Below are 68357 nucleotides of genomic sequence, written 5' to 3' on the forward strand. Positions count from 1 at the left end.
CGCGCTCAAAAATGAACAAATTCAATGATCTGTGCTAAGCTAAGCTAAAAGTGCTACCACCAGACCTAAAGATTGTCTAAATAGATTGGAAAATGGTAAAACTCAACTGTTTAACTCTAAGAGAGTTGGAAAATGAGCCTATTTTATTTTTTTAAAGTGAAGTGTTCCTTTAAGGTAAAAATAAATTGTAACTACACACACCACACGTCAAAGTAAGAATTTGTGAATTGTGAACCAACATTAAAACAAACAAAAAAATATTTACGGTAATATGGTTTGATTTAGGGTGTTAGAATGGAGAAAATATACATCTATTTTACAGATCATTTCAAAATTCATAAAGTTCTTCCCGAAAGACAGATATTGCTAGTGTGTACTATGCAATGAGCCATGGCTTTTACCATTGCAAGATTTGTAACTTTATCATACACAGTTCATATTCTTGGTTGATGAATGAAAAAGATGAATGAAAAGCAGCCAATGAAATTATAATTCATGCCTTTCACACAAAATTATGTGTGTTAGGTAGTTTAAATACTGATAATGTCCTGTACATATAATTTCTGAATGTTGTTATTTGTCAATAAAGTGAAAAGATATGAATGTGTATGTTGTATTACAGCATGTAACAGAATTACATTTAATGTCTGTTTTGTATTTTAACAGAATTGTTATGTTGAGGTATTTGTTTGAAAATATATTAACACCTGTACATTGATTACAAACTTAGACCTACTTTACATTAATGGAATTTATTATTAGTTCATGCATTCACTGATAATTAAACCTGTGATCATGGCATTGTTGGCTCCATGATCTGCCAGTTGAACTACAATAACAAAAACAGAGAGCGACTTGAATACATATATTTAATGGACATTTAAGACACAGCACAAGTAAGTAATATTATATGCTTGCTTGTAGTGTGACGTGGTGTGATACTTTATTTTCATTCTTCATCCTTGGTCTTCAGTAGCAGAAAAGAAAAATGAAATGTGCTGTTTTATTTTTAATCCAAAACATTAATTATAGATTTATACATATATTAAGCTTTATAATACCTTCCCAGCGTCGCGGCTCTTGGCTCTCAGCTTGTTGACCTGGGACTCAGCGATGTCAGCGCGCTCCTGAGCCTCCTCCAGCTCATGCTGCACCTTCCTGTACCTGGACAGGTGAGTGTTGGCCTGCTCCTCCTGTAAGGATGACACCAGATATCCAACCCCTTTCAGAGCATTGCACTCCTGGCACTGAATGTATTGTCTATTGAATATAGAATATCAAAACCACACACTTAAGACATGTGACATAGACTTACAGCTTCTTCAGCCTGGCGCTTGTAGGCCTTCACTTTCAGCTGCAGCTTGTCTACCAGATTCTGGAGACGATTCACGTTCTTCTTGTCTTCCTCAGTCTTTGGGTAAAAGTATTGTTGATGGTCTTAGTTTACCTATGTAAATTATAATGAAATGTAAGTTTCTAAATCCTGTGTAATTTTACCTGGTAGGTGAGCTCCTTCGCTCTCCTTTCATATTTGCGCACTCCTTTCACAGCATCTGCACCACGTCTCTGTTCAGCTTCAACTTCAGCCTCCAACTCACGCACCTTCAGTAGAGAGAGATTGATGTCACCTGTCAAATCTCTACCATAGCCAGTTCATCTAAGACTGTGTTCAGCTTGTAATTTACCCTGGACTCCAGTTTCTGGAGCTGTTTCTTTCCACCCTTCATGGCCAGACTCTCAGCTTCATCCAGACGGTGCTGCAGGTCTTTGACAGTCACCTCCAGGTTCTTCTTCATCCTCTCCAGGTGAGCACTGGTGTCCTGCTCCTTCTTCAGCTCCTCAGCCATCATGGCAGCCTGAAATATAAGCCAATTGAAATTAACTAGCCAATATAGACAGAAATGAAGGTTCCCTTTGTGACCACATGCAGACAAAGTTAAAAAACGTTTTAATTTAGAACAGAGCAACAGAATGTAAGCGCTCACATCAGTGATGGCCTTCTTGGCTTTCTCCTCTGCATTTCTGGCCTCCTGAACTGCATCGTCCACCTCACCTTGAACCTGGACCAGATCAGCCTCAAGCTTCTTCTTGGTGTTAATAAGACTTGTATTCTGTGGGATTTCAGCAGGTAGTTTAGTGTACATTTAACTAATGATGTGTTATCGTGTAACCCTGAGTATAGTTTTTCTGTACTTGTGAGTGCAGCAGTCCCACACGCTCACTGGCATCCACCAGCTCCTGTTCTGCCACTTTGCGTCCTCTCTCTGTTTGCTCCAGTGCAGCTCTCAGCTCCTCAATTTCTGCTTGCATCAGGTTATTCCTGCGCTCCACCATGGCCACCTGCTCCTTCATGTCCTCCTGTCCTCTGACAGCTTCATCAAGGTGCAGTTGGGCATCCTGTGGAAATGTTCTTTCTTTATTAGTTACATGTCATGTTTAGTTTAATTTGTGTATCATATTATTAAACATGTTATATATGTGTTGCAGTTCCTCATTCTACAGAACTATACCTTGAGTTGTCCTTGGACATTCCTGAGCTGTTTCTGGGCCTCAGCAGCCTGGCGGTTGGCATGACTCAGCTGGACCTCCATCTCATTCAGATCTCCCTCCATCTTCTTTTTGACTCTCAGGGCATCATTTCTGCTCCTAACCTCAGAGTCCAGAGTGCTCTGCATGGAATCAATCACTCTTTGGCTGTTCCTCTTGATCTGTTCCATCTCCTCATCCTTCTCAGCAAGCTTCCTGTCAATCTCACTCTTCACCTGGTTCAGCTCCAGCTGTACTCGAAGAATCTTGGACTCTTCATGCTCCAGGGTGCCCTATAAGGAAAAAGGACAACATTTATAAGGGATGGACCATTACATGTTCAATATCTAATGTTATTCAAAGCAATAGTATAACAATTTGAATATTGTAGAGAAGGAATAGCACCTCGGCTTCTTCTAGTGCAGTCTGGATCTCTGTTTTCTCAGACTCCACTGTCTTCTTGGCTTTCTCTAACTCATGAATGCTCTTTCCAGTCTCTCCAAGCTGCTCGGTGAGGTCAGAAATCTCCTCTAAAGGGTTTAAAAAAGGGGAATAGTAAAACTTTCTATTTAAACACATGTTTTATGAATGCTTTGTGAACTATAAAATTGGCATTTACGTTGTAGATTCTTGTTCTCCCTCTTCAGGGTTTCGAGGTGGTCAAGAGCTTCCTCATAGGAGTTCTTCATTTTGAAAAGCTCAGTGCTGAGAGAACGAGCTTCTTTCTGAGCTCCTTCAAGTTCAGCCTGGCTTTCCTCATACTTCTGCTTCCATTCTGCTAGGACCTGAAGAAAAAGTAAGTCATTGTTAATTAGCCAAGTGCATGGCGCAAGCTTTAGATATAAAGTTTATTCACATCCTTCTCACCTTGTCAAAGTTTCTCTGTTTCTTGTCAAGGTTGGCAGCCAATGAATTTGCCCTCTCAACATCAATCATGAGGTCCTCTACTTCACCCTGCAGTCTCTGTTTGGTCTTTTCCAGAGAGGCACACTTGGAGTTCACTGCCTCAATGGATTCTTCAGCATCCTGCAGACGCTGGGCAAGCTTTTTCCTGAAGAAAGTTGTATTAAACGATGAAATCTTACCAACATTTGTGACAAATGTAGGGTCCTGAAGACATTGTTTATTGTATTTACTTGGATTCCTCAAGCTCCTCGGTCCGCTGGATGGCATCAGTCTCATATTTGGTTCTCCATTGGGCCACCTCACTGTTGGCCTTAGACATTCCCCGCTGGAGTTCAGCTTTGGCCTCTTGCTCCTCCTCATACTGCTCTCTGAGCAAGTCGCAGTCATGACGGGCAGACTGAACCGCATGGGCCAGAGCGTTCTTGGCCTGTAAAGCAGCATATTTTTGGATTTCCAATAGTTCAGTCTTAACAATTATTTAGATTGTTGAAACTTAATTTTTCAAATTTATCAACTCATTAATTTTGTATTACTCTACCTTGACTTCTTCCTCAATATGCCTTTTGAGTTCCTCAATTTGCTGTGTATAAGCCTGTTTTCCTCTAGTTAGCTGTGAAACAAGTGCTTCTTTCTCTTCCAGTTGGCGGCTAAATTCACCTTGAAATCACGTTAGAAATATTACTATGAAATTTAATAACAGATAAATTTTTTAATGCATTAAGGTTTTGACATGTACCTTATTTGCCATGCCTTACCATTTTCAGTCTGAAGTCTTGCACGTTGTGCATTCATGTCATTCAGCTGACGAACATTTTCATCACTCTTGGTCTTGATTTCACTCAGCTGGTCTTCCAGGGTACGACACATCTTCTCTAAATTCGCCTTAAAAGGTACAGGATTTAAAAACAGATGTTTGTAAAGATGCTTTTATATTTAATGATTCTCTAATGACATTACCTTTGCTTTAGCCACAGCCTCCATGTTGCTTGTCAAGTCATCAATCTCCATCTTGTATTCACTCTTCTCCTTCTCCAGCTTCTGCTTGACCCGCTGAAGGTTGTCGATCTGTTCTCCGAGTTCAGCTACACTGTCTGCCTGCTTCTTTCGGAGAGCTGCAGCTGTAGCTTCATGCTGCAAGGTGGACTCCTCCAGATCACGACGCAACTTCTGGAATTCAGCTTCACGCTTCTTGTTCATTTCAATCTGGGCAGCAGTAGCACCACCAGCTTCCTCAAGCCTCTCGCTGATCTCTTCAAGTTCCCTGGAGAGATCAGCTCTCTGCTTCTCCACTTTAGCACGAGCAGCTCGCTCTGCCTCTATTTCCTCTTCCAGCTCCTCGATACGGGCCTAGTTGAGGGAAAGAAATACACTTTGCGAAATTTATAATTGTACTGTAATGTAATTTAATGAAATGTATAATGCCCAGCTATCCAACAACTTACAGTTGGAAACCTACAGTTTCACATATAAAAGATTATGGTCAGCATTACCTGAAGTTCTTTGATCTTCTTCTGAAGCTGTGCTCCCAAAGACTGTTCATCCTCAATCTTGCTGAGAAGTTGACTTATCTCAAAGTCCTTCCTGTTTTGAAAGTAGTGTTTTGCAGAACTTGCCAAATATTATTTTGTATAATTTTGTAAAGTTCAAATATTTTGTCTGCTCACTTTTTGATCTTCTCATCTGATTGCTGTTTTTCATTCTCCAGGTCCATTATGGACTCCTGGGCCAGTTTCAGATCACCCTCAAGCTTCCTCTTGGCTCTCTCAAGGTCCATACGGAGCTTCTTCTCTTGTTCCAGTGAGCCCTCAAGCTATTGTGACCAGAACAATACAATCTGGTATATAATAACAATTAATTATGCTTTGATTGATGGCCTTATTTCTATGTCAAACGTCTTACATCGTCTACTTGCTGCTCAAGCTTTGTCTTAGCTTTAGTCAGAGTGTTGACTTTGTCTTCCTCTGCCTGAAGGTCATCAAGAGTCTGCTGGTGTGCCTCTTGGAGGGCTTTCTTCTCTTTGGTCAGCTTGGCTATGCTCTCATCCTGAGAGGCCATCTCCTCTGTAAGGTTTTTCACCTAGATGGATGCATTGTTTATTGGCTTCTTTTTCTGCAGTCTTAACTCAGAAGTGTGAACAAAATTTGACAAGAATATTGACCTTATTTTCTGTAGCATGTTTCTCCTTCTCCACTTTTGCCAAGGTGAGCTCCAGGTCATCGATGTCTTTCTTCAGCTCGGAGCATTCATCCTCCAGTTTCCTCTTCTTGGCAGTCAGTTCAGCATTGATTTCTTCCTCATCCTCCAATCTCTCGTTTGTCTCTTTGAGTTTGGCCTCAAGCTGGATCTTGCTTTTGATGAGACCTTCACATCTCTCCTCAGCATCAGAGAGGTTTTCAGATTCCTGTTCATTGACATGGATTAAGTTAATGATTTATGTTCATAGGCATATGATCATATTAGGATCAGTAAGAGCTGAAATACTCACAGCTGTTACTTGCAGCTGAAGGTCATTTTTCTCCTGAAGAAGTGACACCATTTTCTCCTCGAGCTCCTTCTTTTTAGCTAATGCCTTTGCCAGATCCTCCTTCATTTTTTCATAGTTCTCCTTCATTGCTGCCATTTCTTTCTCAGTCTCTGCACTCTTCAGAAGAGGCTTGATCTTGAAGTAGAGCTTCATCCATGGCCAATGTTTGACATTCATGAATGAGCGGATGTTGTATTGGATGGAATAAATTGATTCTCTGTGTAAATTATAATACGTAAATCAGTCATTATCATTGTTGTGTTTTAATCGTTGTATTACAAACAGTTTTGTAAGTTCATCTTCCTCCCCTCTCCTCCTACCTTCTCTGCATCATTTTGACAAACTCCTTCCTCATGACGTATCCACGGCACAAAGCCTGAGTCATGGTAACCAGCTCTGCTAGTTTCTCATCTCTCATCTCCTCAAGAGTACCCAACAGACCAGCTTTGAAGAACACCTACAAGAATAATAAAAAGATATTAGTGGTACAGTGACAGAGACCTCGGTTACATTATATCACCCATTATAATAAAGTTTGAATTAAATTGTATAGAACAGACAGTTAAGGGAATTCTTTGCTTTCAGTTTGAGGAGGCATAATAATTTCCCAAGGGGTTCCATATAGAATTGTTTTGCTGACTGGTGTGGAATAACATGACCTGAACCCCTACTGAATAGCTTCAGGAAGATTTGTCTACACCAGATTGTTTATATATGATGTGTAGTACAGCATTAAGATTTAATTTAAATGGAATTATGGAAATTGTCATGCCTTTAATTTTGGTTAGAGTCCTCTTGGTTTTGGCCATGTAATAAATTAACTGAGGAGCTCACCTTGGTGTGTCCAAATTTGTATTGGGTGTGGTCAACATCAATAGAGCCCAAGAGTTTCTCTGAAGCCTTTTTGTTGTCAATGAACTGTCCCTCAGGGATGACACTAGCATTTAATACTTTGTACCTAGAGGCCATTAAGGTAAGATTAATTTTTTTTTTGGTGAGGCCAAAATGTTTATATATGGTTAAGATTAGGTGGTGTAATATCTCTAATTAATAGATTCAAAAAGGTGTGATTAAAACCTCTGCTTGAAGTCACCATATAGAATTCTGCTGGGGAAACCCTTCCTGCAGATTCTGATACCCTCCAGCACACCATTACACCTGAGCTGGTGGATAACCAGGAAGTTCTCCATCAGTCCTGCAATGCAAATGTTCTTAATGTTTCAGAAGTATTTTAAAAGTGGGATGCATTTGATTCTTTGGGGATCAAGTTTACCTGGAGTCTTAGACTCATTAGGAATCAAGCAGCGCACAAAGTGAGGGTGAGTGCTCCTCAGGTTAGTCATCAGCTTACCCAAGTTCTCCTGTGGAAATGTTTGAGAATAATTCAGTCTTTAATGGAGAAGATGTTAACGTCATTCATTAAAAGAGAGAATTATGGGTTGCACTTTATTTTACAGTACGTGTACTAACATGTACTTATAGTGTACTTACAGTGTATTTATCTAAGAAAGTTCTGGTAACGCAAGGTAACTACGTGGGGTAGGGTTAGGTTTAGGGTTAGGTTCAGGGTTAGTACCTAGTTATTACATAGTTATTGTATTTACTATAATAAGTACATAGTATGTACATGAGGAACAGGACTGTAAAATAAAGTGCTACCGAATTATGTTTACCCTAAAAAGTGCAGACACAGTTTGGAAGGAACCACCCTTCTTCTTGCCTTTCTTTCCACCACCGCCCTCAGCTGTTTTATGTCAAATAAATAAATTATTAATGTTTTAATGTATTCAAATTATTTATGCTGCTTTATATTGACCTGTTCAATAGATTGATGTCTGATATTGAAAGATATTAACTACTCTGCCATCATCTTGCATAGATATACTTAATGTTTTTATGAAGTTAAGAATATTTTCTCTGTTTTGCATGTTATTAAAATTTATATGGAATAATTCAAGAAATACAGATGTTCATACCATCAGCTGCTCCATGAGCAACATACAGGAAGGCCAGTACTTTGAGCGATGACTTTTGGTAAAGTTGCACGACAGAGTCATTCAATGGATCCTTGTTCTTGTCCAACCAGCCGACAATGTTGTAGTCCACAGTGCCGGCGTAGTGCACCAGAGAGAAGTGGGCCTCGGCCTTACCTTTGGCAGGCTTGGGCTTCTGGAAGGCTGCAGTTTTGCCCAGATGTTGATCATGCAGCTTGTTTTTGAAGCTTGTGTCTGTTGCCTTGGGGAACATGCACTCCTCTTCAAGGATGGAGAAGATGCCCATTGGCTGTTGAAGAAATGTTCACACTCAAGTACAGTCCCAATTGGAGTAAAAAAAAAAAAATATTTACCGAATATCCTCTTACCTTCTCAATGAGCTCAATGCAGGCAGCCAAGTCCATACCAAAGTCAATGAACTCCCAATCAATGCCTTCTTTCTTGTACTCCTCTTGCTCCAGAACAAACATGTGGTGGTTAAAGAACTGTTGCAGTTTTTCATTTGTGAAGTTGATGCAAAGCTGCTCCAAGCTGTTGAACTGATAATCATACAGAAGGAAGTTCTTACTGCTGACTGCTATCTTTTGTATTGTGATTCTTACAGAGACATTAATAACTGATGCTCACATCAAAGATCTCAAATCCAGCAATGTCCAGCACACCAATGAAGAACTGTCTAGGCTGCTTTGTGTCCAGCATCTCATTGATACGGACGACCATCCACAGGAACATTTTCTCATAGATAGACTTGCAAAGAGCCGAGACTGCGTTGTTCACCTGAGAAATTCGAAGGTCAGTGTAATTAATATTAGACTTTTTTTTTTTTTTTTTTTTTATAAATGTATTCTGAATGTCTATGGGACATTTATATGTTTTTTCATCTATTGAGAAGATAAGTGATCACCTGTGGTACTGTCTGGCCTTTGGTCACCATCTCATTTCCAACCTTCACTCTGGGGAAGCACAGAGCTTTCAGCATGTCAGCGGAGTTGATGCCCAAGAGGTAAGCGATTTTATCGGCCACTGAGGAAAAACAGTTTTATGCATTACTTTCACTAATGTAGTCACTGATTACGTCATTGTTTGCATGCTTGTGTTATTGATACCCCCTACCTTCAGTGCCGTCAGGTTCAGCTTGCTCCTCTCTCTGCTTCTGTTTGAACTTCATGTTCCCATGATGCATCACAGCACCTGTCAGCTTGTAGATGCTGATTTTCTCATCAGCACTGAAGCCCAGAATGTCAATGGCAGTCTTTTTTTTACACAGACCAAATAAAACATAATGCATTAATATGCAGTTTATATTTCATGCATGCAGTATTTACACCAGTTCATGCTATTGTTCTTCTTTTTGATTTCATACCAGATACATTGCTTGTAATCTGAAAATACCTCTACTACTACTAATAAAAACAGAGTTGTCCACATACATCTGTAGCAATGAACTCCTCCACATCATTGATGCTCTTGACAGTGATTTCCCCCTGACTTATCATTGGATAGTCGTAAGGGTTGGTGGTGATGAGCAAGGCCTCTATAAAGAGTTGATGTGCAGCATGTTAACAGTGCTCTCAAACTAGGAAATAACTGAAACACACAATCCTGTAGATTTCTCACCGAGCAGCTCTGGCTTGTGTCCAGTCATGAGCTGGTAGAAGATGTGATAACTCCTCTCAGCTGACAGCTGGAATGTCACTCTCGACTTTTCCAGCAGATCTGTAAAAAGTGAGGAAAAAAGACACAGAGTTCAATGGATTAATCCACTTGTCTCCAAATAAAAATATTTGTCTTAAAACAGTGTTGACTCACAAGTTTCAATATCAGCTGAGGCCAGTTTTCCAGTGGTGCCAAAGTGAATCCTGATGAATTTACCCTAAAGAGATTGAAATCATTTACAAAAGCTCAACTCTTTGGCAGTTTTGAAAGTCTGACTGATGTTTGACAATGCTGAAATGATTCATAAGTGCAACTTACAAAACGAGAGGAGTTGTCATTCCTCACAGTCTTGGCATTACCATAAGCCTCCAGCAGAGGGTTGGCTGCCACAATCTGGTCCTCCAGTGATCCCTAATGTAATTGTAGGGCAGCAGATAGTAGATGTGAGATGAAGCTCAAATACTGTGATCAATAACTCTGTCTAGAATATGTATTTACTAACCTGCATTTTTCCAGGGACTGGCTCTGGCTTCTTCGGTCCAGACATTGCACCAACAGTTGCAAAGTACTGAATGACACGTTTTGTGTTCACAGTCTTTCCTGCACCAGATTCTCCACTGGAGATTGAAACAAGATCTTCTTTTAGTCATACATTTTCAATTAATTTATGCAAATAATTAAAAAGCTTTAGCTTATTTCATCAGAGCAAAATTCACTCACGTAATCAGGACAGACTGGTTTTCACGATCTGAAATTAGACCGTGGGATGTTAACAGGGTTTGCAGAACAAGCTGCACTCTATTTTAACTTGAAAGTAAGTGTTTGTAAAGTTTTTTTTTTTTTTTTTTTTTTTTTTTTTGTCCTGGACTAAATTTTAGGTTTTAGATTTTTCTGGTCAACTAGTAGTCATTCATTTTTAAGCATTAGTTGATTAATCACACATTTATTAATAAACCATTTAAATCATAATAACAAGCCTTTAATTTCTTAAATTGCCTAATAAGCACTCAAGCACACACACAAAGCTTAGCACAGCACACCAGCAGAAGTAATGATCAAGAATGTTCCAGAGAAAAACAGTAAGGAAGCTGCATTAACATTTTAATAATTTACTGATAAACAATTGCTTTCTTTCCTTTCAGTTTAAGGGATGAATTTGGCAACAATGACTTGTCATCTCTGCAGTAGTGGAGGCATGTTTAATATGGATTACATTATCTGGGAATACTTGTTTTCCATTTTAATTATATAGAGTTTAATTATGAAGTATACACAAAGTTTCTGTTAAAAAAATAATAATTCTGATGTGCTCAGGTGCACAGAGACCAAGACGGTAGAAAGCGCATCCTGTTTGCTTTCGTTATTTTAGGAAAGTCCAATGTTTTGTTATTTTGAGTGCACACAAATCAGGGTAGAGTCTTTTATCTGTATGACCAAAAATGAAGGAGTATTTTAAGAGCAAATGAATGCACCGGCACCTCCATCTGTCCTGCAGTGAGCACTTTAAAAACGCTAATTTCTCTAGTTTAATGTTAGATTGATCGGCCATGTAAAGTTGCTGCGTCTAACATATTTCAATCAATCAATCAATCACCTTTATTTATATAGTGCTTTAAACAAAATACATTGCGTCAAAGCACTGAACAACATTCATTTGGAAAACAGTGTCTCAATAATGCAGAATGATAGTTAAAGGCAGTTCATCATTGAATTCAGTGATGTCATCTCTGTTCAGTTAAATAGTGTCTGTGCATTTATTTGCAATCAAGTCAATGATATCGCTGTAGATGAAGTGACCCCAACTAAGCAAGCCAGAGGCGACAGCGGCAAGGAACCGAAACTCCATCGGTGACAGAATGGAGAAAAAAACCTTGGGAGAAACCAGGCTCCATTTCAGATGACAAGCCATATTGGAGGTCAATGAATGATAGGTGAGCATTTGGATGTCCTGCCCAATGTACTAGATTGCCAAATAGACCAGCTGTTAATGAACGGACTGTGTGACCTCACCACCTGCTGTAAATTTTCTTTCTGCAACTAATAAAATATTGGTCAAACAAGCCTCTTCTCATTGACTAACAGTTAATAGACTATTAGGGTGCAGCCCTAATTTTTACTTAACTCATTTATTATTTTAGTTTTCCTTGAATTTGTCTATACATCTATAGGCTATATGCTTAACCTTTTACTTTTTATTTATTCTTGTAAGTTAATATAGAAAAAGTTTGTTACAACTTTTATGCAGTAAGAGCTGTTTTACAGCAGAATTGTAATTGTCTTGATATATTAGCTTGATTAAAATTGATTCTGCATTATTCCTGGTTAACTCTGTCAAGCTACTTTTAAACAATCTGTAATGCATAAAGCACTATAAAAATAAAGGCATATTTACTGAATAATGCAAAATAATGGTTCCTATAAAGAAATAACTAAATTAATATATTCTGGAAATTTAAGAAAGGATTTGCATCAGTTGAAAACCTGGTTTACTAGCAAAAAATGATGCAGTCCTCTTTTATACAAACTCAGCTAACATTTTTTGCTCAGTAAATTAAACAAAATGGCATACATACTGTTTGCATTCAACTTATCTGTATGTTAACATTGTCACAATTTATAGACAGTGAATTATTCACTACTATTTCATAGTATTTATTTTGAAGTGCATTTTTCTTTTAGTCTAAGGTTTGTCTTTTTAACCCTCACGTATTGACAGACTTCCAGAGTCCACTTACCAGTGAGCATGAACTGGTAGGCGTTGTCAGAGATGGAGAAGATGTGAGGTGGGGCTTCAATCCTCTTTTTACCTCTGTATCCACCCACAACAACTGTGTCGTACACTGGGAGCCACTTGTAGGGATTGACAGTGACGCAGAACAAGCCAGAGTAGGTCTGAAACAGAGATAGTCCAGTTTTACAATGCTGCCGCCCCATACCAGGAATAAAACATGATTGACTTAGACCTACATAGATCATCCATGCTGCGTAACGCTCTTTGAGGTTAAAAAGCACAGCAGGCTCATTGAGGTGGGTCATCATGGCCATGTCCTCAATTTTGTCAAACTTGGGAGGATTCATGGGGAAGATTTCATCTTCTTTTACCGTGACAGTCTGTAATGAAAATTGATCAGTAATCAGAAGAAAGATGAAACTTTTTGTACACCTATTTGTACAATATTTTACTGGAGACTAAAACACAGTAACATATAAAAAACATTTTTATCCATGATGCTTACTTTCCCACTGTGAGTTTTGACAGTAGCTTTGCCACCCTCTTTACTAACAAGAGTACCCTTCAGGTACATCTCATCTGCATCTACCACAAAGAATGCCGTTTTGGCATCAAAGGGGGTGTTCTGAGCCTCAATTCTCTCTCTTTCTGGCTTCCGGAGGTAAATGGCCGCCGGGCCGAAACACTCCATTTCACCATCTCCCATGATGGCACTTCAACTGTGGAGCAGAACTGACATCACAATGCTGATAGACTTAATTTGATTCACTCGTTAACTTTAATTGAAAGTTTCATTTTATTTTTTGGCCTAACCTTTTACTACTTTTAGCTATGAGTCTAAATTAATTTATTGGGCATGAAAATGTTTATTCATGTATTAATTCCAATTATCAAACTTCCCAAAAGATTACATGCATTTTCATCATCATTTTTTGCAAGTGAAAAACTTTGAATCTTTTGTTAACCTTTTTGTTAACCTTTTGTACCTGGTACAGTGCTCAGAGAGAAATAACAGCTGTCACGTTCAGGATTCTGAAAATAACAATGGTAAACAAATAAACAACAAAAAGAGTATTGCATGATGTTTTTCTCTACATGGTTTATACTACATATGTTAATATATAATTTCAGAAATAGACAATAATTTTAGTTTTCTGAAACTACAAACAAGTATCTTGCCTACCTTCGATGGGCCACTGTGCTTCAATCAGAGGGTGCCATTTATATAGTGTTGTTACTGAACAGTCAGCAGAACTGTGCAGCTTGATTTGGTCATGTAAATCTGCTTGGTTTATGGTAATGTAACTCTGTCCAAGAGGAAATAGAAAGACAGCAAGTTGCCATTAATTTTTTTGGCTTGCTATAAGATGCAGTGTTTTTGTTGTTATTATTTTTAACTTAATCTAAAAACAATTTTCTACACAATTGTTTTATAATATTGAGCTGTTAAAGAAATAGCATACTCATAGACTTTTGGATTTTGTACTTGCATTGTTTAAACAGTTTTACAATCCATGCTTTATGTAGGCTGTACTGTTGTTTAAATGTAGGTTTTCTTATGTGAACTTGCTTATTTGCAGGGTTTAATTTGATGTCAAGTCTTATTTCAATGTAACATCTTTGAAATTAATGGAACTTGGCACATAGGAGTAACTTGGGTTGGATTTGGAGAAGAAGTCAGCTGTCACTGGTTTTCAGTTTCAGGAGTGACAGCAAGACCAACAAAATCTGAGAACTAAAAGCTTTTACTTTAAAAGAAAGTCATATACAACTTGGGAAACCACTTGATCACCTTATATCATACACAATAATGACCTTTCCTGTGTTTAGCATGTTTCAGCATTTGTTTTTGGACATACCATTTTCTCTTCAAAGTCAAATAAAGTCATGTACTGTAACAGTGTTTGGATATAATGTTATATAACATATTAGTTTAAATCTTTTATAGAATAACAAAGAGCTTACTGTATGTAATATTTTGTTCAAACTCAAGCATGTGAGAAGAGTTTTTCTTAACTAATTTGAGAAGTTTTGATATCAGGACCATTAAAACCTAGATTTATTACCAGAGATTTTCCAAATGGAAAATAATATCTCTGGCAGATTTTTTATTGGACAATTAAAGCTCAGTGGTCACTGCAATACTAATCTTGTTTCATAGTGATATTATGACTCTCAAAGTTATAAACAGCATGTTCTTAAATGGAGAAAACATTAAATATAGCACAGTGAGCTCTTCTGTTTGAATTGGGGGGCAGTTGTGATCTTATGGTTAGAGAGTCAGACTTCTAACCCAAAGGTTGCGGGTTTAAGTCTCGGTACTGGCAGGGATTGTAGGTGGGTGGAATGAATGACCAGTGCTCTCTTCCACCCTCAATCTCATGACTGAGTTGAGACCCTTGAGCAAGAACCAAACCTACATAGACTCCCCAGGTGTGCGTTTGTTCACTATTCACTGCTGTATGTGCACATTTGTGTTGGTGAAATTCAGAGCACAAATTCCAAGAATGGGATACCATACTTGGCCATGACTTTCCTTTTCTTTTTTATGAGGTTTAGATCAATCATTTAGGCCATGTTGAAGACTTACCTGCCCTATCATCACTACAAAATCTCTGTAAGTACATTGATTTTCAATATACTGTGTGCCTTTAAAATCAAGTAATTAAGAGTATTTGATTTGCACCAGATTCTTGTTTAGATGTTAAGATTTTAGTGAATAAAGCTACAAATGCATTTCTATGTAAATATGGTATGGTTTGCAATAATACCACATCTGTTCTAATAGCATAAACTCACTTGACATGTCCAGTCAACTTTGCATTGTTGATCCAGTAAGCAGTGAAGATTTTTCAGAATAAAATGCAACTTTCGCACAAGTAAAATAGTCAAGTCAGAATGCAAGAGACTAAAACAAGCTGCATTGGCATCTGAGATCTGAGATGCATGGAAATTCTGCTTTAAGGTGAGTGGAAAGTGGCCAACTGATTGTGTCTGTCTCCAGAACAGTGCTAGGTAGGTTGTTCCAAAGTTTCGGCACTAAATAAAAAGAAAAAATGATTTGCCACCCGCAGTTGATAAAAATGGTGAGTTTGTGGATATATTAAGCATAGGGATCTTTTAGGTATTCATTTCCATATTCTTTGAGAGTTGGTAGTATTTCACTTGACATTCTGGGAATATAGCTCATATGACACCCTCTTGGTATAGTCTTTCATGAAACCTTTTTTATGCAACTTGTAAAACGGGACTCCACCTTTGTTTGATTGCTATGACTGTGTCTTTAAGACATGTCTGTTATAGCTAAAGTGTTTTAGGGGGTAGTTGTGGCATAGTGGTTATAGAGTTTGACTCCTATGCTTAATGTTGTGGGTTTGAGTCTTGGGCTTGCAATACCACTACTGAGGTGCCCTTGAGCAAGACGCTGAACTCTCAACTGATCCCCAGGCACTGCAGCATAAATGGCTGCCCACTGCTCTGGGTGTGTGTGCACAGTTGGCTGGGTTAAATGCAGAGCACAAATTCTGAGTATGGGTCACCATATTTGGCTGTATGTCACATCAATCTTTCACTTTCATTAAACCTTTTCACTTTCATTAAACATCGAGTATTACTTCCAATTGGTTTTTCATAGATACAACCATGTCTTAAAAGGAACTTCCACTCAATGACTGATCTTATTTTTAAGGCAGTGCTCGATGTTGAGTTCTTGGAGCCAGATCTAAAACTAATTTCTCTGATAGATGGGAAATTTAATCATTGGTAAACCTATGTCCAGATTATAGCCACGTTTCCATCTTAATAAGCATAACCTAGGTAACCTTCCTTACTTCATTCCATAAATAATTCAGGCTGTTACGGAGACAAGTGTACTGGGAAAGGGGTCATATGATTGGTTCCAAGACACACCTCTTCTGCAAGCAATAATCCACAACACCGCAAAAATCTTGCTTCCCTTTTGAAATGGAACTCCACGCTAAGTCATCTAGAGGGCATTATGGGAACGCTGTCAGCATGACCGGTGTCTGAAGCATGAATGAAATAACGCCAATGAACTTTACTTTAGCAGGTGATAAAAGTTCATTATTTTCCATAATGTAATGATAAAAATTAAACTTCATATATTTTAGATTCATTGCACACCAAATTAAATATTTCAGGTCTTTTATTGTTTTAATACTGATGATTTTGGCATACAGCTCATGAAAACCCAAAATTCCTATCTCAAAAAATTAACATATTTAATCCGACCAATAAAAGAGAAGTGTTTTTAATACAAAAAAGTCAACTTTCAAATAATTATGTTCAGTTATGCACTCAATACTTGGTCGGGAATCCTTTTGCAGAAATGACTGCTTCAATGCGGCATGGCATGGAGGCAATCAGCCTGTGGCACTGCTGAGGTGTTATGGAGGCCCAGGATGCTTCGATAGCGGCCTTAAGCTCATCCAGATTGTTGGGTCTTGCGTCTCTCAACTTTCGCCTGGTCAGTAAACCATTTACCATTTACCAACCATTTACCAGTGGTTTTGGCACTGTGAGCAGGTGCCAGGTCATGCTGAAAAACAAAATCTTCATCTCCATAAAGCTTTTCAGCAGATGGAAGCATGTGCTCCAAAATCTCCTGATAGCTAGCTGCATTGACCCTGCCTTTGATTAAACACAGGGGACCAACACCAGCAGCTGACATGGCACCCCAGACCATCACTGACTGTGGGTGCTTGACACTGGACTTCAGGCATTTTGGCATTTCCTTATCCCTCAGTCTTCCTCCAGACTCTGGCACCTTGATTTTCGAATGACATGCAAAATTTGCTTTCATCCGAAAAAAGTACTTTGGACCACTGAGCAACAGTCCAGTGCTGCTTCTCTGTAGCCCACTTCCTGCACACGCCTGTGCATGGTGGCTCTGGATGTTTCTACTCCAGACTCAATCCACTGCTTCCGCAGGTCCCTCAAGGTCGGAACCAGCAATCTCAACAGCGTAGGAAGAACAGAGAATCAATAATCCAGTAACAAGCAAGGGGTCAGTAGGCAGGCAGCAAAGGTATGTAGAAATAACAGGCAGAATCGGTAACAGGAAATCAAACATGGGTAATAACGCTCAGAAATGACAGACACAGCAAATCAAGACTTCGCGTTTGAACTGTGGTGGAAGTCCAGCTTAAATACACAGTCTTGATGACGATCACCTGTGCAGGTGATCAGAGTCCAAGGACGGGGCTTATGGGAAGTGTAGTGTTATCAGTGTAAGTGAATGAATGGATGCGTGTGTGTCAGTATTCAGGTGAGGGTGCCCCCCGCTGGCCAGCAGAGGGACTCACGGGGTTCGTCTTCGTGACAGAGCCCCCCCCCTGCGAGTGACTCCTGGCGTGAGGAGGCCCATGACGTCGGGGTCTACCACGGGGTCGGTTTACCAGGATGTAGACGGTGAAACTCATTGATAAGGTTGGGATCTAGGTTATCCTCCGAGTTCACCCACGAGCGTTCTTCTGGACCGTCCCCCTCCCAGTCGACCAGATACTTTAGGATTCTACCCAGATGTCTGGAATCAAGTAATTCCTGGACCTGATAAGCCTCCTTGCCCTCTATGATGATAGGTTGAAGGGCCTGTGCACGGGACCTCCCCTCTCCCTCGTCTCTGGGACCAGCAGCGGGCTTGAGCAGGGATACATGAAAGGTATGAGAGATACGGTATGTGTTAGGCAGTGCCAAGTGGAATGAAACTGGAGTTATTTGTCTGGTGATTTGGAATGGACCCACATACCTTGGACTCAACTTGCGGCATGGGAGTCGGAGACGGAGAGCCTTTGTGGATAGCCATACCCACTGGCCTGGTTGATAATTGTGACCTGGGCGCCTTCTGCGGTCCGCCTGCTCCTTCTGCCTCCTTACGGCGTGTTGCAGGTGAACATGAGCCTGATTCCATACATCCTCACTGCGGGTCATCCAATCGTTTACTGCCGGTACATCGGTTGGATCTCCTGACCATGGAAACATTGGTGGTTGGAATCCCAGCACACATTTAAAGGGGGTTAGACCCGTAGATGGTTTGATGAGGGAGTTTTGTGCGTATTCGGCCCATAGGAGATATTGTGCCCAGTCGTCCTGATTCTGATTACAATAAGCTCTGAGGAAGCGGTTGAGCTCTTGGTTGAGCCTTTCCACCTGTCCGTTTGCTTGAGGATGATACCCAGAGGTAAGGCTGACGTTAATGTTTAGGGCTTTGAAGAAGGCTGACCATAATTGGAAAGTTAACTGCGGTCCTCGATCTGACACAATGTCCTCGGGTAGGCCGTATAATCTGAAGACCCAGTTGCATAAGTGTTCTGCTGTCTGGAGAGCGGTAGGTAATTTGGGTAGTGGGATGAATCTGCAAGCCTTGGAGAACCGATCTATGATGGTGAGTATGGTGGTATAGCCCTGTGAACTGGGAAGATCTGTAATAAAGTCAATGGAAATGTGAGACCAGGATCGTTGAGGAATGGGTAATGGTTGCAGGAGACCGGCGGGAGATTGTTTGGATGCTTTATTTGTATTACAGTTATTGCATTGCTGGATGTAATTGGTTGTGTCCTTGTGGAGCGATTCCCACCAGAAGCGGTTCTCTAACTGGTTGATGGTGGCAGTGATACCTGGGTGACCGCATGATGGGTGGCAGTGGACTTGACTGATGACCTGACCACGAAGCTTCTCAGGGACGAAGATTTTGTCGGCTGGACAGGCCTCTGGGTTCTCGTTTTGTTCCCTGTGTTGTTGAAGTAGCGTCATGATATCCCATTGAATGGGAGCAACCACCACCTGGAATGGTAGTATGGGTTCAGTAACAGATGGAATGTTCTCCTCCTCGAATTGGCGTGACAGGGCATCTGCTTTAGTGTTCTTGGAGCCAGGTCGGTAGGTTACCGAGAAGTCGAATCGTGTGAAGAATAAGGACCATCGGGCTTGACGGGGATTGAGGCGTTTGGCGGTGCACAAGTATTCCAGGTTCTTGTGATCTGTTAGTACTGTGAACGGATGTGTGGCCCCCTCTAGCCAGTGCCTCCACTCCTCAAAGGCTGCCTTCATGGCAAGGAGTTCTCGATCCCCGACACTGTAATTGCGTTCTGCCGAGTTGAGTTTCCTAGAGTGGAAGGCACAGGGATGCATTTTAGTGGCAGGATCTGGGCGTTGTGACAATGCCTGTGTTGGAGGCGTCCACCTCTACAATGAAGGGCAATGAGGGGTCAGGGTGACAGAGGATGGGTGCGTTACTAAATCGGTGTTTCAGGGTTTGGAAAGCCTTGTGAGTGGAATCTGACCATTGGAGTCGATGAGTCCCTTTCTTGACCATTGAGGTGAGTGGAGCGACAACAGTGCTGAAGTTCCTAATGAATCTTCTGTAGAAGTTTGCGAATCCCAGAAATCGTTGTAATTCCTTAAGAGTTGAGGGTTCAGGCCAGTTGAGCATGGCGTTAACCTTCTTTTCGTCCATGGCTACCCCTCCGGGACTGATTATGTATCCCAGGAAAGTGGTGGAAGTTGTGTGGAACTCGCACTTCTCAGCCTTGGCGTATAATTGGTACTGAATGAGGCGTTGGAGAACTGCTCAAACGTGTTGGATGTGTTCAGGAAGGGTGTTAGAGTAGATCAGGATATCATTGATGTACACAATTACAGATATGTTCAGCATGTCTCTGAAAACCTTGTTAATAAATGACTGAAACAGATGGACTATTGGCTAGTCCGAACGGCATTACAAGGTATTCATAGTGTCCAGTGGTGGTGGAGAAGGCGGTCTTCCACTCGTCTCCCTCCCTAATGTGGATGAGGTTGTAGGCGCACCTCAGGTCCAGTTTGGTGTAGAATTGGGCGGTACGAAGTTGTTCGAGGGCTGAAGGAACCAACGGGAGTGGATATCTGAACTTTACTGTCATCTCATTCATTCCGCGATAATCAATGCAGGGACGGAGACCACCATCCTTCTTTTTGACGAAGAAGAACCCGGATGCAGCAGGGGATGTGGATGGTCTGACGAACCCTTTTTCCAGCTCCTCCTTGATGTATTCCTTCATGGCGTCAGACTCAGGTTGAGACAGCGGGAAGATGCGACCCTTTGGAGGAGAATGCCCGGGCAGAAGGTTGATGGCACAGTCATACTTGCGGTGAAGAGGTAAGGTGTTGGCCTGCTTTTTACTGAAGGCCTCCAGAAGATCTACGTATTCCTCTGTCAGATCGGGAATGTACTCTTGAATGGAGGTAATTGACATGGAACAGACAGGAATAGGTCTGACCAGGGAAAGGCAGTTCTGTTGACAGTAATTGCTCCATCTCACCACCTGACCTTCCCTCCAAGAGATCTGGGGGTTATGCAGACGCAGCCAGGGTAATCCAAGAATCACAGGTGTGTGAGATGTGGGAAGGATGTAGAAATGGATCCTCTCCTTGTGCAGTAAGCCAGCCGCCATTACGATTTTGCGGGTGAGGTGTGTGATGGATCCTGAACCCAGGGGTCGACCGTCTATTGTCTCCACTGAGAGAGAGGTAGAGCATGGAATGAGTTGGATGTTACACCTCCGAGCGAACTCTTCAGAAATGAAATTGCCTGCAGCCCCGGAATCGAGTAAGGCAGAGGTGATAACTTGTCTGTCGTTAATCAAAAACTCAACAGGGATGCTTACACTCTGGGTATCACACATGGAAGTGAGAGGAGTACTCACTGAGCGTTGGAAGGAAGCAGATGTATGATTAGGGCAGTTGTTGCGTTGATGGCCAGGCAGTCCACGGTACATGCACAGCTTATTGGAAACACGTCGATCTCTCTCCTCCGTAGATAAGTGGTAAGTGTTAACCTGCATGGGTTGAGTAGGTTCCAGAAAGCCCAATGGTGTTGTGTGCTCCGTGCGACGGGAGTTGGATCGCCGGGCATGTTGTATATTATCAATGGATATGGTTAATTCGATGAAGCTGTTGAGATCTCTGCCCTCGTCCCTGCAAGCTAGTTCCGTTTGCAGATCATAATTTAGCCCCTTGCGGAAGAGTACTTTTAATGTGTCGCTCACCCAGTTAGTTTGAGCCGCCAGAGTGCGAAATCGTAGAGCATAATCCGCCACCGTCATTCTGCCTTGTGCTAACTCCAATAAGCGATCTCCAGCTCCTTTTCCCTCCTTAGGATGATCGAAAACTGCCCGGAACAGTTGTAGGAAACCCTGGAAGGAGGTAAAGGCAGAGCAATCGGAACCCCACACGGCCGTAATCCATTCTAAAGCTCTCTCAGTCAATAATGAGCAAACAAAGGCGATCTTCCCAGTTTCCGTAGTATACAATGAGGGCTGTTGTTCCACAAACAGAGAGCATTGTAATAGAAATCCCTTACACTTGCTGGCGTCACCATTGTACTTATCCGGGAAAGCAAGACGGGGCATGGCCTGAGATGGCGTTCCTGTCGCGTGGGCAATGGCGGATGCTTTCGGCGTTGGTGTAGCCACAGGAGCTGTGTGGAGATTCTGCATGGCCTTGACGAGTTCCTCTGTGATCGATGTCAGTCGATTCAGCTGGAACTGATTGGCCGAAATCTGACTGGCTTGGGCCCGCCATGGTGGTTTGAAGACCTTCGAAAGCCGCTGGATCTTGTTGTGGCGAAGTCTTCTGTAATGATCCAGAACACGACATGGGATCCATGGCAGGCTTTATTGTGAAGACTTGTGGTCGTGAAGGCAGTGGTCGGAACCAGCAAACTCAACAGCGTAGGAAGAACAGAGAATCAATAATCCAGTAACAAGCAAGGGGTCAGTAGGCAGGCAGCAAAGGTACGTAGAAATAACAGGCAGAATCGGTAACAGGAAATCAAACACGGGTAATAACGCTCAGAAATGACAGACACAGCAAATCAAGACTTCGCGTTTGAACTGTGGTGGAAGTCCAGCTTAAATACACAGTCTTGATGACGATCACCTGTGCAGGTGATCAGAGTCCAAGGACGGGGCTTATGGGAAGTGTAGTGTTATCAGTGTAAGTGAATGAATGGATGCGTGTGTGTCAGTATTCAGGTGAGGGTGCCCTCCGCTGGCCAGCAGAGGGACTCATGGGGTTCGTCTTCGTGACAGGTCCCAACAAAGCTCTTTCAAAAATTGAAATTTCTTGGACTCGATGATGCCATTTGTAAATGGATTTTAAATTTCCTCACTTGTCGACCACAAAGGGTCAAAATTAATGGCTGTATTTCAGATGAGTTGTATGTTAGCACTGGTTCACCACAGGGGTGTATCTTGAGCCCCCTATTGTTCACATTGTATACTCATGACCTTATAGCATCCTATGATAATAATGTGATAATCAAATATGCCGATGATACAACTATCATTGGGCTGATTAGTTCAAACGATGAATCTCAATATCGCGAGGAGGTGGAGAATGTTGTTCAATGGAGTAAAAAAAACAACTTGCTTTTGAACACTTCAAAAACATGTGAACTTGTTATTGATTTTTGTCACAATAGGAATCAGTTACCTATTACTATCCATGATTCTGATGTGCAGATTATTGAGAAATCTAAATTTTTGGATGTGACTATTTCTCATGACTTGAACTGGAGTTCTAATACGACTAGCATTGCTAAGAAAGCGAGACAGCGCCTCTTCTTTTTACGTAGGCTTCGAGAGTTTACTCGAAATACTAAGATTCTTTAAAATTTGTATTACTGTGTAATTGAGAGTGTTCTAACTAGTTGTATTACTGTGTGGTTTGGTAATCTCACCTTGAAAGAGAAGAAGGCTTTGAACAAAGTGGTTTGCTCAACCAGCAGGATCATTGGCTGCACTTTACCGCTCCTGGAGGTTACATATAAAGCTAGACTCTTGAATCGAGCTTTAAAACTTGTTAACAATGCCTCAGGCCATCCTGCAGGGACCTTCTTTGAGATGCTTCCCTCAGGGAGAAGGTATCGCTCGGTCAAATGTTCTACTGATCGCCATCTAAACAGTTTCTTTCCCCAAGCGGAAATCACTTTAAACAAAGCACTTTAAATTAGGCACTTTAAATTTATGTGTGGTTTTTATTGTACAGCATTTTACTTTTGTGCTTTTATGTGGCATCTTCTTGTCTGTTTTATGTTATGTCTTTTAATTTGTCTGACATTGTACTTTGAGCTTCTTGCACATTTTTTCCAATGTGGTTTCATACTGCAAATGGCTAATAAAGGGAACTGTGAACTGTGAACCAGGCTGAGTTTTTAAAAGCCTCAGGAATCTTTTGCAGGTGTTTAGAGTTACTTAGTTGATTCAGATGATTAGGTTAATAGCTCGTTTAGAGAACCTTTGCTAATTTTTTGAGATAGGAATTTTGGGTTTTCATTAGCTGTATGCCAAAATCATCAGTATTAAAACAATAAAAGCACACTTGAAATATTTCAGTTGGTGTGCATTGAATCTAAAATATATGAAAGTTTAATTTTATGGAAAATAATGAACTTTTATCACAATATGCTAATTTTTCTTAGAAGGACTTGTATTTGTAATCAAGTCAACGATATCGTTATAGATGAAGTGACCCCAACTAAGCAGGCCAGAGGCGACAGCGACAAGGAACCGAAACTCCATAGGTGACAGAATGGAGAAAAAAAAACTTTTTTAGAAACCAGGCTCAGTTGGGGGGCCAGTTCTCCTATGACCAGACGAAACCAGTAGTTCAATTCCAGGCTGCAGCAAATTCAGATTGTGCAGAAGAATCATCTGTTTCCTATGGTCTTGTCCTGGTGGTCATCTGAGACCAGGTCTTTACAGGGGATCTGTATCTGGGGCTCTAGTTGACCTGGTCTCCGCTGTCTTTCAGGGATCTAGAGGTCCCTTCTAGGTGCTGATCCACCATCTGGTCTGGATACGTACTGGATCCGGGCGACTGCAGTGACCTCAGAATAAGAGAGAAACAGACAAATATTAGCGTAGATGCCATTCTTCCAATGATGTAGCAAGTACATCGGGTGGTATGGGAAGTGTTCCCGGTTCTGGTTTACCTAATTAATGCAGCCTGAAAATCCTTTAACGGATTTGGATATTAAAAGCATATTAGTATGTTATGTGTAAGCCAGGTTAAAGAGATGGGTCTTTAATCTAGATTTAAACAGCAAGAGTGTGTCTGCCTCCCGAACAATGTTAGGTAGGTTATCTTTTATATTTAAAATCTATACAATGTTTGATAGGGAGCCAGTGCAGTGTTGACAGGACCGGGCTAATATGGTCATACTTGGTTCTAGTAAGAACTATTTCTGCTGCATTTTGGACTAGCTGTAGTTTGTTTACTAAGCGTGCAGAACAACCACCCAATAAATCATTACGATAATCTATTCTAGAGGTCATAAATGCATGGATTAACATTCCTGCATTTGACATTGAGAGCAAAGGCCGTAATTTAGATATATTTTTGAGATGGACAAATGCAGTTTTACAAATGCTAGAAATGTGGCTTTCTAAAGAAAGATTACAATCAAATAGCACACCTAGGTTCCTAACTGATGACGAAGAATTGACAGAGCAGCCATCAAGTCTTAGACAGTGTTCTAGGTTATTACATGCAGAGTTGTTAGGTCCTATAATTAACACCCCTGTTTTTTCGGAATTTAGCAGTAAGAAATTACTCGTCATCCAGTTTTTTATATCGACTATGCATTCCATTAGTTTTTCAAATTGGTGTGTTTCACCGGGCCACGAAGAAATGCTGAGTATCATCGGCATAACAGTGAAAGCTAACACCATGTTTCCTGATGATATCTCCCAAGTGTAACATATAAAGCTTGAAGAGTAGCGGCCCTATTACTGAGCCTTGAGGTACTCCATACTGCACTTGTGATCGATATGATACATCTTCATTCACTGCTACAAACTGATGGCAGTCATATAAGTATGATTTAAACCATGCTAATGCACTTCCATTAATGCCCAACAAAGTGTTCAAGTCTATGCAAAAGAATGTTGTGGTTAATTGTGTCAAACGTAGCACTAAGATCCAATAAAACCAATAGAGAGATACAACCATGATCAGATGATAAGAGCAGGTCATTTGTAACTCTAAGGAGAGCAGTCTCAGTACTGATACGGTCAAAATCCTTACTGGAAATCCTCACATATACCATTTTTCTCTAAGAAGGAATATAATTGTGAGGATACCACCTTTTCTAGTAACTTGGACAGAAAAGGGAGATTCGAGATTGGTCTATAATTAACTAGTTCTTTGGGGTCAAGTTGTGGTTTTTTGATGAGAGGCTTAATGACAGCCAGTTTGAAGGTTTTGGGGACATATCCTAATGACAATGATGAATTAATAATAGTCAGAAGACGATCTATGACTTCTGGAAGCACCTCTTTTAGGAGCTTAGATGGTATAGGGTCTAACATACATGTTGTTGGTTTAGATGATTTAACAAGTTTTTACAATTCTTCCTCTCCTATAGTAGAGAATAAGTGGAACTGTTCCTCAGGGTGTCTATAGTGCACTAATGTAATGCTGTAGCTGACGGCTGAATGCTTACAATTTAATCTCTAATAGTATCGATTTTAGAAGTAAAGTAGTTCATAAAGTACTGCTGTGATGTTGGGAAATGTCTACACTGGTTAAGGCTTTATTTTTCGTTAATTTAGCCACAGTATTGAATAAATACTTGGGGTTATGTTTGTTTTCTTCTAAAAGAGAAGTAATCGGATCTAGCAGTTTTTAATGCTTTTCTGTAGGGTAGGTGTAACAAATCGTCAAATTAGATTAGATTAGATTAGATTCAACTTTGTCACTGCACATGTAGGTACAAGGTAACGAAATGCAGTTAGCATCTAACCAGAAGTGCAATAAGCAGTAAGTACAGAATAAAGGTCTATAATATGTACAATAACTATACAGGTAAGTATTATGGACATAATTTACAGATATTAAATACTATAAGCACGATATACAGATAGGTGTACTATGAACATACTATACAGATGGGCTATGTAAAAGTGTATGTACACTATTGGCAGAACTATGAACATAATTTACAGTATTGCAATGGACAGTAAAGTGCATAGAAAAAATATTTCAATGTGCAAATGGATTATACAGTGTTCCTGGATGAACAGGCAGTAGTGCAAGTAATAACAAGTTACTTTTTGCTTGTTGTGAGTAAATAAATAAATCAGAGTGTTGAAGAGGGGGAGGAGTCTATGTGTGGTGTGGGGGGTGTTGAGGGGTGTCAGAGGGCAGAGTTCAGCAAGGAGACAGCTTTAGGGAAAAAGCTGTTCCTGAATCTTGTGGTCCTTGTCCGGAGGCTCCTGAAACGCCTCCCGGAGGGGAGGAGGTTAAACAGTTCGTGGTCAGGGTGAGAGGAGTCCTTGAGAATGCTGCGGGCAGTTTTCACCACCCTCTGCAGTGCCTTGCGGTCAGCCACTGAGCAGTTCCCATACCAGACTGTGATGCAACTGGTCAGGATGCTCTCGATCGCACACCGGTAAAAGTTCACCAGGATGGATGAAGACAGCTGGTTCTTCTTCAGTGTCCTGAGGAAGAAAAGGCGCTGGTGAGCCTTCTTGACCAGGCTGGAGGTGTTTGTGGCCCAGGACAGTTCCTCCGAGATGGTGGTTCCCAGGAACTTGAAGCTGGAGACACATTCAACAGCCAGCCCGTTAATGTGGATGGGGTCATGAGTGCTTCCATTCTTCTTCCTGAAGTCCACAATGAGCTCCTTGGTCTTATTGGTGTTAAGGAGCAGGTTATTGTCAGCGCACCATGTGGCCAGGTGCTGTATCTCTTCCCTGTAGGCAGTCTCATCATTGTCACTGATGATGCCAATCACCGTGGTGTCATCTGCAAACTTAATGATGGAGTTTGATCCATGCACAGGCTTGCAGTCGTGGGTGTAAAGGGAGTAGAGGAATGGGCTCAGCACACAGCCCTGTGTGAGTGAGAGGAAGCAAGTGTGAGCTTATGAATTTTTGATAAATGAATACAAACAATGAACATGAAAACAGGTGATACTGGTAATCTTGACGGGAACGCAAAGTCCAGGAAGAGGCAGAGCTCATGGATGGTCTGGGGTGTGATGCTGAGTTGGCAGCAGGAGAGTGTGACACAGGAACAGTGGGGGGAAGAGCCGTGAAGGTAAGTGGTGCAATCCAGTGATGAGGTGGAGTGGATGGGGTTCCCGGGGAGACCGGACAATCCAAAGACGAGAAACAAACACAAGGAAGGCAGAACATGAGACACGGAATGACTAACAACGCTCTGACAAACACAAGACGCTAGACAGGGCAAAACATAGGGAAGGGTAATGAGTGGCAGCTGGTGCTGATGAACAATTAGCGGAGAAGCCCACATGAAACAATCAGTGCTGACACAAAACACACATATTCCACCCACTGTACAAAACCCAAGATTGCGGTTTACCCACCGTGACAGTACCCTCCCCTCTAGGATCGCCTCCTGGAGTTCCCAGACGGGCCTACCTGATGATTGTAATCATCAATCAGGGAGTGATCCAGTATGTCCCTAGCAGGTACCCAACTCCTCTCCTCCGGACCATAACCTTCCCAGTCCACCAAGTACTGGAATCCTCATCCCCTCCGTCTTGAGTCCAGAATCTGATTAACCGAATAAGTTGGCTCCCCATCTACGAGTCGCGGTAGGTGGATTAATGTGTGAATAAAACAAGGGCTTAATTTTGGACACATGGAGGGCGGGATGAATCCTCCTGTATGCCGGAGGTAGTTTGAGGCGGACTGTCACTGGACTAATGATCTTGGTGACAGGAAATGGGCCAATCAATTTGGGAGCTAATTTATTAGAAACTGAACTGAGTGGAATGTTGTTAGTAGAAAGTCACACTTTTTGACCCACGTCGTATACGGGAGGCTTCGACCGGTGGCGATCCGACTTGGTCTTAGTGTGCTCCCTCACTTGGAGAAGAGTCTCGCAGGCTCTGGTCCAGGTGCGGTGGCACCGCTGGACAAACGCGTGAGCAGAGGGGGCCGCGACTACAGATTCCAGACTAGGAAAAACAGGTGGCTGGTAACCTATGCTACACTGGAACAGAGAAAGGCTGGTGGCTGACACTGGTAACGAGTTATGAGCGTACTTGTGGCGAGTGGGGCAGGGCCGAGAGGCGTGGGAACGAGGCCAGGTGTAGTGATTGGAGATGAGCTACACCTGCGCCCCACCGCCGGTATCGAGTCCCACGTAGGAGATGGAAGGATATAAAACTGGAGCGACTATAGTGAAGGACGAGAGAGGACCAGGCCTGGGAGATATTTTCTGTTTTGGTTTTTATTTGCGCGCACCAGTCGTCCGCGAGGGGCTGGTGCGCTGTTTTGTGTTTATTTTGAATATTAAAATGATGTTTTGATTGTGCGCCGGTTCCCGCCTCCTCCTTCCTGATGATATGGAGTTTTAATATTATTACAGTACTCAACCATAGAAAGTTGTTGACTCCAGGAAGAAGGATTCTAGGAGACTAAACATTGCAACGTTCTTTTTAAATCCTGGTTGGCTCGCTCAAACTGACCATTAATCCGAGGGTGATAACCCAAAGACAGACTAACTGTCGCTCCTAACAATTTACAAAAAAAACATGTCAACCGGGAGGCCATGTAACCAAAAAATGGGATCAATAATAGTGACCGCTATCTCCTTGGCTGTAGGTAATTTGGGCAAGGGAATGAAATGTGCCGCCTTCGAGAACTGGTCCACTACGGTCAAAACGACCTTCATGCCATTAGAGGGTGGTAACAAAATCTAGAGCAATATGGGACCAGGGTCTCGAAGGGACAGACAGCAGTTGAAGAAGCCCATAGGGAGGTCGGTTAGATGACTTACCACTGGCGCAAACTGAGCAAGTCAAAACAAAATCATGACCATTGCGAGGCACAAGTGGCCACCAGAATCCTTGCTTTACTAAACCCTTGGTGTGGTTTATCCCTGGATGAAAAGGTACATTAGAGCAGTGACCCCACTGAATAACGTCGGACCGTAACTCCTCCGGCACAAATAAACGATTCGGTACTGGTTTCCTTAACCTTCCTTAAGTGTAAAGGAGCAACTGTATTTAAAATGCTAGAAAAGAGAGAATCCATAGTTTCTGTTACACCATCAAGGTGTTCTGAGGTTTTGGATATGCTAAGGAATTTGGATACATCAGGAAGATAACTTAAAAAGCAGTCTTTTGTGGTAGATGTGATGGTTCTACCATACTTGTAACAAGAAGTAGAATTTACAATTTTGGCTATATGAAGTTTGCACAAAACTAAATAATGATCTGAGATATCATCACTTGGCTGCACAATTTTAACACTATCAACATCAATTCCATGTGACAGTATGAAATCTAGAGTATGATTCTGACAATGAGTAGGTCCTGAAATGTGTTGTCTAAACCCAATAGAGTTCAGAATGTCTGTAAATGCTGATCCTGATGCATCTTTTTCATTATCAACATGGATATTAAAATCATGAACTATTAAAACTTTATCTGCAGCTAGAACTAACTTGGATGTAAAATCACTAAACTCTTTAATAAAGTCTGTATGGTGCCTTGGTGGCCTGTATACAGTAGCCAGTACAAACATAACTTTTGGGATTTATCATAAACATTTGTTTCTCTGGATAATGTTATATCAAGCACCATTACTTCAAACAAGTTATACTTGAAGCCTGCCCTCTGAGAAATCCTGAAAACGTTGTTATAAATTGAAGCAACACCTGCCCCTTTGCCTTTTAGACGTGGCTCATGTTTATAACAGTAATCTTGGGGGGTGGAATCATTTAAAATAATGTAATCATCAGGTTAAGTCTGTCCAACAGAGCACATCTAGATTATGATGATGACATCTAGATTATGAAGCCTTAAAGGCTTCCTCCAGATGTTTCTTGTGTGCCTCCTTCGCCTTCCTCAATTTTTCTCTGAGTTCTTGTCTGTTTTTTGTAGCTCCCTTCTATCTTTATTTTTAAAAGCCAATTTCCTCAAATTAATTACTTGTTTAATGTCTTTGGTTACATACATTTTATTATTGGGATACACCTTAACCATTTTTGTAGGTATAATAGACTGTACGCAAAAGTTAATATAGTCTGTTGTTACAGTGCAAGTTTCTTCCAGTGTTTCCCCCCTCAGCACTTGCCAATCTGTGCAGTCAAACAAGCTCCCAGTTCCTCTCTACTGTCATCAGTCCACTGTCGAACAACCTTGTTCTCTGGTTTACAACTTTTTAATTTTGATGTGTACGTCGGGATAAGAAAAAATGGTCGGAGTTAGAAATTGGTGGTTTGCTCCTGGATTGATAGGCATTGGGGAGGTTAATGTAGCATTTATCCAGTATGTTATCCTTTCTTGTTTCACATTTCACAACCTGTTGAAATCCTGGCAAAGTTTTCTCTAGATTGCAGTTGTTAAAATCACCCAGAACCATAGCAGGAGAATCTGGAAATTGCTGTTGTTGATTATGTACGCAGTCAGCTATTGATGCAGCGGCACGGTGTATTTTGCTGCTTGGGGGAACATAAACAACAAATAGCAAAATGCAGCCAAACTCCCGGGGAAGATAAAATGGTCTCAATCCAATGCCCAGCAATTCAAAATCTCTGTTACATATCATATGCTTGATTGTGTACTGAGGACACCATCGTTCATTTAAGTAAACACAAATCCCTCCTCCTCGACTCTTCCCCGAGTTTTCATTTCTATCCGCCCTTATGAGTGAAAAACCACTGATGTCATAAAGTGAGTCTGGAGTGTCTGAGTGCAGCCATGATTCAGTGAAACAGAGAAGAGCAGCCTCGCGAAATTCAAAAGAATACCTTGCAAGTGCCCGTTTGTGGTCAATTTTATGGTTGATGGAGCGCAGGTTGGCCAGGATCACAGCAGGTAGAGCCGGTCTGGACTTTCGCTGCCGCAGTCTCCTCCTTATTCCACCCCGTCTCCCACGCTTCCTCCTCTGTCCTTTCAGCCACTCCAGATCCCCCTCCCTTGCAACCAGCCGTAATCGCTTCCCTCTCCACCGGTGTGCAGATCGTATCAATTCTCCCGGGATACTAGCCAGCCAGGGTGTAGCTTGTTCTTCAACTCCCACTTTGTTGAGTTTAAGGAGTACGATACGAGCGTATATACGTGTTGGTCGGCTGTCACTCTGCCATTCCTCCATCCTCCCCACACGTGAATACACAAGCAGACCAGATATAATTAAAAGTCCAAAAAAAGTCTGATCAAAAAAAGTATGAAAAAAAAAAGTCCAATAAAACAAGGGATATCCACCACTCTTTGCCCAGACTTTAACACCCACATATCAAGAAGGTACTGTTACTTAGTTCGATGACAGACGAGCACAAACAATAAACACAACTAGTTGTTTGGAACAAGCTGCGTGTCGCCAGCTGAGCAGTGCCATTATGGAGCTTATTAAATAATAGGCTTATTATGCATCTCATTATGCAGGCCTTTGTCTTCTCAGGTGTAAATCACAATGATATTCATGATAGTTGACGCCTACTCGCATATGAATCTTACCAACAAAAAGTGTCTTAGAAAATTTTAATCAATATATTGTTTTCTGTGAGTGAGTAAACAAGATGATTTTCACATAATTTAGAAAGTAAAATTCTCTGCTACAATCTCCAGTTCTCAAAAGTCCCGGGAACCAATGTTCTGTATGTTTTTTGTGGCCTTATTCAAGTGATTTAACATTTTTAGTTTTTCACTAACCAGGCATGACATTTTTTTTTTCTCAAAAACACAATCATGTACATGCATGCTGCTCACATATTATTATAGCCTAGTATGTGCTGATTACAGTGAGATTAATCTTTACCCATTTAGCTATTTATAAGAAACTGAAAAAAACACAAATGTCAGGGCAGGACAAAACTTCTCCAGGCCCCAAAAATACCCTTAGACTCCAGAGGGTTAATGCCTAAAAATAAGATAATGTACTTGTAATTTAATGTAATGTACAACTTTACTTTTGAAACTTCTCATTTTGTATTAAAAATATTGTTGAATTTAATGATAAATAGCTAAAGCTCTTTAAGTAAAGTGTCAGTTGAATATAAACATGTAAGTGTTTGAAAGAAGTTTCATATGGTGGACATAAATAAAAGAGAACAGCATGAGATTGTATTTCATTTTATTGGACACCCATGAAAACCCAGCACAGTCATATTATATGCTTGCTTGAAGGTGTTGTTTCTTCTCTTTATTCTTCATCCTTACTCTTGAAAATGCAGAAAATAACAATTTTGTTGAAAAATATTTGAACATGTTACATATAAACTGCAGATCACAGCTTGACAACATCAAGCATTAAATATCTAACTTTACAGCTACTATGTGTCTTTGTTACCTTTCCAGCGTCGCGGCTCTTGGCTCTCAGCTTGTTGACCTGGGACTCAGAGATATCAGCGCGCTCCTGAGCCTCCTCCAGTTCATGCTGCACCTTCCTGTACCTGGACAGGTGAGTGTTGGCCTGCTCCTCCTGTAAGGATGACACCAGATAACCAACCCCTTTCAGAGCATTGCACTCCTGGCACTGAATGTATTGTCTATTGAATATAGAATATCAAAACCACACACTTAAGACATGTGACATAGACTTACAGCTTCTTCAGCCTGGCGCTTGTAGGCCTTCACTTTCAGCTGCAGCTTGTCTACCAGATCCTGGAGTCGGATCACGTTCTTCTTGTCTTCCTCAGTCTTTGGGTAAAAGTATTGTTGATGGTCTTAGTTTACCTATGTAAATTATAATGAAATGTAAGTTTCTAAATCCTGTGTAATTTTACCTGGTAGGTGAGCTCCTTTACTCTCCTTTCATATTTGCGCACTCCTTTCACAGCATCTGCACCACGTCTCTGTTCAGCTTCAACTTCAGCCTCCAACTCGCGCACCTTCAGTAGAGAGAGATTGATGTCACCTGTCAAATCTCTACCATAGCCAGTTCATCTAAGACTGTGTTCAGCTTGTAATTTACCCTGGACTCCAGTTTCTGGAGCTGTTTCTTTCCACCCTTCATGGCCAGACTCTCAGCTTCATCCAGACGGTGCTGCAGGTCTTTGACAGTCACCTCCAGGTTCTTCTTCATCCTCTCCAGGTGAGCACTGGTGTCCTGCTCCTTCTTCAGCTCCTCAGCCATCATGGCAGCCTGAAATATAAGCCAATTGAAATTAACTAGCCAATATAGACAGAAATTAAGGTTCCCTTTGTGACCACATGCAGACAAAGTTAAATAACTGTTTAATTTAGAACAGAGCAACAGAATGTAAGCGCTCACATCAGTGATGGCCTTCTTGGCTTTCTCCTCTGCATTTCTGGCCTCCTGAACTGCATCGTCCACCTCACCTTGAACCTGGACCAGATCCGCCTCAAGCTTCTTCTTGGTGTTAATAAGACTTGTATTCTGTGGGATTTCAGCAGGTAGTTTAGTGTACATTTAACTAATGATGTGTTATCATGTAACCCTGAGTATAGTTTTTCTGTACTTGTGAGTGCAGCAGTCCCACACGCTCGCTGGCATCCACCAGCTCCTGCTCTGCCACTTTGCGGCCTCTCTCTGTTTGCTCCAGGCCAGCTCTCAGCTCCTCAATTTCTGCTTGCATCAGGTTATTCCTGCGCTCCACCATGGCCACCTGCTCCTTCATGTCCTCCTGTCCTCTGACAGCTTCATCAAGGTGCAGTTGGGCATCCTGTGGAAATGTTCTTTCTTTATTAGTTACATGTCATGTTTAGTTTCATTCATGTATAATATTATTAAACATGTTATATCTGTTCCAGTTCCTCATTCTACAGAACTATACCTTGAGTTGTCCTTGGACATTCCTGAGCTGTTTCTGGGCCTCAGCAGCCTGGCGGTTGGCATGACTCAGCTGGACCTCCATCTCATTCAGATCTCCCTCCATCTTCTTTTTGACTCTCAGGGCATCATTTCTGCTCCTAACCTCAGAGTCCAGAGTGCTCTGCATGGAATCAATCACTCTTTGGCTGTTCCTCTTGATCTGTTCCATCTCCTCATCCTTCTCAGCAAGCTTCCTGTCAATCTCACTCTTCACCTGGTTCAGCTCCAGCTGTACTCGAAGAATCTTGGACTCTTCATGCTCCAGGGTGCCCTACAAAAAAAAAAAAAAAAAAAAAATCATTCTTTTTAATTACAGGATTTCATTCCACTCCATATTTAATGTTTTAATATTATTAAAAACAATGTTGTCATAATGTTCATATTTGAGCAAAAGAATGGCACCTCGGCTTCTTCTAGTGCAGTCTGGATCTCTGATTTCTCAGACTCCACTGTCTTCTTGGCTTTCTCTAACTCATGAATGCTCTTTCCAGTCTCTCCAAGCTGCTCAGTTAGGTCAGAAATCTCCTCTAAAAAGTTTAAAAAGAAGAATTCTTAAATGTTCTATGTTCTATGTTTTAATTTTCTTACATCCTTGGTGTACAAATAAAAGTGTCATTTACGTTGCAGATTCTTGTTCTCCCTCTTCAGGGTCTCGAGGTGGTCAAGAGCTTCCTCATAGGAGTTCTTCATTTTGAAAAGCTCAGTGCTGAGGGAACGAGCTTCTTTCTGAGCTCCTTCAAGTTCAGCCTGACTTTCCTCATACTTCTGTTTCCACTCTGCTAGGACCTAAAGAAAAAGTAAGTCATTGTTAATTATCCAAGTCCACGATGCAAGGTTTAGATTTAAAGATTATTCATGTCCTTCTCACCTTGTCAAAGTTTCTCTGTTTCTTGTCAAGGTTGGCAGCCAATGAATTTGCCCTTTCAACATCAATCATGAGGTCCTCTACTTCACCCTGCAGTCTCTGTTTGGTCTTTTCCAGAGAGGCACACTTGGAGTTCACTGCCTCAATGGATTCTTCAGCATCCTGCAGACGCTGGGCAAGCTTTTTCCTGAAGAAAGTGGTATAAAACGAAGAAATCTTACCAACATTTGAGATATTAAATGTAGGGTCCCGAAAACATTGTTCTTTGTTGTATTTACTTGGATTCCTCAAGCTCCTCGGTCCGCTGGATGGCATCAGTCTCATATTTGGTTCTCCATTGGGCCACCTCACTGTTGGCCTTAGACATTCCCCGCTGGAGTTCAGCTTTGGCCTCCTGCTCCTCCTCATACTGCTCTCTGAGCAAGTCGCAGTCATGACGGGCTGACTGAACCGCATGGGCCAGAGCATTCTTGGCCTGTAAAGCAGCATATTTTGGCCTTTTTAATATTCCAGTCTTTACAATTATTTAGATTGTTGAAACTTAATTTTTAAAATTAATTAACTCATTAATTTTGTATTACTCTACCTTGACTTCTTCCTCAATATGCCTTTTGAGTTCCTCAATTTGCTGTGTATAAGCCTGTTTTCCTCTAGTTAGCTGTGAAACAAGTGCTTCTTTCTCTTCCAGTTGGCGGCTAAATTCACCTTGAAATCACGTTAGAAATATTAATATGAAATATAACACAGACATTTTTTTATATTTTTTGACAAGGTTTTGACATGTACCTTATTTGCCATGCCTTACCATTTTCAGTCTGAAGTCTTGCACGCTGTGCATTCATGTCATTCAGCTGACGAACATTTTCATCACTCTTGGTCTTGATTTCACTCAGCTGGTCTTCCAGGGTACGACACATCTTCTCTAAATTCGCCTTAAAAGGTACAGGATTTAAAAACAGATGTTTGTAAAGATGCTTTTATATTTAATGATTCTCTAATGACATTACCTTTGCTTTAGCCACAGCCTCCATGTTGCTTGTCAAGTCATCAATCTCCATCTTGTATTCACTCTTCTCCTTCTCCAGCTTCTGCTTGACCCGCTGGAGGTTGTCGATCTGTTCTCCGAGTTCAGCTACACTGTCTGCCTGCTTCTTTCGGAGAGCTGCAGCTGTAGCTTCATGCTGCAAGGTGGACTCCTCCAGATCACGACGCAACTTCTGGAATTCAGCTTCACGCTTCTTGTTCATCTCAATCTGGGCAGCAGTAGCACCACCAGCTTCCTCAAGCCTCTCGCTGATCTCTTCAAGTTCCCTGGAGAGATCAGCTCTCTGCTTCTCCACTTTAGCACGAGCAGCTCGCTCTGCCTCTATTTCCTCTTCCAGCTCCTCGATACGGGCCTGAATAAACAATGAAAAATCATTGATACAGTGATTTTGGTAATGTGGGTTTTCACAGCTATGCATCTATGTACATCACAATTTTACATAGAAAATGTTAGGTTTAGCATTACCTGAAGCTCTTTGATCTTCTTCTGAAGCTGTGCTCCCAAAGACTGTTCATCCTCAATCTTGCTGAGAAGCTGGCTTATCTCAAAGTCCTTCCTTTTTGAAAGTAAAGTTTTGTAAAATGTAAAAATGCTAAATCCTTTTTTTGGTCAAATGTGTAATCGTGGGAAGGTTGGCATCCACTCACTTTTTGATCTTCTCATCTGATTGCTGTTTGTCATTCTCCAGGTCCATTATGGACTCCTGGGCCAGTTTCAGATCACCCTCAAGCTTCCTCTTGGCTCTCTCAAGGTCCATACGGAGCTTCTTCTCTTGTTCCAGTGAGCCCTCAAGCTATTGTGATAGAAAATTAAAATTAAAATAGAGCATTAAAATCTATTAGATAACAACAAAATTAATTTGTTGTTATTAATGAATATTAATAAATATGAATGAATGCCAAACGTCTTACATCATCCACTTGCTGCTCAAGCTTTGTCTTAGCTTTAGTCAGAGTGTTGACTTTGTCTTCCTCTGCCTGAAGGTCATCAAGAGTCTGCTGGTGTGCCTCTTGGAGGGCTTTCTTCTCTTTGGTCAGCTTGGCGATGCTCTCATCCTGAGAGGCCATCTCCTCTGTCAGGTTTTTCACCTAAAGGGAAGCATTGGTTATTGGTTTCATTCTCAAGAGTTTAAATCACAATCAGCAGTATGACGATGTAAAAAAATACTTACTTTATTTTCTGTAGCATGTTTCTCCTTCTCCACTTTTGCCAAGGTGAGCTCCAGGTCATCGATGTCTTTCTTCAGCTCGGAGCATTCATCCTCCAGTTTCCTCTTCTTGGCAGTCAGTTCAGCATTGATTTCTTCCTCATCCTCCAATCTCTCGTTTGTTTCTTTGAGTTTGGCCTCAAGCTGGATCTTGCTTTTGATGAGACCTTCACATCTCTCCTCAGCATCAGAAAGGTTTTCAGATTCCTGTTCATTGACATGGATGAAGTTAATGACTTACATGCACAGCTTTAGGATCCATATTAGGATGAGTAAGAGCTCAAATACTCACAGCTGTTACTTGCAGTTGAAGGTCGTTTTTCTCTTGAACAAGTGACACCATTTTCTCTTCAAGTTCCTTCTTTTTAGCTAACGCCTTTGCCAAATCCTCCTTCATTTTTTCATAGTTCTCCTTCATTGCTGCCATTTCTTTCTCAGTCTCTGCACTCTTCAGAAGAGGCTTGATCTTGAAGTAGAGCTTCATCCATGGCCAATGTTTGACATTCATGAATGAGCGGATGTTGTATTGGATGGAATAAATTGATTCTCTGTGTAAATTGTAATAAGTAAATCAGTCATTATCAATCTGTGGTACTAAACAGTTGTGTTCCAGGTTGTTTTGTAAGTTGATTGTACCTCCTTTCCATCATTTTGACAAACTCCTTTCTCATGACATATCCACGGCACAAAGCCTGAGTCATGGTAACCAGCGATGCTAGTTTCTCATCTCTCATCTCCTCAAGAGTACCCAACAGACCAGCTTTGAAGAACACCTACAAGAATGTTTAGAACATTTTAAGTGGTACAATGTTGTAGAAGCCAAGTAATCCTCCTCAATATAAATGTGACCTGTGTTATGCTGCACAGGTTTTTTTTCCTGCATATAGAGAACTATCAGGGGGCTGCTCCATCCAATTTTGTGCCGGCTCAACAAAACTCAAACAGGCAGTCATAGGCAAGCTTCACTGAATATCATCAGTTAAGGATTCTATTCAAAAGTGTGCATATTTGAATAAATATTTATATCAATACACAAATTTACTTTATATTTCTTGGAATTGTTATCTCTATTCATCTGCTAAATTATTTGATCTGATGGATATTAGCTGCTTTCAGTGCTATCTGCCTGTGTTTGTCTCATGATTATGATGAGTGGATGAAATGTAATCAATATATGTAATCCAGATGGTGCCACAAATGGCTGACTTGATGTGCACCTATCCCCTTCTTTTGCTGTTTTTGTTTGTTTGTTTGGTGTTTAGTAATTATTTTTTAGAAAAGTTGGTCAAATTTATCTCAATGTCCAGTTCTCGCTACTGACAAACCATTAACTATGACTTTTGCCTCAAATTTGCTACTTATGAATTGTTGGGTAGAATTCAGAGTGGATCACATTGTGGAGTTAACAGGGTAAAGAAAAGGCGGTGGAATACATTTCTACATAAATGAAAGTTGGTGTGGTTTTCTGAAGATGTGCTCTACTACGTTAAAAGCACTCTTCATAAACCTTGTTCATTATTGTGAATTTTTACGTCAATCTGACATGCATAAGTGTAGCATTGCAACAGCTGTCTGAACAAATAACTGAAACGTTACCCAGACCCTTTTTTGTCATTCTTGGACATATTAATAAAGCATATCTATCCCATGAACTGCGAAAATACAGACAGCATTTTACATGTCTTAGCAGACCACTGGTACACCAAAATAAATAATTCATATCACTCTGTCCCACATGCAGCTTTGAGGCTCTCTGAACACTGTTTGGTTAATCTTATACTGACCTGCAGGCAGAAACTGAAATCAACTAAACCTGTAATGTAAGGACTGTATAAAGATGGACTTATGAATCAGAGTTGGATTTACAAGTCTGCTTCAGCTGCACGGATTGTATTGTTTTAGAAGCTTAAACCACCGATCAGGTTGATCTCAGAGACTGTAACACCATACTCCAGTTTCTGTGATGATATGTGCATTCCTACCAGGACATTCTTATGATTCAAAAATTATAAACCATGGTTTACTGGCATGCTCAAACAGCTTTGTTACACCAAATAGTTTGCTTGGGGATAAAATCTTATATGCAATCCCTGTCGGTACCAAGGCTTGAACCCGCACATTTTGGAAATTAGAAATGTTATGATTTTGTAGTGTAGCATTAAGATTTGTTTTTACTCAAATTACATAAATGATCAAGTCATTAATTATAATGAAAAAACTTAAAGTTTCACTATGTGTAATAAAATAACTGAGGAGCTCACCTTGGTGTGTCCAAACTTGTATTGGGTGTGGTCAACATCAATAGAGCCCAAGAGTTTCTCTGAGGCCTTTTTGTTGTCAATGAACTGTCCCTCAGGGATGACACTAGCATTTAATACTTTGTATCTACAGGACATTCAGGCAAGTGTCATGTTCTCGTAAAGCCACAAAAACGTATTTATAAGATAATAAAAAATTAGGTGGTACATCATCTCCAGTTAGGAAGTTGCAAAAAGTCGTTTACCTCTGCTTGAAGTCACCATATAGAATTCTGCTGGGGAAACCCTTCCTGCAGATTCTGATACCCTCCAGCACACCATTACACCTGAGCTGGTGGATAACCAGGAAGTTCTCCATCAGTCCTGCAATGCAAATGTTCTTAATGTTTCAGAAGTATTTTAAAACTGGAATGCATTTGATTCTTTGGGGATCAAGTTTACCTGGAGTCTTTGACTCATTAGGAATCAAGCAGCGCACAAAGTGAGGGTGAGTGCTCCTTAGGTTAGTCATCAGCTTACCCAAGTTCTCCTGTGGAAATATTTGTCATTAGTCTAGTTTTTATAGAGGTGGTTCACATCCTTCATTAAAAGAGAATCAGTTTACCCTGAACAGTGCAGAGACCGTCTGGAAAGAGCCACCCTTCTTCTTGCCTTTTTTTCCACCGCCACCCTCAGCTGTTTTATGTCAAAGAAGGTCATATTTATTTTATGTTGCTGTATATAGAGCTGTTCAATAGATTGATATCTGATAGTGACCGATATTAACTGCTCTGTCAACATCTTTCATAGATATACTTTAGATATACCTAATGTTATTCTGAAGTGCAGAATATGTGATCACATAATGTACTACATTAAGTTCTATGTTTTGCACGACATTAAAATCAATATAGTAGAATTTAAAAAATGCAGGTGTTCATACCCTCAGCAGCTCCATGAGTGGCATACAGGAAGGCCAGTACTTTGAGCGATGACTTTTGGTAAAGTTGCACGACAGAGTCATTCAATGGATCCTTGTTCTTGTCCAACCAGCCGACAATGTTGTAGTCCACAGTGCCGGCGTAGTGCACCAGAGAGAAGTGGGCCTCTGCCTTACCTTTGGCAGGCTTGGGCTTCTGGAAGGCTGCACATTTGCCCAGATGCTGGTCATGCAGCTTGTTTTTGAAGCTTGTGTCTGTTGCCTTGGGGAACATGCACTCCTCTTCAAGGATGGAGAAGATACCCATTGGCTGTTGAATAAATGTTCACACTCAAGTACAGTCACAGTGTGAATAGTAATATTTATTTACCGAATATCCTCTTACCTTCTCAATAAGCTCAATGCAGGCAGCCAAGTCCATACCAAAGTCAATGAACTCCCAATCAATGCCTTCTTTCTTGTACTCCTCTTGCTCCAGAACAAACATGTGGTGATTGAAGAACTGTTGCAGTTTCTCATTTGTGAAGTTGATGCAAAGCTGCTCCAAGCTGTTGAACTGATAATCATACAGAAGGAAGTTCTTACTGCTGACTGCTATCTTTTGTATTGTGATTCTTACAGAGACATTAATAACTGATGCTCACATCAAAGATCTCAAATCCAGCAATGTCCAGCACACCAATGAAGAACTGTCTAGGCTGCTTTGTGTCCAGCATCTCATTGATACGGACGACCATCCACAAGAACATTTTCTCATAGACAGACTTGCAAAGAGCCGAGACTGCGTTGTTCACCTGAGAAATTCAAAGATCAGTGTAATTGATATTACTTAGACTTTTTTTTTTCAAGAATAATTGTGTTTTCTGAATGTATATGGGACATTTCTAGGTTTTTTCATCTATTGAGAAGATAAGTGATCACCTGTGGTACTGTCTGGCCTTTGGTTACCATCTCATTTCCAACCTTCACTCTGGGGTAGCACAGGGCTTTCAGCATGTCAGCGGAGTTGATGCCCAAGAGGTAAGCGATTTTATCGGCCACTGAGGAAAAACAGTTTTATGCATTACTTTCACTAATGAAGTCACTGATTATGTCATTGTTTGCATGCTTGTGTTATTGATACCCCCTACCCTCAGTGCCGTCAGGTTCAGCTTGCTCCTCTCTCTGCTTCTGTTTGAACTTCATGTTCCCATGATGCATCACAGCACCTGTCAGCTTGTAGATGCTGATTTTCTCATCAGCATTGAACCCCAGAATGTCAATGGCAGTCTGTTTTTACACAGATCAAATAAAACACATAATGCATTAATATGCAGTTTATATTGCATGTCATGCAGTATTAGCACTGGTTCATGCTCTTTTTAATTTAATGTCAGATACATTGCTTGTAATCTGAAAATACCTCTTCTACTACTAATAAAAACAGAGTTGTCCACATACATCTGTAGCAATGAACTCCTCCACATCATTGATGCTCTTGACAGTGATTTCCCCCTGACTTATCATTGGATAGTCGTAAGGGTTGGTGGTGATGAGCAAGGCCTCTATAAAGAGTTGATGTGCAGCATGTTAACAGTGCTCTCAAACTAGGAAATAACTGAAACAAACAATCCTGTAGATTTCTCACCGAGCAGCTCTGGCTTGTGTCCAGTCATGAGCTGGTAGAAGATGTGATAACTCCTCTCAGCTGACAGCTGGAATGTCACTCTCGACTTTTCCAGCAGATCTGTAAAAAGTGATGAAAAAAGAAATTGAATTTAATTGATTAATCCACTTTTTAGTCTTCAAATAAAAATATTTGTCTTTAAACAGTGTTGACTCACAAGTTTCAATATCAGCTGAGGCCAGTTTTCCAGTGGTCCCAAAATGAATCCTGATGAATTTACCCTACAGAGATTGAAAACATTTACAAAAGCTTAACTCTTTGGCAGTTTTGAAAGTGTGACTGATGTTTGACAATGCTGAAATGATTAATAAGTGCAACTTACAAAACGAGAGGAGTTGTCATTCCTCACAGTCTTGGCATTACCATAAGCCTCCAGCAGAGGGTTGGCTGCCACAATCTGGTCCTCCAGTGATCCCTAATGTAATTGTAGGGCAGCAGATAGTAGATGTGAGATGAAGCTCAAATACTGTGATCAATAACTCTGTCTAGAATATGTATTTACTAACCTGCATTTTTCCAGGGACTGGCTCTGGCTTCTTCGGTCCAGACATTGCACCAACAGTTGCAAAGTACTGAATGACACGTTTTGTGTTCACAGTCTTTCCTGCACCAGATTCTCCACTGGAGATTGAAATAAGATCTTCTTTTAGTCATACATTTTCAATTTATGCATACAATTTAAAACTTTAATTTATTCAACCAGAGCAATATTAACTCACGTAATCAGGACAGACTGGTTCTCGCGATCTGAAAATAAAGCAGGGAATGAATTGAATTGTTTGTGAAGAATTTTTTTTACATTTATTTTTTGTTGTTCTTGCATTTATACATTAATAGCGTGTATGGTAACCTTTATGTTGTATTTACATTGATTCATGTAAGTTCGTATAGAAGAGGTTTGGTCCCATTGAAGTGTTTTTTGTGTGTGTGTGTGTGTGTGTGTTTGATGTAAACCAAAGTAGTACTTCTTATAAAGCACTTGCCAAATGAATTTGTTCTTTAACTTTAGAGACACACACTTCCATAATCCACTTACCAGTGAGCATGAACTGGTAGGCGTTGTCAGAGATGGAGAAGATGTGAGGTGGGGCTTCAATCCTCTTTTTACCTCTGTATCCAGCAACAACAACTGCGTCGTACACTGGGAGCCACTTGTAGGGATTGACAGTGACGCAGAACAAGCCAGAGTAGGTCTGAAACAGAGATAGTCCAGTTTTACAATGCTGCCGCCCCATACCAGGAATAAAACATGATTGACTTAGACCTACATAGATCATCCATGCTGCGTAACGCTCTTTGAGGTTATACAGCACACAGGGCTCATTGAGGTGGGTCATCATGGCCATGTCCTCAATTTTGTCAAACTTGGGAGGATTCATGGGGAAGATTTCATCTTCTTTTACCGTGACAGTCTGTAATGAAAATTGATCAGCAATCAGAAGAAAGATTAAACTTTTTGTACACGTTTTGTAGAATATTTCACTGTACTTGTTTAACTCCTGCAGACTCAGCTGCAGTAGTATATGAAATAGTATTATACTTACTTTCCCACTGTGAGTTTTGACAGTAGCTTTGCCACCCTCTTTACTAACAAGAGTACCCTTCAGATACATCTCATCTGCATCTACCACAAAGAATGCTGTTTTGGCATCAAAGGGGGTGTTCTGAGCCTCAATTCTCTCTCTTTCTGTTTTCCGGAGGAAAATGGCCGCCGGGCCGAAACACTCCATTTCACCATCTCCCATGATGGCACTTCAACTGTGAAGCAGAACAGACATTACAATGCTAATAGACTTAATTTGGTTTACTTTTTAACTTTAGTTGAACAAATTTTTCAAACTTCTTTGGCTTTTAACTTTAATGTTATAATTTAATGTAGTGTTGTGCATTAAAATACTTGTTCATTTACAAAAACCAAATAGAGAACCATCTAGAAAAATATCACTGTATTGTTAGCATCATTTGGCACGTGAAGAACTTTTAATCTTACTTTATTATCATTTTACCTTGTATGATGTTCAGAGAGAAATATCAGCTGTCAAGTTCAGGATTCTGAAAATCAAAACAAAAAATAAAACACTGAACAAAAAATGCAAAAAGACAGTAAAACAGCATTGGATGGTGTTTTTTTTTTCATATGTTAGAGTATATATGCTAATATGTTATTTCAAATATAGACACTTATAAACCATATTCTGAAATTGCAAATGAGTGGCATAGCTTACCAACCTTCTATAGGCCACTGTGCTACAATCAGAGGGTGCCATTTATATAGTGTTGTTACTGAACAGTCAGCAGAACTGTCCAGCTTGATTTGGTCATGTAAATCTGCTTGGTGTATGGTAATGTAACTCTGTCCTAGAGGAAAATAGAATTCAAGCTACTCTTCTTTTTCTGTTTTCTTTTTTGATTTGCTATAGATTAGCTTTTTTACCTAATCTTTTACCTCATCTTAAAACATTTTCAATGCATAAATTTGCATAATGTTGAGATGTTTTCATCTTAAAAAAATAGCATACTTCTAGATTTTTAGATTATGTACTTATATTGTTTAAAATGTTTTACAATCCATCCTTTATGTATATTGTACTGTTCTTGTTCATGTAGGTTGTCATATGTGGACTTGTTTGTTTGTAATTTGTTTAATTTGATATAACAGCTCTTATTTCAAAGCAGCATCCATAAAATGAATATAACTTGGCACAGAGGAGTAGCTTGGTTTGGATGTGGAGAAGTAGTCAGCTGTCACTGGTATTGAGTTTCAGGGGATACAGCAAAAGCTGATGCCTAAAAGCTATTATTTTTAGTAAAGGTAATAAAGAATGTATTTTTCTGAAACTATTTATCTTTTAAATATCAATTAAAATTGGTTAATCACTCAATGTCATGCACCACACTGACCTATGTTCCAGTGTTTGTTCTTGGACATTTAATATTCATATTACTTCCTCTTCAAAGTCAAGATAAAGCCATGTGTGCATATAATGTCAACTTTTCACACAAATTATTTAAATCTTTTTTTTTCTTTAATTGTATGTAATAGATTTTCTTAAATCTCAGGCATGTGAGCAGAGATTTTCCTCTTGACCAGTTTGAGCAGTTTGCCAAGCAGGACCTTTAAAGTCTTTAAGATTTATTACAAGAGATGGACTGTAGCAGTCCTTCCAAAAGGAAAATAATATCTCTAGCAGATGTTTTATTGGGCAATAAACCACAGTGGTCTCTGCAATCTTGTTTCATAGTAATATTATGACTCTCAAAGTTATAAACAGCATGATCTTATATGGAGAAAACATTAAATATAGCACAGTGAGTTCTTCTGTTTGTATTATGAGGTTTAGGTCACTCATCCAGGCCACAGTGAAGACCTATCTGACCTATCATAACACCACTAAGAGCTCTCTGTAAGTGCACTGATTTTTCAATTCATTGTACCTTTAAAAAAAGTAATGAAGAGTTTACTGTTTGTTCTCGATTGTCTGGATTTATGTGTGTAATGTTAGCATTTATCAGTTGCTGCATTTTACTATTGTTGTACATCGTTACCTGCTATTAACTGACTTTGAGTTACATGCCTGAGAATTTTGCTTGATTTTTAGATAATATTTACAGTAGGCATGCCAATTGATTACATATTTTTAATTGGATAATTTTTTGTATGCTTAACCGTGATTAATCCCACACTCATTGTGAAATTAAACGTACCATTTATCTTGTTTAACATTATTTTCTCATTATTATCCATATCCAGCAAAGTAGACTAAAGATTAAAGGGTAATTCTTATAAAACTGTATTTTCTGCTAATTTATTTCAAGATATGTTCAGATATCTTTTCAAAAAGGACACTTAGAGTCTCTAAAAGGATAATGAAGTGTTGTTGCCAAATCTTCCTGACTTTTTGACATGCATTAAATAATTCAGACTGTCATGGAGACAGGTGTGTATGTGGGGGGTTGACAATAAAAAGCAGAACAGCATAGAATTTGTGTTTCTTTTTATTGGACACACATAAAAAACCAGCACAAGTCATATTGTATGCTTGCTTGTAGGTGTGGTGTCTTCTCTTCACTCTTCATCCTTACCCTTGAAAATGCAGAAAATAAATATTTAAAAAATATCTCAACATGTTCAGTATAAAATATAGCCTTAGAGAATACAGCCCTAAATCATCAAGCACTTTGGGTGTACTTTGGATTTTGAAAGTTTTGATTCCTTTCCAAAAGTGCCAACAGAGAACAGCATATGTGTCTATTTGTCCATTTATAATGCACACATCCAAAAGAATGAGTCTATTTCTGCGAGTGGAAATGAGATTTACATTTTCTATGCTGCAATGTGTCTGCCATACTTTTCACTAAAGCAAGTGGGTTAATGCATAAATACACAGTTTGATCAATTCATATGTCATTAATAGCGGTTCACTTTGGTTATTTAGTGTGATTGCTTTCACATCAGAAGCAAACCATATTGGAGTTTGCGTGAACCTTACCCCAGACCACACTTTTTAGGTGGACTCTGCTATAGTTCACAGGTGCACACCCGAGTTGAGGAAACATTGTCTTATTTTATCCAAATGAACCAAAATCTGATGTCAAACAAACCTGGGTGTACACCAAAAGTACTAAAAGTGTCTCATTTTACAGCTACTATATGCCTTTCTTACCTTCCCAGCGTCGCGGCTCTTGGCTCTCAGCTTGTTGACCTGGGACTCAGAGATATCAGCGCGCTCCTGAGCCTCCTCCAGTTCATGCTGCACCTTCCTGTACCTGGACAGGTGAGTGTTGGCCTGCTCCTCCTGTAAGGATGACACCAGATATCCAACCCCTTTCAGAGCATTGCACTCCTGGCACTGAATGTATTGTCTATTGAATATAGAATATCAAAACCACACACTTAAGACATGTGACATAGACTTACAGCTTCTTCAGCCTGGCGCTTGTAGGCCTTCACTTTCAGCTGCAGCTTGTCTACCAGATCCTGGAGTCGGATCACGTTCTTCTTGTCTTCCTCAGTCTTTGGGTAAAAGTATTGTTGATGGTCTTAGTTTACCTATGTAAATTATAATGAAATGTAAGTTTCTAAATCCTGTGTAATTTTACCTGGTAGGTGAGCTCCTTTACTCTCCTTTCATATTTGCGCACTCCTTTCACAGCATCTGCACCACGTCTCTGTTCAGCTTCAACTTCAGCCTCCAACTCACGCACCTTCAGTAGAGAGAGATTGATGTCACCTGTCAAATCTCTACCATAGCCAGTTCATCTAAGACTGTGTTCAGCTTGTAATTTACCCTGGACTCCAGTTTCTGGAGCTGTTTCTTTCCACCCTTCATGGCCAGACTCTCAGCTTCATCCAGACGGTGCTGCAGGTCTTTGACAGTCACCTCCAGGTTCTTCTTCATCCTCTCCAGGTGAGCACTGGTGTCCTGCTCCTTCTTCAGCTCCTCAGCCATCATGGCAGCCTGAAATATAAGCCAAATCAAATTAACTAGCCAATATAGACAGAACTAGCCAATATATACAGAAAGTTTCCCTTTGCGACCACATGCAGACAAAGTTAAATAACTGTTTAATTTAGAACAGAGCAACAGAATGTAAGCGCTCACATCAGTGATGGCCTTCTTGGCTTTCTCTTCTGCATTTCTGGCCTCCTGAACTGCATCGTCCACCTCACCTTGAACCTGGACCAGATCAGCCTCAAGCTTCTTCTTGGTGTTAATAAGACTTGTATTCTGTGGGATTTCAGCAGGTAGTTTAGTGTACATTTAACTAATGATGTGTTATCATGTAACCCTGAGTATAGTTTTTCTGTACTTGTGAATGCAGCAGTCCCACACGCTCGCTGGCATCCACCAGCTCCTGTTCTGCCACTTTGCGGCCTCTCTCTGTTTGCTCCAGGCCAGCTCTCAGCTCCTCAATCTCTGCTTGCATCAGGTTATTCCTGCGCTCCACCATGGCCACCTGCTCCTTCATGTCCTCCTGTCCTCTGACAGCTTCATCAAGGTGCAGTTGGGCATCCTGTGGAAATTTTCTTTCTTTGTTAGTGGCATGTCATGTTTAGTTTCATTCATGTATAATATTATTAAACATGTTATATCTGTTCCAGTTCCTCATTCTACAGAACTATACCTTGAGTTGTCCTTGGACATTCCTGAGCTGTTTCTGGGCCTCAGCAGCCTGGCGGTTGGCATGACTCAGCTGGACCTCCATCTCATTCAGATCTCCCTCCATCTTCTTTTTGACTCTCAGGGCATCATTTCTGCTCCTAACCTCAGAGTCCAGAGTGCTCTGCATGGAATCAATCACTCTTTGGCTGTTCCTCTTGATCTGTTCCATCTCCTCATCCTTCTCAGCAAGCTTCCTGTCAATCTCACTCTTCACCTGGTTCAGCTCCAGCTGTACACGAAGTATCTTGGACTCTTCATGCTCCAGGGTGCCCTAAAATGGAAAAGGGCAAATATTTCTATCATACATCATTATCAAAACATGATATAGCCTCTGTAATTCATGAAAGCAAATTTATGAGTGATTAAGAAGAAAATATTTAGCAGAATTTTATCAAATACAGTTTTGAATCACTCCATATTCAGTGTTTTAAATTATTCAAGAAACAGTGTCATTAATATTTTAGTATAATAATATTTGAGTTTAATATTTTATTTAGTGTCATGTTAATATTTGGGTGAAGTCATGGCCTCGTGGTTAGAGAGTTTGACTCCTAACCCTAGGGTTGTGGGTTTGAATCTCGGTCTGGCAATACCACGACTTAGGTGCACTTGAGCAAGGCATCGAACCCCCAACTGCTCCCTGGGTGCCGCAGCATAAATGGCTTCAGATGGGTTAAATGCAGAGCATGAATTCTGAGTATGGGTCACCATACTTAGCTGAATGTCATGTCACTTTAGTAAAGGAATTTCACCTCAGCTTCTTCTAGTGCAGTCTGGATCTCTGATTTCTCAGACTCCACTGTCTTCTTGGCTTTCTCTAACTCATGAATGCTCTTTCCAGTCTCTCCAAGCTGCTCAGTTAGGTCAGAAATCTCCTCTAAATGGTTTAAAAAGCAAAATTGTTATCAGAATTGAAAGCGTACTGTTATAATGCTTTTCTCTTTTTATTAATTGTTTTAAAAAAGTGCCATTTACGTTGCAGATTCTTGTTCTCCCTCTTCAGGGTCTCGAGGTGGTCAAGAGCTTCCTCATAGGAGTTCTTCATTTTGAAAAGCTCAGTGCTGAGAGAACGAGCTTCTTTCTGAGCTCCTTCAAGTTCAGCCTGACTTTCCTCATACTTCTGTTTCCACTCTGCTAGGACCTGGAGAAAAAGTTAGTCATTGTTAATTAGCCAAGTCCATGGCACAAGGTTTAGATTTAAAGATTATCCACATCCTTCTCACCTTGTCAAAGTTTCTCTGTTTCTTGTCAAGGTTGGCAGCCAAAGCATTTGCTCTCTCCACATCAATCATGAGGTCCTCTACTTCACCCTGCAGTCTCTGTTTGGTCTTTTCCAGAGAGGCACACTTGGAGTTCACTGCCTCAATGGATTCTTCAGCATCCTGCAGACGCTGGGCAAGCTTTTTCCTGAAGAAAGTGGTATAAAACGATGAAACCTTACCAACATTTGAAATATTAAATGTAGGGTGCCGAAAACATTGTTCTTTGTTGTATTTACTTGGATTCCTCAAGCTCCTCGGTCCGCTGGATGGCATCAGTCTCATATTTGGTTCTCCATTGGGCCACCTCACTGTTGGCCTTAGACATTCCCCGCTGGAGTTCAGCTTTGGCCTCTTGCTCCTCCTCATACTGCTCTCTGAGCAAGTCGCAGTCATGACGGGCAGACTGAACCGCATGGGCCAGAGCATTCTTGGCCTGTAAAGCAGCATATTTTGAGTTTTACAAAATAACAATCTTTAGACTTTAGATTATCAAAGCTTAATTTTCAAAACTAACTCATTAATTTTGTATAACTCTACCTTGACTTCTTCCTCAATATGCCTTTTGAGTTCCTCAATTTGCTGTGTATAAGCCTGTTTTCCTCTAGTTAGCTGTGAAACAAGTGCTTCTTTCTCTTCCAGTTGGCGGCTAAATTCACCTTGAAATCACGTTAGAAATATTACTATGAAATTTAATAACAGATACATTTTTTAATGCATTAAGGTTTTGATGTGTACCTTATTTGCCATGCCTTACCATTTTCAGTCTGAAGTCTTGCACGCTGTGCATTCATGTCATTCAGCTGACGAACATTTTCATCACTCTTGGTCTTGATTTCACTCAGCTGGTCTTCCAGGGTACGACACATCTTCTCTAAATTCGCCTTAAAAGGTACAGGATTTTAAAAACAGATGTTTGTAAAGATGCTTTTATATTTAATGATTCTCTAATGACATTACCTTTGCTTTAGCCACAGCCTCCATGTTGCTTGTCAGGTCATCAATCTCCATCTTGTATTCACTCTTCTCCTTCTCCAGCTTCTGCTTGACCCGCTGAAGGTTGTCGATCTGTTCTCCGAGTTCAGCTACACTGTCTGCCTGCTTCTTTCGGAGAGCTGCAGCTGTAGCTTCATGCTGCAAGGTGGACTCCTCCAGATCACGACGCAACTTCTGGAATTCAGCTTCACGCTTCTTGTTCATCTCAATCTGGGCAGCAGTAGCACCACCAGCTTCCTCAAGCCTCTCGCTGATCTCTTCAAGTTCCCTGGAGAGATCAGCTCTCTGCTTCTCCACTTTAGCACGAGCAGCTCGCTCTGCCTCTATTTCCTCTTCCAGCTCCTCGATACGGGCCTAATTGAAGTGGAAAATTTGATATTTGTAATGTGGATTTGCCCAGCAACTTCTTCACATAAAAAAGATTATGGTCAGCATTACCTGAAGCTCTTTGATCTTCTTCTGAAGCTGAGCTCCCAAAGACTGTTCATCCTCAATCTTGCTGAGAAGCTGACTTATCTCAAAGTCCTTCCTGTTTTGAAAGTAGTGTTTTGTAAAATGTGCAAAATACTTTTTTGTCAAATGTGTAATCGTGGGAAGGTTGACATCCACTCACTTTTTGATCTTTTCATCTGATTGCTGTTTGTCATTCTCCAGGTCCATTATGGACTCCTGGGCCAGTTTCAGATCACCCTCAAGCTTTCTCTTGGCTCTCTCAAGGTCCATACGGAGCTTCTTCTCTTGTTCCAGTGAGCCCTCAAGCTATTTTTACAGAAACCATAGCTTTAAAATCTGTTAGATAGCAACAAAAGAATTCACTTTGATTTGTGACATTATTCTCATGCCAAACATCTTACATCGTCCACTTGCTGCTCAAGCTTTGTCTTAGCTTTAGTCAGAGTGTTGACTTTGTCTTCCTCTGCCTGAAGGTCATCAAGAGTCTGCTGGTGTGCCTCTTGGAGGGCTTTCTTCTCTTTGGTCAGCTTTGCAATGCTCTCATCCTGAGAGGCCATCTCCTCTGTCAGGTTTTTCACCTAGATGGAAGCATTGTTTATTGGTTTCATTCTCAGGAGCCTGAATCACAATCAGCAGTATCATGTAAAAATAAATAAATACTGACTTTATTTTCTGTTGCATGTTTCTCCTTCTCCACTTTTGCCAAGGTGAGCTCCAGGTCATCGATGTCTTTCTTCAGCTCGGAGCATTCATCCTCCAGTTTCCTCTTCTTGGCAGTCAGTTCAGCATTGATTTCTTCCTCGTCCTCCAATCTCTCATTTGTTTCTTTGAGTTTGGCCTCAAGCTGGATCTTGCTTTTGATGAGCCCTTCACATCTCTCCTCAGCATCAGAGAGGTTTTCAGATTCCTGTTCATTGACATGGATTAAGTTAATGATTTATGTTCATAGCTATCGGATCCATATTAGGATCAGTAAGAGCTGAAATACTCACAGCTGTTACTTGCAGTTGAAGGTCATTTTTCTCTTGAATAAGTGACACCATTTTCTCCTCAAGCTCCTTCTTTTTAGCTAACGCCTTTGCCAGATCCTCCTTCATTTTTTCATAGTTCTCCTTCATTGCTGCCATTTCTTTCTCAGTCTCTGCACTCTTTAGAAGAGGCTTGATCTTGAAGTAGAGCTTCATCCATGGCCAATGTTTGACATTCATGAATGAGCGGATGTTGTATTGGATGGAATAAATTGATTCTCTGTGTAAATTATAATCAGTAAATCAGTCATTATCATTTGCCATAACACAATTCTTTTCCAGACAGTTTTGTAAGTTGATTGTACCTCCTTTCCATCATTTTGACAAACTCTTTCCTCATGACGTATCCACGACACAAAGCCTGAGTCATGGTAACCAGCGATGCTAGTTTCTCATCTCTCATCTCCTCAAGAGTACCCAAAAGACCAGCTTTGAAGAACACCTACAAGAATAATAAAACTATATTAGTGGTACAGTGTTGAAGAAGCTAAGTATTCTTAAATGTAAATGTCACCTGCATTATGGTATTTTGCGCATTATAATGATGTTATAAAATATTCTAAAGTAGCTTAAATACCGGCATTCAAAGGATTTCTGTGGTTTTATCACTGATGCAACAATTTGCTCCCAATGGCAATGTCACAAGCACAAAGGGGTCCATATAGAAATGTTATGATTGTGTGGTGTGGCATAAAGATTTGTTTTCAGTAGAATTATGCAAGTCGATAATTAAAATTAGAGTACTTTTGGTTTTGGTGGTGCAGAATATTTACTGGGTGACTCACCTTGGTGTGTCCAAACTTGTATTGGGTGTGGTCAACATCAATAGAGCCCAAGAGTTTCTCTGAAGCCTTTTTGTTGTCAATGAACTGTCCCTCAGGGATGACACTAGCATTTAATACTTTGTATCTAGAGGACATTAAGGTACAATTTGTTTTTGTGAAGCCACAAAAGGGATGAAAGCATGAATCTGAAATGTGGTTAAGATTAGGTGGTGTATTATCTCTAATTAATAGGCTGAAACAGGTGTAGTGTCTTTACCTCTGCTTGAAGTCACCATATAGAATTCTGCTGGGGAAACCCTTCCTGCAGATTCTGATACCCTCCAGCACACCATTACACCTGAGCTGGTGGATAACCAGGAAGTTCTCCATCAGACCTGCAATGCAAATATTCTTAATGTTTCAGAAGTATACTAAAACTATAATCCATTTGAGTTTTTGGGGATCAAGTTTACCTGGAGTCTTGGACTCATTTGGAATCAAACAGCGCACAAAGTGAGGGTGAGTGCTCCTTAGGTTAGTCATCAGCTTACCCAAGTTCTCCTGTGGAAATATTTGTCATTAGTCTAGTTTTTAATATAGAATAAGTTAAAAACCTTCATTAAAAGAGAGAATTATGTTTACCCTAAAAAGTGCAGACACAGTCTGGAAGGAACCACCCTTCTTCTTGCCTCCTTTCTTTCCACCACCACCCTCAGCTGTTTTATGTCAAAGAAAAAAGTTATTATTGATATTGTGTTGCTTTGTATTCATAAAACCATTCGATAAATTGGTATTTGATAATGACAGTTTATTAAAGGGTCATTGGATGCAAAATTCACTTTTACATGTTGTTTTTTAACATAATTGTGTGATGGCATTGTGTGTACATATCTATCCTATATTGATACAAATCCACCAAGTGCTTTTTTTTTTAAATCCCCAGTAATAATAATCACTTTCTCAGATCAGGCTGTTTTGAGATTCTTGGTAGAGTGGCATAGTTCTACACAGGCCCCTCCCATGAATATTGACTGACTTGGTCATTTTAGCACAAACCCACCCTGAGTGAGCTGTCATCCGTCTGCAATTGTTTCGAGGCTGGAGCAGGTATAGACCAGAATATCTCCTAAGTGACTGAGGTGTTTTGTTGTTGGATAAAATAATAAACATAGCAGCTATCATTTACTCCCAACATCTGAGTGGCTGAAGACGCAGAGGATTATTTTTGTTTTTGAAGGGAATGGGCACCCCCATCTACCTATATGTGTCTTTGTTCGCGCAAATAATTCAAGATCCAGACTAACCTAACCCAGGTTTAGACCATTAGAATGATTTCTATTTTTGCAAGATGAATTATTTCCCTTTTCATTTAATCTATTTGACAGTGTAAAAGGGTATTATTTTTCACTACCATTGAGAATTTTTAAACAAAGAATGCTACTGACTCATGATTAAAACCATAAAGAATAATATCAACTTGTGGAAAATAGGCATCCGATGACCCCTTTAAAGTAACTTCACTGTCAATGCTAGCTGGCATTGATATATTTTATTTTTTAATTGACTGTAGACTCGTGGATCATATAATATGTTTTGCATACATAATCCTATCTTTTTGTCTACCTTTTAATAAACGGGCTTCTTGCATGTAATTACAACATGAAATTTAGATGAAGAATTTAAGAATTTAAGGAATGCAGATGTTCATACCTTCAGCAGCTCCATGAGCGGCATACAGGAAGGCCAGCACTTTTAGTGATGATTTTTGGTAAAGTTGTACGACAGAGTCGTTCAGTGGATCCTTGTTCTTGTCCAACCAGCCGACAATGTTGTAGTCCACAGTGCCGGCGTAGTGCACCAGAGAGAAGTGGGCCTCGGCCTTACCTTTGGCAGGCTTGGGCTTCTGGAAGGCTGCACATTTGCCCAGATGCTGATCATGCAGCTTGTTTTTGAAGCTTGTGTCTGTTGCCTTGGGAAACATGCACTCCTCTTCAAGGATGGAGAAGATGCCCATTGGCTGTTTAAGAAATGTTCACACTCAACAACATGCACAATGTGAATAGTCAATTTAATGTACTGAATGCCCTCTTACCTTCTCAATGAGCTCAATGCAGGCAGCCAAGTCCATACCAAAGTCAATGAACTCCCAATCAATGCCTTCTTTCTTGTACTCCTCTTGCTCCAGAACAAACATGTGGTGGTTAAAGAACTGTTGCAGTTTTTCATTTGTGAAGTTGATGCAAAGCTGCTCCAAGCTGTTGAACTAATAATCATAGAGAAGGAAGTTCTTACTGCTGACTGCTATCTTTTGTATTGTGATTCTTACAGAGACATTAATAACTGATGCTCACATCAAAGATCTCAAATCCAGCAATGTCCAGCACACCAATGAAGAACTGTCTAGGCTGCTTTGTGTCCAGCATCTCATTGATACGGACGACCATCCACAAGAACATTTTCTCATAGACAGACTTGCAAAGAGCCGAGACTGCGTTGTTCACCTGAGAAATTTAAAGGTCAGTGCAACTGATATCAGACTTCTTTTCCAAGAATAAATGTATTTTCTGAATATCTATGGCACATTTCTAGGTTTTTTCACCTATTGAGAAGATAAGTGATCACCTGTGGTACTGTCTGGCCTTTGGTTACCATCTCATTTCCAACCTTCACTCTGGGGTAGCACAGGGCTTTCAGCATGTCAGCGGAGTTGATGCCCATGAGGTAAGCGATTTTATCGGCCACTAAGGTAGAACAGTTTTATGAATTACTTTCACCAATGAAGTCACTGATTACGTCATTGTTTGCATGCTTGTGTTATTGATACCCCCTACCTTCAGTGCCGTCAGGTTCAGCTTGCTCCTCTCTCTGCTTCTGTTTGAACTTCATGTTCCCATGATGCATCACAGCACCTGTCAGCTTGTAGATGCTGATTTTCTCATCAGCATTGAACCCTAGAATGTCAATGGCAGTCTGTTTTTACACAGACCAAATAAAACAAATAATGCGTTAATATGCAGTTTATATTTCATGCATGCAGTATTAGCACCTGTTCATGCTATTGTTTTTCTTTTTAATTCCAGATACATTGCTTGTAATCTGAAAATACCTCTACTACTACTAATAAAAACAGAGTTGTCCACATACATCTGTAGCAATGAACTCCTCCACATCATTGATGCTCTTGACAGTGATTTCCCCCTGACTTATCATTGGATAGTCGTAAGGGTTGGTGGTGATGAGCAAGGCCTCTATAAAGAGTTGATGTGCAGCATGTTAACAGTGCTCTCAAACTAGGAAATAACTGAAACACACAATCCTGTAGATTTCTCACCGAGCAGCTCTGGCTTGTGTCCAGTCATGAGCTGGTAGAAGATGTGGTAACTCCTCTCAGCTGACAGCTGGAATGTCACTCTCGACTTTTCCAGCAGATCTGTAAAAAGTGATGAAAAATGAAATTTAATTTAATTGATTAATCCACTTTTTAGTCTTCAAATAAAAATATTTGTCTTTAAACAGTGTTGACTCACAAGTTTCAATATCAGCTGAGGCCAGTTTTCCAGTGGTCCCAAAATGAATCCTGATGAATTTACCCTACAGAGATTGAAAACATTTACAAAAGCTTAACTCTTTGGCAGTTTTGAAAGTGTGACTGATGTTTGACAATGTGGAAATGATTAATAAGTGCAACTTACAAAACGAGAGGAGTTGTCATTCCTCACAGTCTTGGCATTACCATAAGCCTCCAGCAGAGGGTTGGCTGCCACAATCTGGTCCTCCAGTGATCCCTAATGTAATTGTAGGGCAGCAGATAGTAGATGTGAGATGAAGCTCAAATACTGTGATCAATAACTCTGTCTAGAATATGTATTTACTAACCTGCATTTTTCCAGGGACTGGCTCTGGCTTCTTCGGTCCAGACATTGCACCAACAGTTGCAAAGTACTGAATGACACGTTTTGTGTTCACAGTCTTTCCTGCACCAGATTCTCCACTGGAGATTGAAATAAGATCTTCTTTTAGTCATACATTTTCAATTAATTTATATAGACAATTAAAACTATTTTAATTAATCCATTAAAAGAATATTTACTCACGTAATCAGGACAGACTGGTTCTCACGATCTGAAATGAAACCATGCAATGTTAACAGAGTTTGCAAAATAGGTTGCACTCAATATTAAATTGAAAGTGGGTTTGTGAAGTATTCTTAGTTAACTCCGCTATTCATCATTTTTATTCATATAGAATAAGTCTGTTACAACTTTTATGCAGTAATACTAAATAATGACACTATAGTCTTTTAGAGCTGTATTAAAGCAAAATCTGAATTTTCTCTGAGTTGTCACCATATATGAGATTTCATTTCCATTTCCATTACATTTATTCATTTAGCAGACGCTTTTATCCAACATGACTTAAAAATGAGGACAATAGAAGCAATCAAATCGACAAAAGAGCAATAATATGCAAGTGTGTGTGCGTATATATATATATATATATATATATATATATATATATATATATATATATATATATATATATATATATATACAGTACAGACCAAAAGTTTGGACACACCTCCTCATTCAAAGAGTTGTCTTTATTTTCATGACTATGAAAATTGTAGAGTCACACTGAAGGCATCAAGGGCTATTTGAGCAAGAAGGAGAGTGATGGGGTGCTGCGCCAGATGACCTGGCCTCCACAGTCACCGGACCTGAACCCAATCCAGATGGTTTAGGGGTGAGCTGGACCGCAGACAGAAGGCAAAAGGGCCAACAAGTGCTAAACATCTCTTGGGGAACTCCTTCAAGACTGTTGGAAGACCATTTCAGGCGACTACCTCTTGAAGCTCATCAAGAGAATGCCAAGAGTGTGCAAAGCAGTAATCAAAGCAAAAGGTGGCTACTTTGAAGAACCTCGAATATGACATATTTTCAGTTGTTTCACACTTTTTTGTTATGTATATAATTCCATATATAATTCCACATTTGTTAATTCATAGTTTAGATGCCTTCAGTGTGAATCTACAATTTGCATAGTCATGAAAATAAAGAAAACTCTTTGAAGGAGAAGGTGTGTCCAAACTTTTGGTCTGTGCTGTATATATATACCAAAAAGTTTGGACCAAACTTACAGACCAAAAGTTTGGAAACATTACTATTTTTTATGTTTTTAAAAGAAGTTTCTTCTGTTCACCAAGCCTGCTTTTATTTGATCAAAAATACAGAAAAAAAGTAATATTGTGAAATGTCTGGATAGAACAAAAGCTTGAACACGGTTGTGAAGGATGTTACCACAAAGAAAGAGCCTGATCTTCTAGATGTTGAATAAAGCAAATCTACAGGACCAGACAGTTTTAGCAGTGTGGTATGAGAAAATCAGCAGATCATCAATTATAACTCCAAGGTTTCTGGCTGTTTTTGAAAGAGTTATGTTTGATGAGCCTAACTGGATGGTGAAATTGTGATAAAAAGATGAGTTTGATGGAATCACTAACAGTTCTGTCTTGGCAAGGTTCAGTTGAAGGTGATGGTCTGTCATCCAACAAGAAATGTCTGCTAGACAAGCAGAGATGTGAGCAGCTATTGTGAGATCATCAGGATTGAATGAGAGGTAGAGTTGAGTGTCATCAGCATAGCAGTGATATAAAAAGCCATGTTTCTCAATGACAGAACCTAATGATGCCATGTAGACAGTGAAGAAAAACAGACCAAGAACTGAGCCCTGAGGCACCTCAGTAGTTAGATGTTGCAACTTGGACACCTCACCTTTCCAAGATACCTTGAAGGACCTATCTGTGAGGTAAGACTCAAACCACTGAAGTGTGGTTTCTGAAATGACAGGAGGATCTGGTGGTTCACCGTATCAAAAGTGTCAAATCCAGCAAGATAAGTAATGATTTGGAGGCCGCTCTTGCCAGTCTTAAGTCTGTTTAAATGCCGAGGGTAAAACACCAGTGTTTTGAGTGAGTGCAGTTACAACTGCAGGAGAAATGGCTTGAAGGAGATGAGATGGAATAGGATCAAGCGGACAAGTAGTAGGATAATTGGAAAGGCAATCAAGTCAACAATTTCGCTGTAGATTTACATTCACATTTAATCATTTAGCAGACACTTTTATCCAAAGCGACTTACAAATGAGAACAATAGAAGCAGTCAGGTCAACGAGAGAACAACAACAGTATACAAGTGCCGTGACGAGTCTCAGTTACCCTAACGCATAGCCAGGTTTTTTTTTATTATTATTAAATGATGACTTAGATAAAGTGACCCCAACTAAGCAAGCGAGAGGAGACAGCGGCAAGGAACCATAACTCCATCAGTGACAAAATGGAGAAAAAAACCTTGTGAGAAACCAGGCTCAGTTGGGGTAGTAGGTAACACTATCTTCAGATCAAAAGAGTGTGGAAGTGCAGATTCCATGACTGATTCTGTATCATCTTTATTGTATAAAGCACTATAGTAATAAAGGTGACTTTACTTGAATAATGCCAAATAATTGTTCCTATAAATAACTAATACAATTAATGTATTCTTGAACTTTAAGAAAGGACTTGTATCAGTTCAAAACCTCAGCCAGGTTAGGTTATCAAGCTATTTTTTTTAGCAAAACATACATTAATTGAGGATAAAAATGACAGCCCTCACTTAAACAAACATATCAAATAATAATTTCTTTTTTTGTATATTACATGATCTAAAATGGCATACATATTATTTATATCTAACTTATTCATCTGTTTACAATGTCACAACAGTTTATAGACAATGAATTATACACTACTAGTTCATACTAGTTTTTCTAAAATGCATTTTTTTTTCTTTGTCTTTTTAATCCGCATATATAGACACTTCCAGAGTCCACTTACCAGTGAGCATGAACTGGTAGGCGTTGTCAGAGATGGAGAAGATGTGAGGTGGGGCTTCAATCCTCTTTTTACCTCTGTATCCAGCAACAACAACTGCGTCGTACACTGGGAGCCACTTGTAGGGATTGACAGTGACGCAGAACAAGCCAGAGTAGGTCTGAAACAGAGATAGTCCAGTTTTACAATGCTGCCGCCCCATACCAGGAATAAAACATGATTGACTTAGACCTACATAGATCATCCATGCTGCGTAACGCTCTTTGAGGTTATACAGCACACAGGGCTCATTGAGGTGGGTCATCATGGCCATGTCCTCAATTTTGTCAAACTTGGGAGGATTCATGGGGAAGATTTCATCTTCTTTTACTGTGACAGTCTGTAATGAACATTGATCAGTATCAGAACAGGTGTAGGGCATTGCGTTAGCAGCACAAGGTTGTGGATTTGATTCCCAGGGAACACATGTTAGATAAAAAAAAAACATTAGCCTGAATGCACCGTAAATCCACATATGCTAAATGCATAAATTTAAATCAGAAGAAGGATGAGACTTTTTGTACACATATTTGTAACATATTTTACTAGAGAATGAAGCACAGTAGCATATAAAATATTTTTTTATCTATGATACTTACTTTTCCACTGTGAGTTTTGACAGTAGCTTTGCCACCCTCTTTACTAACAAGAGTACCCTTCAGGTACATCTCATCTGCATCTACCACAAAGAATGCCGTTTTGGCATCAAAGGGGGTGTTCTGAGCCTCAATTCTCTCTTTTTCTGTTTTCCGGAGGTAAATGGCCGCCGGGCCGAAACACTCCATTTCACCATCTCCCATGATGGCACTTCAACTGTGGAGCAGAAGTCAAGTCACCTTTATTTATATAGCGCTTTAAACAAAAAAGATTGTGTCAAAGCAACTGGACAAAATTAATCGGTGTGTCAATAATGCAAAATGACAGTTAAAGGCAGTTCATCATCAGAACTGACATCACAATACTGGTAGACTTAATTTGGTTCACTTTTTAACCTTAGTTGAAAGTTTCACATAAAGGAGTTATTACATTGTAATAAATTGCATTACAATTATTGTTCATTTATTATTACAAATGATCAAAACTCTTATGTTATTAGCACTTTACCTTGTAAGATGCTCAGAGAGAAATAACAGCTGTCACGTTCAGGATTCTGAAAACAGCAACAACAACAAAAACACCTGGCTGAGTATTGCATTATAGTTTCTATAATTTCTTTATTAATAAGTTTAGTCAATCATTTTACAGTCTTATGAAATTGCAAACAAATAGCTCACCTACTTTTGATGGGCCGCTGTGCTACAAACAGTGCCTGTCATTTATATAGTGTTGTTACTGAACAGTCAGCAGAACTGTCCAGCTTGATTTGGTCATGTAAATCTGCTTGGTGTATGGTAATGTAACTCTGTCCTAGTGAAAATAGAAAGCCATTCTTTTTTTTTTTCTTTTTTTGGGGGGGTTCTCCACAGTTAAGTGAGATTTTGATTATTCTCATAATTTTCTTCAGTACCTCTTTCCATACTTAAAACATTGCAACATAATGAAATTAATTTTAAAGTAATGACATACTAATAATAGATGTTTGGATACTACACTTTTATGTTTTTTTTTTTTTTTTTTTTTTTTTTACGAGCTATACTTCATGTAGGTGGTACTGTTGTTTTAAATGTAGGTTTTCTTGTGTGAACATGCTTGTTTGTAGTGTTTAATTTTATATCTCAGGTCTTATTGCAAAGTGGAACTTGGCACAGGGGAGTAACTTGGTTTGGATGTAGAGAAGCAGTCAGCTGTCACTGGGATAAAGTTTCAGAGGTGACAACAAGACTGTCTTTTTAATAAACAAACCAATCAGACCCTTTAGACAGGTAACAAATATACTAAACATTGTTACATTTTTAATATGTAGATTAGTTTTCAGGCAACCATCTTTTCATTAATGATTGATCCTGACAAACATGTCCTGTACCATAATGATCCCTTTGTGTTACCAGATAAATTAATGTGTTCAGCAAGTTTATGCATTTGTTTTTGTACACAGTTTGTATTAATGTTATTTCCTCTTTAAATGTAGATACTTGAAATATCAGACTTTTCAAATAGGTTAGTTGTAAGCATTTTACACACCATAAAGACATTATGTCTCAGAGTTAAAATAGTCCATTCTTAAAAAGCATATATATAATACAGTGAGAGCTTCTGTCACTCATCGTTGGTCATTCATCCAGGCTGCAGTGAAGACTTATCTGACCTATTCTGAGACCATTAAGACTAATAAAACCATGATGATTTAAAAAAACAACAACTTCTTATTAGCTAGTTAACAGAAAAAGTACTTATTACTTTTTAAATTCATGAATAAAAAAGTGTCAGCTGAATGATTACATGTGAATGTTTGTACGTAGTTTGATATGTTTGACAGCATAAAAGGAAGACAAAATAGAAACTGTACTCATTTTTATTGAATAAACATGAAAATCCAGCACAAGTCATATTATATGCTTGCTTTTAGGACAGTGTCTTCTCTTCATTCTTCATCTTTACCCTTGAAAATGCACAAAATAATACAATTAGTTAGGTAAATGAATCATTATGTTTACAATTGTATACAATTGTATACAAATATACAATATGTATACAATTTTATCATAGGTAGAACACAATTTTATAGAAAAAAAATGTCAACAAAATTATTTCAATAAAATTTAATTTATGCGATTTCAAACCTTTAATCCATGAGAAAAAATAAACCCACGGCAACAGTTTAAAAGTACAACCCTGCATCAAACACAAGCAGCAGGATTGAGATTCCAGCGATCACGGCTGGAAAGTAATGAGAGATGACTGACAGACCATGCTGGAGGATTTTGCTGTTCAACATACCCTTAACTCATTGACAAATATCTTGTGATGCATATAGAGATCACAAAATAGAAAGTGTAAATTAAACACTAATTTAAAAACGGTTTCAGAGTTCAATATTTGATACAATATTAGAAGGTTTGCAGGTGCAGGTGGCAGTAGACACACACATCAATTGAATACCACACCAATTTTGTCATTGGCTATTATGTAGAATGGGGCCAGGGGGTGGTCAACCTTTTGATTGGGTGGGCAAGGCCCACCGCCCCTCTGTGGATCCAGGCCTGGTAACCAGGCCGACAGTGATATCACTTAAGCATGGCTTTCAACGTAAACAACTGGAGGATGGAGAAATGCCTGGACTTTGGCATCAGTCCACCCATTACTTTTTTTCTATATTCGTGGAGTAAGTACATGCAACCTTAATGGTAAAAAATGGCTATAACTAAAATTATTTCCAGTTACTGCATTGTGTACTGATTTCCGCTGAAAGCTACAGGAACTACTGTATGAAAACCTTCCTTCAGCGCAAAAGTCCCAAATCATACTGTTTGTTACCTTCCCAGCGTCGCGGCTCTTGGCTCTCAGCTTGTTGACCTGGGACTCAGCGATGTCAGCGCGCTCCTGAGCCTCCTCCAGTTCATGCTGCACCTTCCTGTACCTGGACAGGTGAGTGTTGGCCTGCTCCTCCTGTAAGGATGACACCAGATATCCAACCCCTTTCAGAGCATTGCACTCCTGGCACTGAATGTATTGTCTATTGAATATAGAATATCAAAACCACACACTTAAGACATGTGACATAGACTTACAGCTTCTTCAGCCTGGCGCTTGTAGGCCTTCACTTTCAGCTGCAGCTTGTCTACCAGATCCTGGAGTCGGATCACGTTCTTCTTGTCTTCCTCAGTCTTTGGGTAAAAGTATTGTTGATGGTCTTAGTTTACCTATGTAAATTATAATGAAATGTAAGTTTCTAAATCCTGTGTAATTTTACCTGGTAGGTGAGTTCCTTCACTCTCCTTTCATATTTGCGCACTCCTTTCACAGCATCTGCACCACGTCTCTGTTCAGCTTCAACTTCAGCCTCCAACTCACGCACCTTCAGTAGAGAGAGATTGATGTCACCTGTCAAATCTCTACCATAGCCAGTTCATCTAAGACTGTGTTCAGCTTGTAATTTACCCTGGACTCCAGTTTCTGGAGCTGTTTCTTTCCACCCTTCATGGCCAGACTCTCAGCTTCATCCAGACGGTGCTGCAGGTCTTTGACAGTCACCTCCAGGTTCTTCTTCATCCTCTCCAGGTGAGCACTGGTGTCCTGCTCCTTCTTCAGCTCCTCAGCCATCATGGCAGCCTGAAATAAAAAACAATTCTAAAGAACTAGCCAATATAGACAGAAATGCCATCCATGAAATTTCCCATGGCATCACATGTAGCTAAATCGTTAAAAAACTTTTTAATTTAAAACAGAGCAACAGAATGTAAGCGCTCACATCAGTGATGGCCTTCTTGGCTTTCTCTTCTGCATTTCTGGCCTCCTGGACTGTATCATCCACCTCACCTTGAACCTGGACCAGATCGGCCTCAAGCTTCTTCTTGGTGTTAATAAGACTTGTATTCTGTGGGATTTCAGCAGGTAGTTTAGTGTACATTTAACTAATGATGTGTTATCATGTAACCCTGAGTATAGTTTTTCTGTACTTGTGAATGCAGCAGTCCCACACGCTCACTGGCATCCACCAGCTCCTGTTCTGCCACTTTGCGGCCTCTCTCTGTTTGCTCCAGTGCAGCTCTCAGCTCCTCAATCTCTGCTTGCATCAGGTTATTCCTGCGCTCCACCATGGCCACCTGCTCCTTCATGTCCTCCTGTCCTCTGACAGCTTCATCAAGGTGCAGTTGGGCATCCTGTGGAAATTTTCTTTCTTTGTTACATGTTATGATTCATTTAATTAATGTATCATGTTCATATGATCATACATTTGATGTGTTTTGTAGTTTTACATTTTACAGAAATATACCTTGAGTTGTCCTTGGACATTCCTGAGCTGTTTCTGGGCCTCAGCAGCCTGGCGGTTGGCATGACTCAGCTGGACCTCCATCTCATTCAGATCTCCCTCCATCTTCTTTTTGACTCTAAGGGCATCATTTCTGCTCCTGATCTCAGAGTCCAGAGTGCTCTGCATGGAATCAATCACTCTTTGGCTGTTCCTCTTGATCTGTTCCATCTCCTCATCCTTCTCAGCAAGCTTCCTGTCAATCTCACTCTTCACCTGGTTCAGCTCCAGCTGTACACGAAGTATCTTGGACTCTTCATGCTCCAGGGTGCCCTGATGGATAGTAGTATTAATAAGAGTCGTATCAAGCTCACAGGAAAATTATATAATGCTCTATTAATAAATTAATTGACTTGACAGTTTTAAGTAACAGTACTTCAGCTTCTTCAAGTGCAGTCTGGATCTCTGATTTCTCAGACTCCACTGTCTTCTTGGCTTTCTCTAACTCATGAATGCTCTTTCCAGTCTCTCCAAGCTGCTCAGTGAGGTCAGAAATCTCCTCTAAAGGGTTTTAAAAAGTGGAATTGTAAAACTTTCTATTTTAATGCATTTTATTATTATTATTTTTGAAGATTTTTTTTTTTATTTACGTTGTAGATTCTTGTTCTCCCTCTTCAGGGTCTCGAGGTGGTCAAGAGCTTCCTCATAGGAGTTCTTCATTTTGAAAAGCTCAGTGCTGAGGGAACGAGCTTCTTTCTGAGCTCCTTCAAGTTCAGCCTGACTTTCCTCATACTTCTGCTTCCACTCTGCTAGGACCTGAAGAAAAAGACATTGTAATTTAGCCAAGTCCATGACTCAAGATTTAGATTTAAAGATTATCCACATCCGTTTCACCTTGTCAAAGTTTCTTTGTTTCTTGTCAAGGTTGGCAGCCAATGCATTTGCCCTCTCAACATCAATCATGAGGTCCTCTACTTCACCCTGCAGTCTCTGTTTGGTCTTTTCCAAAGAGGCACACTTGGAGTTCACTGCTTCAATGGATTCTTCAGCATCCTGCAGACGCTGTGCCAGCTTTTTCCTGAAGAAGGTGGTATAAAATTATAATATCTTACTAACATTTGAGATATTAAATGTAGTGTGCTGGAGACATTGTTGCTTAATGTATTTACTTGGATTCCTCAAGCTCCTCGGTCCGCTGGATGGCATCAGTCTCATATTTGGTTCTCCATTGGGCCACCTCACTGTTGGCCTTAGACATTCCCCTCTGGAGTTCAGCTTTGGCCTCTTGCTCCTCCTCATACTGCTCTCTGAGCAAGTCGCAGTCATGACGGGCTGACTGAACCGCATGGGCCAGAGCATTCTTGGCCTTAAATTCAGATAAACAGTAAAAAAAAAATATTTTCATTCCTGTTGTATACATCTATATTATTAACTCTATATAGTACTTGATAAGGAAATTCTTAACACACCTTAACTTCTTCCTCAATATGTCTTTTGAGTTCCTCAATTTGCTGTGTATAAGCCTGTTTTCCTCTAGTTAGCTGTGAAACAAGTGCTTCTTTCTCTTCCAGTTGGCGGCTAAATTCACCTAGGAATCATGTTAGAAATATTACTAAGAAATTTTATAAAAGAGAAACTTATTAATACATTTTTAAGGTTTTGACGTGTACCTCATTTGCCATGCCCTACCTACCATTTTCAGTCTGAAGTCTTGCACGTTGTGCATTCATGTCATTCAGCTGACGAACATTTTCATCATTCTTGGTCTTTATTTCACTCAGCTGGTCTTCCAGGGTACGGCACATCTTCTCTAAATTAGCCTTAACAAGTGCGGGATTATAAAAAAGATGTTTGTAAAGATGCTTTTATATTTAATGATACTCTAATGACATTACCTTTGCTTTAGCCACAGCCTCCATGTTGCTTGTCAGGTCATCAATCTCCATCTTGTATTCACTCTTCTCCTTCTCCAGCTTCTGCTTGACCCGCTGAAGGTTGTCGATCTGTTCTCCGAGTTCAGCTACACTGTCTGCCTGCTTCTTTCGGAGAGCTGCAGCTGTAGCTTCATGCTGCAAGGTGGACTCCTCCAGATCACGACGCAACTTCTGGAATTCCGCTTCACGCTTCTTGTTCATCTCAATCTGGGCAGCAGTAGCACCACCAGCTTCCTCAAGCCTCTCGCTGATCTCTTCAAGTTCCCTGGAGAGATCAGCTCTCTGCTTCTCCACTTTAGCACGAGCAGCTCGCTCTGCCTCTATTTCCTCTTCCAGCTCCTCTATTCTAGCCTAATTGAGAAAAAAACAAAGATAAATCACCTTTGGGATATTTGCAATGTGGGTTTGCCATCAACTTCACAGTTTCATATAGAAAAGATTATGGTCAGCTTTACCTGAAGCTCTTTGATCTTCTTCTGAAGCTGAGCTCCCAAAGACTGTTCATCCTCAATCTTGCTGAGAAGTTGACTTATCTCAAAGTCCTTCCTGTTTTGAAAGTAGTGTTTTGTAAAATGTGCAAAGTACTTTTTTTGTCAAATGTGTAATCGTGGGAAGGTTGGCATCCACTCACTTTTTGATCTTCTCATCTGATTGCTGTTTGTCATTCTCCAGGTCCATTATGGACTCCTGGGCCAGTTTCAGATCACCCTCAAGCTTCCTCTTGGCTCTCTCAAGGTCCATACGGAGCTTCTTCTCTTGCTCCAATGAGCCCTCAAGCTATTGTGATATAAACCATAGCATTAAATCTGGTATATAACAACAGTGGTTTCATTGTCATGCCAAACATCTTACATCGTCTACTTGCTGCTCAAGCTTTGTCTTAGCTTTAGTCAGAGTGTTGACTTTGTCTTCCTCTGCCTGAAGGTCATCAAGAGTCTGCTGGTGTGCCTCTTGGAGGGCTTTCTTCTCTTTGGTCAGCTTCGCGATGCTCTCATCCTGAGAGGCCATCTCCTCTGTCAGGTTTTTCACCTAGATGGAAGCATTGTTTATTGCTTTTGGTTTCATTCTCAGGAGCCTGAATCACAATCAGCAGTTTCATGTAAAAATAAATAAATACTGACTTTATTTTCTGTAGCATGTTTCTCCTTCTCCACTTTTGCCAAGGTGAGCTCCAGGTCATCGATGTCTTTCTTCAGCTCGGAGCATTCATCCTCCAGTTTCCTCTTCTTGGCAGTCAGTTCAGCATTGATTTCTTCCTCATCCTCCAGTCTCTCATTTGTTTCTTTGAGTTTGGCCTCGAGCTGGATCTTGCTTTTGATGAGACCTTCACATCTCTCCTCAGCATCAGAGAGGTTTTCAGATTCCTGTTCATTGACATGGATGTAGTTAAAGGTTTATGCTCATAGCTATAGGATCCATATTAGGATCAGTAAGAGCTGAAATACTCACAGATGTCACTTGCAGTTGAAGGTCATTTTTCTCCTGAAGAAGTGACACCATTTTCTCCTCAAGCTCCTTCTTTTTAGCTAATGCCTTTGTTAAATCTTCTTTCATTTTCTCAAAGTTCTCCTTCATTGCTGCCATTTCTTTCTCAGTCTCTGCACTCTTCAGAAGAGGCTTGATCTTGAAGTAGAGCTTCATCCATGGCCAATGTTTGACATTCATGAATGAGCGGATGTTGTATTGGATGGAATAAATTGCTTCTCTGTGTAAAATTTAATTAGTAAATCACTTATTATCACTATGTGATAGTAGACAGTTGTGATCCAAACAGTTTTTTTTTGTTAGTTCATACCTTCTCTCCATCATTTTTACAAACTCCTTCCTCATGACGTATCCACGGCACAAAGCCTGAGTCATGGTAACCAGTGTTGCTAGTTTCTCATCTCTCATCTCC

General features: G+C 40.2%; 4 protein-coding genes across 8 annotated transcripts in view; all 4 read right to left on the bottom strand.

Annotated features, from left to right (window-relative positions):
• Positions 1–851: 851 nt before the first annotated feature.
• On the bottom strand, positions 852–13399 carry LOC113076774 (myosin heavy chain, fast skeletal muscle-like). Of its 4 annotated transcripts, none has more exons than XM_026249468.1 (40): positions 13324–13399; positions 12843–13056; positions 12574–12717; positions 12342–12498; positions 10327–10354; positions 10109–10223; positions 9925–10017; positions 9760–9823; positions 9568–9666; positions 9381–9484; positions 9064–9202; positions 8855–8973; positions 8578–8727; positions 8319–8489; positions 7933–8239; positions 7630–7700; positions 7230–7317; positions 7034–7151; positions 6791–6914; positions 6277–6413; positions 5918–6173; positions 5591–5833; positions 5332–5508; positions 5097–5242; positions 4923–5013; positions 4390–4779; positions 4188–4314; positions 3971–4089; positions 3663–3859; positions 3394–3577; positions 3146–3311; positions 2932–3056; positions 2511–2819; positions 2194–2397; positions 1986–2111; positions 1686–1856; positions 1498–1602; positions 1316–1411; positions 1062–1193; positions 950–967 (listed from the first exon to the last, which is right to left on the bottom strand). In XM_026249468.1, the coding sequence occupies exons 2-40, from the start codon at positions 13041–13043 to the stop codon at positions 950–952; spliced, it is 5811 nt and encodes a 1936-aa protein (XP_026105253.1). In that variant the 5' UTR covers positions 13044–13056; positions 13324–13399. The 4 variants fall into 4 exon arrangements, with proteins under 4 accessions (XP_026105254.1, XP_026105253.1, XP_026105255.1 ...); XM_026249470.1 differs by having other exon boundaries at positions 13315–13377; XM_026249471.1 differs by having other exon boundaries at positions 12843–13069; positions 13324–13359.
• Positions 13400–32428: 19029 nt separating this feature from the next.
• LOC113076775 (myosin heavy chain, fast skeletal muscle-like) lies at positions 32429–44323 on the bottom strand. 2 transcript variants are annotated; one of them, XM_026249473.1, is made up of 40 exons: positions 44113–44323; positions 43651–43864; positions 43375–43518; positions 43143–43299; positions 42826–42853; positions 42613–42727; positions 42429–42521; positions 42264–42327; positions 42068–42166; positions 41881–41984; positions 41571–41709; positions 41362–41480; positions 41085–41234; positions 40826–40996; positions 40444–40750; positions 40126–40196; positions 39963–40050; positions 39767–39884; positions 39525–39648; positions 37900–38036; positions 37556–37811; positions 37228–37470; positions 36968–37144; positions 36704–36849; positions 36522–36612; positions 36019–36408; positions 35817–35943; positions 35598–35716; positions 35290–35486; positions 35015–35198; positions 34767–34932; positions 34549–34673; positions 34109–34417; positions 33794–33997; positions 33586–33711; positions 33286–33456; positions 33098–33202; positions 32916–33011; positions 32662–32793; positions 32515–32532 (listed from the first exon to the last, which is right to left on the bottom strand). In XM_026249473.1, exons 2-40 carry the CDS (start codon positions 43849–43851, stop codon positions 32515–32517), a joined length of 5811 nt encoding a protein of 1936 aa, XP_026105258.1. In that variant the 5' UTR covers positions 43852–43864; positions 44113–44323. The 2 variants fall into 2 exon arrangements, with proteins under 2 accessions (XP_026105257.1, XP_026105258.1); XM_026249472.1 differs by lacking the exon at positions 44113–44323 and having other exon boundaries at positions 32429–32532; positions 43651–43851.
• A 2405-nt stretch (positions 44324–46728) lies between these two features.
• Positions 46729–60498, bottom strand: LOC113076780 (myosin heavy chain, fast skeletal muscle-like). Its single transcript, XM_026249478.1, has 38 exons — positions 60277–60498; positions 59874–60017; positions 59642–59798; positions 56865–56892; positions 56647–56761; positions 56463–56555; positions 56298–56361; positions 56102–56200; positions 55915–56018; positions 55602–55740; positions 55393–55511; positions 55122–55271; positions 54863–55033; positions 54481–54787; positions 53413–53486; positions 53244–53331; positions 53048–53165; positions 52792–52915; positions 52312–52448; positions 51971–52226; positions 51643–51885; positions 51380–51556; positions 51139–51284; positions 50964–51054; positions 50490–50879; positions 50287–50413; positions 50070–50188; positions 49769–49965; positions 49494–49677; positions 49246–49411; positions 49023–49147; positions 48233–48541; positions 47918–48121; positions 47710–47835; positions 47395–47565; positions 47207–47311; positions 47025–47120; positions 46729–46902 (listed from the first exon to the last, which is right to left on the bottom strand). The coding sequence occupies exons 1-38, from the start codon at positions 60475–60477 to the stop codon at positions 46729–46731; spliced, it is 5838 nt and encodes a 1945-aa protein (XP_026105263.1). The 5' UTR covers positions 60478–60498.
• A 1613-nt stretch (positions 60499–62111) lies between these two features.
• Positions 62112–68357, bottom strand: part of LOC113076779 (myosin heavy chain, fast skeletal muscle-like) — an 11896-nt gene continuing 5650 nt past the window's right edge. The window contains exons 19-39 of the mRNA XM_026249477.1: positions 68256–68357; positions 67910–68165; positions 67582–67824; positions 67313–67489; positions 67092–67237; positions 66916–67006; positions 66422–66811; positions 66220–66346; positions 65996–66114; positions 65696–65892; positions 65421–65604; positions 65177–65342; positions 64963–65087; positions 64551–64859; positions 64234–64437; positions 64026–64151; positions 63716–63886; positions 63528–63632; positions 63346–63441; positions 63092–63223; positions 62112–62216 (exon numbers count right to left, since the gene is read on the bottom strand). The exon at positions 68256–68357 is cut by the window's right edge and continues 35 nt beyond it. Of these exons, the coding sequence (XP_026105262.1) occupies positions 62199–62216; positions 63092–63223; positions 63346–63441; positions 63528–63632; positions 63716–63886; positions 64026–64151; positions 64234–64437; positions 64551–64859; positions 64963–65087; positions 65177–65342; positions 65421–65604; positions 65696–65892; positions 65996–66114; positions 66220–66346; positions 66422–66811; positions 66916–67006; positions 67092–67237; positions 67313–67489; positions 67582–67824; positions 67910–68165; positions 68256–68357 (3484 nt within the window). The 3' untranslated portion in view covers positions 62112–62198. The remainder of the gene's footprint in view (positions 62217–63091; positions 63224–63345; positions 63442–63527; positions 63633–63715; positions 63887–64025; positions 64152–64233; positions 64438–64550; positions 64860–64962; positions 65088–65176; positions 65343–65420; positions 65605–65695; positions 65893–65995; positions 66115–66219; positions 66347–66421; positions 66812–66915; positions 67007–67091; positions 67238–67312; positions 67490–67581; positions 67825–67909; positions 68166–68255) is intronic.

The sequence above is a fragment of the Carassius auratus genome, unplaced genomic scaffold (assembly GCF_003368295.1).
Source record: "Carassius auratus strain Wakin unplaced genomic scaffold, ASM336829v1 scaf_tig00021243, whole genome shotgun sequence".
NCBI classification, from domain to species: domain Eukaryota; kingdom Metazoa; phylum Chordata; class Actinopteri; order Cypriniformes; family Cyprinidae; genus Carassius; species Carassius auratus.

Bases quoted from the DNA above. Each gene is read 5' to 3' on its own strand.
- LOC113076774 (XM_026249469.1), bottom strand. From the start codon at position 13,043: ATGGGAGATGGTGAAATGGAGTGTTTCGGCCCGGCGGCCATTTACCTC. The intron at 8,974-9,063 runs GTAGGGGGTATC...GTTTTTCCTCAG, and splicing joins TGAACCTGACGGCACTGAAG to TGGCCGATAAAATCGCTTAC. The intron at 1,603-1,685 runs GTAAATTACAAG...TCTCTACTGAAG, and splicing joins TCCAGAAACTGGAGTCCAGG to GTGCGTGAGTTGGAGGCTGA.
- LOC113076775 (XM_026249472.1), bottom strand. From the start codon at position 43,851: ATGGGAGATGGTGAAATGGAGTGTTTCGGCCCGGCGGCCATTTTCCTC. The intron at 39,885-39,962 runs GTAAACTTGATC...TTTGCATTGCAG, and splicing joins TAATGAGTCAAAGACTCCAG to GACTGATGGAGAACTTCCTG. The intron at 33,998-34,108 runs GTATAGTTCTGT...ACATTTCCACAG, and splicing joins ATGTCCAAGGACAACTCAAG to GATGCCCAACTGCACCTTGA.
- LOC113076780 (XM_026249478.1), bottom strand. From the start codon at position 60,477: ATGGGAGATGGTGAAATGGAGTGTTTCGGCCCGGCGGCCATTTACCTC. The intron at 49,148-49,245 runs GTAAATGGCACT...TAAACCATTTAG, and splicing joins GGAGAACAAGAATCTGCAAC to AGGAGATTTCTGACCTAACT. The intron at 47,312-47,394 runs GTAAATTACAAG...TCTCTACTGAAG, and splicing joins TCCAGAAACTGGAGTCCAGG to GTGCGTGAGTTGGAGGCTGA.